Below are 72,089 nucleotides of genomic sequence, written 5' to 3' on the forward strand. Positions count from 1 at the left end.
AGTTCAGTTCAGTTCAGTCACTCAGTCGTGTCCGACTCTTTGCGACCCCATGAATCGCAGCATGCCAGGCCTCCCTGTCCATCACAAACTCCCGGAGTTTACTCAAACTCATGTCCATCGAGTCGGTGATGCCATCCAACCATCTCATCCTCTGTCGTCCCCTTCTCCTCCTGCCCCCAATCCCTCCCAACATCAGGGTCTTTTCCAATGAGTCAAATCTTCGCATGAGGTGGCCAAAGTACTGGCGTTTCAGCTTCAGCATCAGTCCTTCCAATGAACACCCAGGACTGATCTCCTTTAGGATTTACCTTACCCCATGCCTTAAGGACGTATCCATTCCTTTACTCAACCAATATTCTTTAAATGTTGGAGTATATTTGCCTGACAATGTTGCGTTAGTTACTACGTACACCAAAGTGAATCAGCTGTGCATATATCCGGGCTCCCCAGGTGGCGCTAGTGGTAAAGAATCTGCCTGCAATGCAGGAGATGCGGGTTCGGTCCCTGGGTCAAGAAGATCCCCTGGAGGAGGGCATGGCAACCTACTCCAGTATTCTTGCCTGAGAATCCCGTGTATAGAGTATCTTGGTGGGCTACAGTCCATATGGTCGCTAAGTGTCAGAAACAACAGAAGTGACTTAGTGCACATGCATAGGTATATCCACTCTTTGGGGATTTCCTTCCCATTTAGGTCACTGCGGAGCATTGAGTAGAACACCCTGTGCTATATAGCAGGTTCTCCTCAGTTATCTATTTTATGCATATCATCAATAGTGTATATATGTCAGACCCAATCTCCCAATATTTTGACCACTATACAAGGCACGTCAGGGCAAGTCCCAGCTTCTGGGAATTCAAGCACAGAGCAAGCCAGATGAAGTCCCCTGATCTCTGGGTGTTCATCTAATAGTAGAGAGAAAAGATTTCACAGGAATATGAGAAAATGAGTCAAAGAGTGATATATTCATATTAATGTCTTGGTGGTGGTTTAGTCACTAAGTCGTGTCCAACTCTTGTGACCCCCTGGACTGTAGCCCACCAGGCTCCTCTGTCCATGGGAAATCCTAGGCAAGAATACTGGAGTGGGTTGCCATCTCCTTCTCCAGGGGATCTTCCTGACCCAGGGATCAAGCCCAGCTCTCCTGCATTGCAAGCAGATTATTTACTGAATGAGCTATGAGGGAAGCCCATTAATGTCTTAAAGGAAATAAAAGGCATGCTGTGATTTTAAAATAGTGTATTCTAGACACTGAACTGAATACCTCCCATGATTATCAGATTGCTGCACTACACACCTGTATGAGTGACTATTGGAGATCCGAATGCTCCAAAAGATGGATTTTCTCCTGATTAAAGCCATCCAAAGGGGAAATGCCCCACCTAGGGAGCCAGAGAGGCTTCAAACAGAGCCTGGGCGCACCACATGAGTGAGAAGACTTCACATTGGATGTAGAAGTATGACACTCCCAAATTCCTTTCTGATTTTTTAAAAAGATTTTTTATATGGACATGCATTAAGTCTTTATTGAATTTGTTATGGTATGGCATATTACAACATTGAATTCATTACAATTTTTTTTAAGATTTTTAAAATTTTATTTATTTAATAGCTATTTTTGACGGCACTAGGTCTTCATTGCTGTGTGGGTTTTCTCTAGTTGTGGAGAGTAGGGACTACTCTCTAGGTGTGGTTCAGGGGCTTTGCATTGCGGTAACCTCTCTTGCTACAGAGCACAGGCTCTAGGCCCACAGGCTTCTGTAGTGCAAGGTATGTGCTCAGTAGTTTCAGGTCCTGGGCTCTGGAGCACAGGTTCAGTAGCTGTGGCTCACTGGCTTAGTTGCTCTGCAGTATGTGGGATCTTCACAGACCATGGATCGAATCTATGTCTCCTGTACTTGCAGGTGGGTTCTTTACTGCTGAGCCACCAGGGAAGTCTACAATATCATTTTATGGTCTTGGCATTTTGGCCATGAGGCATGTGGGATTTTAGCTCCCTGACCAGGGATTAAACCCACACCCTTGCATCCGAAGGCAAAGTCTTAACCACTGGACTGCCAGGAAAGTCCTCTTCCTTCCTGGTTTAGTGGGAACTGTTTCAGTTGTCAGTGACAGAAATGTAAATTTAAGGCAAAGTTCTGGTAAAGTGAGTGGAAATCAAGGAATGCTCACAGATAGGTGAGGACTTGAATCTGAGGGTTATTGAAAGACATGATGAGGAATTAGGAAGGAATCCTCCAGTAGTGGTTCTTCCAGTGTTGTGGGATGTTAAAGCCTCCAGATGTTTCCAGATTCCCTGGTGGCTCAGCTGGTAAAGAATCCACCTGCAATGCAGAAGACTTGGGTTTGATCCCTGGGTTGGGAAGACCCCTGGAAAAGGGAATGGCTACCCACTCCAGTATTTTTGGCCTGGAGAATTCCATGTATTGTATAGTGCATGGGGTCGCAAAAGAGTCAGGCATGATTGAGTGACTTTTGCTTCACTGAAACTTGCTAAGCTTGGCAAATGGCACATTGTCTATTTCTCTTCAGAATGAGCACAATTCCCTTTAATATATTCAAGGTACTATGGCTTCCTGTGATTAAAAATTTTTCATTTCTTTCTTGTTATTTAATCCATGAGTTCACGGGGTTGTGGAGAGTCAGACAAGACTGAACAACAATGATCCATAACTTAGATACATACATACATTTGTAACTAGCAAAATAACACTAAGCAAGACAACAGGAGATAAGTGGATAGTTTGGTTGATGCCAAAGTCAGATCCTTGAAGTATTTGAGAAAGCATATATTGGAAAGGCTGTCCCAAGTTCCAGGGGTGGGTGCTATGTGGGGTAGAGGAGCTTGGAGTCCACAAATAGAGACTAATGTGAAGATGAGGGAGGATCCATCTCATCACTGGTCGATGCATTTTGAGTACTGTTTTCTTGAGATCAATCCAATATTGCTCATCTTTTATTTGGATTGAAGAAATTCTACCTAGGGAGAAGGCAGATTCAGTCAAAACATATGTGGGACCATAGGTGGAAGTGGGTCCATTGAGCCATAGATGGGTGGTCCATGAAAAAATAAGACAAAGGGGGTCCCAAAGACAGGTGACACTGCGCAAGAGAGAATGTCAGCAAGCAGGCAAAACGGTCTCAATAGACTTCCGTATCCAATAGTATGGCCTGTGTGGTCAGTCAAATTATGGTCACCTATGATGCACAGGCCACTCATCCATAAAACAGAGACAACAAAGGCAGCTGCCTCTCAGATTCAACGAAGGAATAAGAGCACACTGTGGTGCTTAGCTGAGCACCAGATAAATAGTAACTAAGAGTATTGATGAGTAATACTCTTCAGTTCAGTTCAGTCGCTCAGTTGTGTCTGACTCTTTGTGACCCCATGAACCGCAGCACACCAGGCCTCCCTGTCCATCACCAACTCCCGGAGTTTACCCAAACTCATGTCCGTTGAGTCAGTGATGCCATTCAACCATCTCATCCTCTGTCATCCCCTTCTCCTCCTGCCTTCAATCTTTCCCAGCATCAGGGTCTTTTCAAATGAGTCAGCTCTTCACATCAGGTGGCCAAAATATTGCAGTTTCAGCTTCAACATCAGTCCTTCCAATGAACACCCAGGACTGATCTCCTTTAGGAGGGACTGGTTGGATCTCCTTGCAGTCCAAGGGACTCTCAAGAGTCTTCGCCAACACCACAGTTCAAAAGCATCAATTCTTCAGCGCTCAGCTTTCTTTATAGTGCAGCTCTCACATCCATACATGACCACTGGAAAAACCATAGCCTTGACTAGATGGACCTTTGTTGACAAAGTAATGTCTCTGCTTTTTAATATGCTATCTAGGTTGGTCATAACTTCCCTTCCAAGGAGTAAGCATTTTTAAATTTCATGACTGCAATCACCATCTGCAGTGATTTCGGAGCCCCAAAAAATAAAGCCAGCCACTGTTTCCACTGTTTCCCCATCTATTTGCCATGAAGTGATGGGACTGGATACCATGATCTTAGTTTTCTGAATGTTGAGCTTTAAGTCAACTTTTTCACTCTCCTCTTTCACTTTCATCAGGAGGCTCTTTAGTTCTTCTTCACTTTCTGCCATAAGGGTAGTGTCATCTGCATATCTGAAGCTATTGATATTTCTCCCAGCAATCTTGATTCCAGTTTGTGCTTCATCCAGTCCAGTGTTTCTCATGATAAGTTAAATAAGCAGGGTGACAACATACAGCCTTGATGTACTCCTTTTCCTATTTGGAACCAGTCTGTTTTTCCATGTCAGTTCTAACTGTTGCTTCCTGACCTGCATACAGGTTTCTCAAGTGGCAGGTCAGGTGGTCTGGTATTCCCATCTCTTTCAGAATTTTCCACAGTTTATTGTGATCCACACAGTCAAAGGCTTTGGCATAGTCAATAAAGCAGAAATGGATGTTTTTCTGGAACTCTCTTGCTTTTTTGATGATCCTGTGAATGTTGGCAATTTGATCTCTGGTTCCTCTGCCTTTTTAAAATCCAGCTTGAACATCTGGAAGTTCACAGTTCACGTATTGCTGATTCCTGGCTTGGAGAATTTTGAGCATTACTTTACTAGCATGTGAGATGAGTTACTCTTATTAACAGTAACTAAAGGGTTAGGGTTAGATTGGGGTGAGAAGTTCAGATTCCACCCAGTCGACATGATTTTGGTACTCACTTGGAATCTCCTGACAAATATGGAGATCTGCTGTGTGTCCAGTCAGCTTCCAGGAACCATGGACTGAAAAGTGCATTAGATTCCTCTCTTATCCTAGGATAGCATTCATTTGTAGAGTGATGCCCCCATAATATGGCAACGTTTTCCAGATTTGTGTACTGTGATGGAAGCGGAGTTGGGGAAGAACACTGAGGGTGGAATCTGTTCTGGGTTGTGAAGTAGGCATAGGAGTCCTCCATGTAGATAAAGAAGAAAGAGCATTCCAGACAGAGGAGCCATAATGAATGATTGCCCCAAAACAGAACATGAATAAATCGTGACCAACTCTTCATGTCAATACAGTGAGTGTGTATTATGTATAAAAGATTTGCACTGGATTATGTAGGGGGCAAGGATATGACATTGCCATGATTTGGAAAGATTCCCAAATTTCTTCTCCCACTCTTCCTACCTATTCTGCTTGGTTGTTGATAATGGACAGATAGTGACCAGCACAGTGATCCTCAATTTTGACCCAGAAGTCTTTGCTTATAGAAAAGTTACATCAGAAGACACCATACTCAAGCAAGTCCTTGGGACAGGACTCTCAGGAGGATCCTTGAGGATGGGAAACAGGTCAGCTCTGCTGGAACTGGTGGCTGTGTCTGGCCACTGATTTGAGCCTTCAACCAAGCAAAATGATGTGAATATAACCCACCTCCTGCATCCTTGACATTTTGCAACAGGAAGCATACTAGCTTTCCATCTATCCATTCCAGAGATGGACATTATCAGAAGGTAGCATAATGCAATGCAGTGTGCCTCAAATTTTGTATCTATAACAAAGGTGTTAGTGAAAGTGACCATCATGAACTAATATGCTACAAGAACTGGTATGATTAAGTGTGCTGAGAAGAAAAATTCAACCTTTATTCACCCTTATCCAACCCTGTCCCCTGAATCCTTACTGTTGCCTGCCCACACGTACTCTATTTGTTGAAATGTTTCTCCTCAGATGATGTCTCATTTGTCTTCAGCATCTGTCAGTTCTTCTAAGACTAATAGATTCATGAAGAAAAGCTGGTCAAGAACCAGGAAAGGTTGATATGCTGGGGAGAAATGCTATTGTCCCTATCAGCACTCCCATTTGATGTCCAGTTGCTTCAGCTTATCCTGCATCTGGTATACAGTCTATGAACAGCAAAATTGGGGGCAGCAAAGTCATATGATCCAGATCTTTGGATCCCTTTTTGGTTCTTACCCCCACCCTAAAAATCCTCCAGGATGAGAGGGGGAAGACAGTTTCCTTCTAAAATCCTCCTGGCCAGGAAGCAACCCATCCATCCTGACTATTCCTTCTCTACACTAGACTCCTGTCTGTAGACTACAGCCTATTGGCCTGTTTCCTTCTGATCACCCATCCCCAATGGTCTACCCATCTCACCAAGAACCAAGCAACAGAAGTACCTTCTGATACTGTTCTGGAAAGGAATCAGTCATGCCGGGGAGGGGGAGGTCACCTTGTACGGGGGCAAACACTGTCTGGGATGCAGGAAGGCTGGACTTCATGGACTGCCCAGCTCCCAATCCCAGGAAGAGTTGAACTGTTCCTCCAGCATCCACCCAGGAGTCCAGCTCAATACCTTCGTTGGTCCTTGAGGGCTCCTGTTACTGCTTACCCACACAGATGACTCTTTTAGAATCACACCAAGTTTCCACTTCCCAGAATACCTGGGTCATAATGAAGTCTAAGTTGTGCTCACATAGGCCAGACCCTGGGTCACCAGAAGACCCAAGGGAAGTGCTTTCAGGGCCCCACCGGGGTGACCTCAGAGCCCTGAGAATGTGACCACTGACTCCTTTTGTTCACTTTTGTTGTTCAGCTCATTCTGTATTATGTCAGCATCTTGGAGACTAGAAGGTGAAGGGAGGTGAGGAAAGAGAGACCAAATGCATGATCCCCAGCCCCCAGTCCAGCTCCAGGATGCTCTGAACCTAGGACCTCCACCCAGGTCCATGGTCTGCCCCTTCCTTCCAGCCTAGATATATAATCCCCAAAGACTGGGAAATATGCCCAGCACCTTCCTCTCCTTCCCCTAAGACCAACTCTTCTAAACCTTATCATCTGGCCCTACAGTCCCCTGTTCAGGATACCAGGAGCTCCTCCAATGAACTCAGCTGCACTGAGAGTGGCTGACATGGGGTAAAAGGGAGGAGGGTGTCAGGCCAGCCTCAGAGGAAGGAGGAAGGCACTGCAGCCAGTGCCTGGACTGGAATCAGCTCTGTGGGTGGCTCTTGTAACAATACCTGCTTCCTCTGTTTCTGGAAGTTCCCCTTTCCTCCTCTCATCCTCTCTCATTACCCCTTTCAGCCACTTCCCCAAGCCCAAAACCCATCTTCCATACACCTGATGCCCCTCCTCCTGGAGGTGACCATGGCAATATGAATAAGAATGTCATTGCTATTCAGTAATAATTTACTATGTACCAGTCCCTGAGCTCAACATATCTGTGGGTCATCTCATTAACTGCTTCAAAATAAATGCAACTAAAACTCCCATTGCACAAATGATGCAGCTGAGTCTCAGTGAAAGATATGCATCTTGTAAGGAACACAGCCAGGATCTGAACTAGCTCTGCCTGACCTCAGAGTCCGAGTTCTCACCACACTGCTACCCTGCCTCCAGAATATCCCAGCCTTCTGATCCTGTTCACACCTGGTTGCTTGTTTAGAGAAAATGTCATGCCTGTCAGTTCATGCTCTAGCTTCAGCTGATAGATCACATGAAGTGCCCCCCCAAGGCTGCCCAATGGAACCCAGCTCCCCTGTGATCTACCCAAAAAGATATGTGAATGAGAGAAATTAAAATTTGAATCACAGTAGGTAAAAAATATTAAACTTAAAATTTTTGCACAGCAAAAGAAATCTACCAGCAAAATGAAAATACAACCTACTGAATGGGGAAAAATATTTGCAAACGAAAAGTAGACAGCATTTAAACTTTTTGTGTAAAAGTTACTCCCCATACATGAGAGAATGTAATTGGGTTAAAGTCACTAATTAAAAGAAAGAGTTTGTGGATTTGATTTAATAAGAAAGAAATGTCTCACAGAATGGTGTATATAAAACACTTACTTAAAATATAAGAATACAGAAAGTTTTAGAAAAGAGGGAACAGGGGAGTGACTGCTTATTAGGTACAGTATTTCCCTCCTGAGTGATGAGAAGGTTCTGGAAGTAGATAGAGGTGACAATTGTTCAAAATTGCAAATGTACTAAATGCCACAGAATTGTTTACTTTAAAATTGTTAACTTATGTGAATGTCATTTCATTGTTAATGAAAAAGATAGATCCAACAAATATTTAAAAAGTAACCTCAGGGTAGCAATCTCAATATTTACATCTGATAAGAATTAAAGGAAAATCATCTTATGTTACAAATAAAGTTATAAGTTTTTAAAGGGTCCAAACAGATTGGGAATAGATGCAAAGCCAAAATAGATGAATCAGTAAATGAAAATCCATAGCTACATCCACACCAGTACTTGGAGCTTTTATCCCAATCCTCTTAAAATTCGACAAATCAAGAAGACAAGACTTAGACCAAAGAATGTATTATCTAAACACAACTTAAAAGTTTGAGCTACTAAGTAGAGAGAGAAATGTATACCCAAGAGAAAAGCAACTCACTCTCCAGCACACATGGAATATTTACAAGAAATTAACCATGCATTTAGCCCCCAAACCATTTAATGAATCCCAAAGCCATCTATTGTCTATGTGTTTCACTGAACTGCACTAAAATTAAATCACACCAAAAAAAGCTTTAAAATGCACATGTCTACAGACAGAGTCAACAAAACCACTTTTGGAATCATTACAGGATTCCCCAGAGGTCTGGGGGTGAAAAATCAAGAATCTAGTTTGGACATAACAAGTCTGAGACAGCCATCAGACTTCCAAATAAAGATGATCATTGAAAGCAGGGCGAGTTTTCCTATTGACCAAGCATTTATTGGATGAATCGATATCCCTCTCTCTGTCCCAAAGAATGGTGGAAATGTTAGACTTTCTACTATTATACTCTGTTAGTTACACATAAGTTTTTGTTCTTTCTGGGTGTTCTTAGGGTTTGTTTTTATCTGGTTTCCTTTTTCTCATTTTTTTTTTTTTGTATTTGACATTGTTTCATTTAAATATGTATTTGTGTTTAGTAATATACAAACCTGATTAAAAAGAAATCAGAGCAGATGAATAAATAGATAGCCCATGGTACATTCAGACAATGGAATATTATTCAGCACTGAAAAGAAATGAGCTATCAAGCTGTGCAAACACAGGGAAGAAATTTAAATGCATATTGCTAAATGCTAGAAGCTAACCTGAAAAGCGTACATATCATGTGATTTCAACTATTTGACATACTGGAAAAGGCAAAACTATGGAGACAGTAAAAAGATCACTGGTTACCAGGAGTTGAGAGGAGGTATAGATGAAATCCACAGATCACTGGGAGAGTTTGAGGGCAGTGAAATATTCTGTGTGGTACTATAATAATGGATACAGGCCATTATCTGTTTGCCAAAATCCACAGAATGGACAACACCAAAAGTGAACTCTGATGTAAACTATGGACTTTGGGTGATAATGTGTTAATGTAAGTTAATCATTTGTTACAAATGCACCACTCTGATGCATGATGCTGACTGCTCTGAACATGGAGGATGCGGGGAGGGGGGGGGGCGGGTTGGTACATGAGTAGGGGTGCTGACAGGGAGTCTGAAAACCACTTCCCAGTTACTTAATTTAGAGAGACGCTTCCCAGTTACTTAATTGAGGGAGACTACGTGGGAAGCCTATGGGCTTCCCTGGTGGCTCAGATGTTAAAGCGTCTGCCTGCAATGCGGGAGACCCGGGCTCCATCCCGGAGTTGGGAAGATCCCCTGGAGAACGAAATGGCAACCCACTCCAGTATTCTTGCCTGGAGAATCCCATGGATGGAGGGGCCTGGTGGGCTACAGTCCACGGGGTCACAAAGAGTTGGACACGACTGAGTGACTTCACTGTCACTATCATTATCACCTGGGGAGCCTAGAGTTTTAGTACGCATGTCTTTGTTTTATTTCTTCCATGTTCATTTCAGATCTGGAGTAACCACATATTTGATGTACTCATATATATTGGACTCCTCCCAGACTTCAACATATATTGAAGAGCACTCGCCACCTCTTAAGTCCACCCTTAACCCTGGTCCCTCTTCTGCTCAAACACCTCATGTGGCTCCCTATTGCCCATGTTTGGGTTCTGGGAGAACCAGCCATCAGTATAGGGTCCTGGAGTCAGCCGTGCATATATCCAAGCGTGTTCAGTACGACCCCATGACCTGTAACCCACCAGGCTCCTCTGTCCATGGAATTTTCCAGTCAAGAATACTGGAGTGGGTTGCTATTTCCTTCTCCAGGGGATACTCCCGACCCAGGGATCCAACCCGCATCTCTTGCATCTCCAGCATTGGTAGGTAGATTCTCTACCACAGCGCCAGACTGGGGGTCAACTTAGAGAGGTAATATTGGGCACATGGCAACTGGTCCCGCCTCCAATCAACCACGCCCACCCTCTGTATTCTCAAAAGCGCCCAGAGCGCCCCCTGTTGGCTCTCGGTGAGACTCAGGCAAACGTGAACGGAACTGGGATGAGGCCATTGCAGACTCCCAGGAATAAAATGCTGCCGACATGTTTGCCTGAGTCTCACTGAGAGCCAGCAGGGGGCGCTCTGGGCCCTTTTGACGATAGAGAGTCCCAGGCAGGGTGGGTGGGTCACCGAGTCACTGAGCGCCTGTGCTCAGCGGCTCCACCTGCAGCCAAAGTCCACCCTCCGGGCGCAGAATCAGCTCCGGCTTCCTGCGTGGCTCCTTGTCAGGCAGAAAACGGAAGCGTAGCAGGGTGAGAGCGAGGACCACCTTCATCTCAGTCATGGCAAACGTCTGTCCAATGCAGTTCCTGTGGAAGGAGTTGGGGCTCTGGCTACACGGAACCCTCATCTCAGCCCCACAGCACCCGAAATCTGACCGGCAGAGACAGAGAAAGCTAACCATACCTGGGACCCCGCCTCGTGGACTTGCGTATCCCCTGAGCCTAGCCCAGACCTCAGTCTAGAATGCAGACCAGCAGACAAGGGAACCCCGCTGTCAGCATACTGCAGACCCTGCTTGGTGCCCACTACCATTCCCAGGGGGAGGGGAGAGAAGGATGCCAGAACTCTGACCACCTTCAGTTTTGCCCCTTCCCTGCCCCCACAGTGACGCCTGGAATCTTAGCCCCAGACCCCCGCCCCACTACTTTCATCCTTAACCTCAAATGTCCAATGCCCTCACCTGGGACCTGCTGAGAAGGGAATAAAAGCCAGAGGTGACCTCCCTTTGATGTTTTCTGGGTCAAAGCGGAAGGGATCATAGACCTGGGGGCAAGACAAGACAGGGTTACTGGGTGGTATCTCCCAGGATGTCCATCCTTGGGGAGGGAGTGATGTCTGATTTGCCAATCACAATTCTGTAGTCTCCCCTGGGTCTCCCAAGGGGAATGGACAGGGATGATGGAGGTAGGGTGTCGGGGAGGCATCACCTCAGGATCTGGCCACACAGATGGGTTGTGGTGGGTCGCAAAAATACTGATGAGGCAGATCACACCTGTGGAAGAAGAGGGACCAGTCAAAACGAGGTCCAACCTGCCTGATGGGCCCCTCTTCCTACCAGGAAACCCCTTCCCTAGTCATTGTGGTCACCTTTGGGGATGACCCGGCCATCTGGGAGCATGATGTCCTGGGTACAGCGGCGGGCGATATAGGTGATAGCAGGATGCAACCGCAGACTCTCCTTGATGCACATGGTCAGGAAGGGCAACTGGGTCAGGTCGTCCCTAAGGAACCCCCATGACAATTATCTAGGGTGAAAAAAGAGACACCACCCGAGCCCTCCTGGTGCCCTATAAGATGCTCTCTGCCTAGAACAAAAACACACATGGATCAAATATCTCCAGACTCATTAAGTCATATACATAAATATATACAGCTTTTCCTTTGATCATCATACCTCAATAAAATGGTTTTTTAAAAGAGAGACAGAAAAGCAACATCACAGAAGTCCTAGACAAAATTTAGTCAGATATTTTTAGAAGCTTTTCTGAACAAATCAACAAAAAGTGAACCATAGAAATGTTTACAAATTTGTATGAATGTGGAACATTCTTTATGGCAAGATTGCAAACTCAAAAGGTAGATGAGCAAGAAACAGATTCAATATTTATCTTATTTATTACAGAACTAGAGATACTAGCTAATGCAATTAAACAGGAGAAAAAAAGGAGAGTAATGCCATTTGAAATGTGGGAATAAATGCATGATTTTGGCAGACAGTGAAAGAGAATTCACCGGAAAAGTTTTTATAAGCATTGAAGATAAGACCCAGTAGAATTTAGAAAGTAGCACTGACAAATATACACTACCATGTGTAAAATAGATAGCTAGAGGGAAGCTGCTATATAACATGAGGAGCCCAGTCTAGCACTCTGTGATGACCTAGAGTGGTGGGATAAAGAGCTGATAGGAGGCAGGCTCAAGAGGGAGGGTGTGTGCATGTGTGTGTGTGTGTGTGTGTGTGTGTGTGTGTGTACTTATGACTGGTTCATGTTGTATGGCAGAAACCAACACAACATTGTAAAGCAATTATCCTCCAATTAAAAATAATTAAATACAGTTACCCTCTGAGCCACCAGGGAAGCCAAGGCAAAGAAGAACTAAAGAGCCTCTTGATGAAAGTGAAAGAGGAAAGTGAAAAAGTTGGCTTAAAATTCAATATTCGGAAAACTAAGGTATCTGGTCCCACCGCTTCATGGCAAATAGATGGGGTAACCAGTGACAGACTTTATTTTCTTGGGTCCAAAATCACTGCAGATGGTGACTGCAGCCATGAAATTAAAAGATGCTTGCTCCTGGGAAGAAAAACTATGACCAACCTAGACAGCATATTAAAAAGCAGAGACATTACTTTGCCAACAAAGGTCCATCTAGTCAAAGCTATGTTTTTTCCAGTAGTCATGTATGGATGTGAGAGTTGGACCATAAAGAAAGCTGAGCGCCGAAGAATTGATGCTTGTGAACTGTGGTGTTGGAGAAGACCCTTGAGAGTCCCTTGGACTGCAAGGAGATCCAACCAGTCTATCCTAAAGGTTATCAGTCCTGGGTGTTCATTGGAAGGACTGATGCTGAAGCTGAAACTCCAATACTTTGGCCACCTCATGCTAAGAGTTGACTCATTGGAAAAGACCCTGATGCTAGGAAAGATTGAAGGCAGGAGAAGGGGATGACAGAGGATGAGATGGTTGAATGGTATCACTGACTCAATGGACATGAGTTTGAGTAAACTCTGGGAGTTGGTGATGGACAGGGAAGCCTGGCGTGCTGCAGTCCATGGGGACACAAAGAGTCAGATATGACTGAGTGACTGAACTGAACTGAACTGAAATACAGTTAACTAGCTCAAAATTGGAAACCTGCAAAACACCAACCCTATGGACCAATAGCACTCATCTTCCTTTCTCAAGTTTGTCTACTGATTATTTTTTATGTATCCTTCCAGAGGTATATTTTGCATTAAAAAATTATATACTAGCATACTGAATACCATACACACTGCTATTTATATATTTCATGAAATAGTATATCAATATTTTCTTATATGTCTCTTAGGATATGTCTCAAAAATAGAGTCTTCCCTACTCTGGAGCTATAACCTCCCATGGTTTCTTCTAGAGCCTTTAAGACTCCATCATTTTTTAAATCTTTGATTCATGTGGATGTTACTTTCTTATAAGACACGAGAAGCAGGATGAATTAACTTTTTTACACATAGTTTCACAGTTGTTCCAGAGATTTTAGGAAACAATCTTTATTTTTCTTATGAATATGAGACTCAATATTTAGCATTTCCTATGTTCACCGGGCAAGAAATTTATCAGTTTTTCTATCAGAAATAACAATTTGTTAGAAAAATAATAAAAGAAAAAATGATGGTGATTATATAAAACACCTGAATTAAACTTACCAAGAAATGTGAATGCATATTTTCCAATTAAACTTCTATTTCTCAATCCAGATAGAATATATGGTTTACCATAGCAACAAGAGTATCTAAGGTTAAGTTAACAACGTCTGAATACAATCTCTTTGCTAAAATTTTAGACTCGATTAAAAGCCTAAGGATTCCCTGAATATCCAAAAACAGATATCCACTTCACACTCTGGGATACTGTGTATTAATATTATGAGGTAACCTGCTTTCCACAGGTCAATTATATATTCAAGTCAAATTCCTCTCTCCCTCCTTCCTCTCTCTCTCTCTCTCCCTCTTTCTCATCACTTCCCCCAAGTTCTTCATTTTCTCCCAGCTGTCTTCTTGACCTAAATGTACCTGAAACGCACCCAATTACCTACTGATTATATCTCAGAGTCTCTGCTGAGGCACCTCGTTCCACCCTCAACTTGACCCCTCTTGTTCCAAATCTCAGCCCTGCCCATGTACACTGGGAGTGTCCTGACCTGGGACTATTTCTGCACCAGGTTAAGAGCTCCTAAAAAGCAAAGACTGGGTCTGGTCCTTCCTGAGTCTCCAGGATACAGAATGGGGCTGGGAAGAATTGGAGATGGCATAGAATTGGGGATGTAGAGGCAGTATGGCAGCGTTTCCTAAGTAGGGATTAGATGGATGAAGCTGCAGATGTTCCAAGAAAGGAGTTGAATGACTGTAATACTCAGGTGATCCTAGTGAACCCTAGACTAAACAATATGAGGAATTAAGGGGCAGGAGATTAGCAAATACTCAGGAAGTGAAGATGTTTGAAAACATGTAATTTCAGAGAAAACAGTCAGGGAGTGGAGGCGAAGTTCACTTAACTGAATATGTGCCAAGTGGCATCATCTGTCCTCACACATTGTTGTTAATTATCTCAGAAATCCAGATTTCTCTGCCAAAAGCCAGCAAATTTTGTCCTCCTATCCATGCTGAGTAGGCTTCCCAGGTGGCACTAGTGGTAAAGAACCTGACTGCCAGCGCAGGAGACATGAGACGCAGATTCAATCCCTGGGTTGGGACGATCCCCTGAAGGAAGGCATGGCAATCCATTCCAGCATTTATTCTTGCCTGGAGAATCCTATGGATAGAGGAGCCTGACGGGGCTATAGTCCATACGGATGCACAGAGTCAACACAACTGAAGCAACTTAGTGCACACACACACACACACACACACACACACACACTGAGTATGAGATCCTGCCTCTGGGCTCTGCTCCTACTTCCACTAAATGACAGAATGCACACACACACACACACAAAAATTCTGTCTTCCCCAGCCAGGGAGCAGAAACAATGAGAAGGGCTCAGAAAAAGGCCATAAGGACTTGCACTCACCATTCAATCTCTTTAGGCTCGCGGTCCCTCAGGAGCTCTTGCACATCCTGCCGGCAGCGCTCCTGATATTCTGGGTGCTTTGCAAGGTTGTACAGGACCCAGGAGAGGCCACTGGCTGTAGTATCATAGCCTGGGGGCATCCAGAAAGATTTGTGTCTCTGGACTACTTCAGCACCACAAGGTAGACAACGCCCTCATGCTAAAGCCCATGAGGAGGATGGAGGGGGATGGGGTGGTCCAGGGTCCACTGGGCTAGTTCCTGGGCTTAGAGACACCCTATCCTTACATTTTCTCACACTGGGTTCTCACCCTCAAACATGAAGGTGTCAGCTTCAGCCCGGATGTCTTTGTCTGACAATCCCTTCCCATCTTCATCCTGAAGAGAAAGCAAGATCCCTAGAATCGCACTAGCTCAGAGGGTCTCTGAGGCTAAACTGAGACAATCTCTGAAGCCCCATTATCCATCCAGAGACCCAAACCCACCCTGAAATTTTAAACCTCCTGTGCACTCTGTCACCAGAGGCCCCACCCCAGAGACCCACTCCTTGACCTCTTTGTCTCCTATGTTGTCCCCATAGGACACAGTCACCCATAAATATTTTTATATTTCAAAATTATGAGGGATTTCTGGGGAAAAAAAGTTGCAACCTTGGCAACCTGGGTTACAACCTAGGTTATAAAAATATAACAACTTTAGACTTTGCCTTCTCACCAAAAAGAATTTGTTTAACCTCCAGCATAATCTCTCTCTTGTCTCTCTTTCTCTCCATCTCCCCATAGGGAGAAAGGGGCAAATGTATCAGCTGTCTTGTATAACTTTCAAATTTCAAAATCTGGAGGTATATACTTGTACTGTGATGCAAGTATGATTGCATGTACAGGTAATAGTATAGTTGAGCCATCAAAGGAATTTAGGAACAGGGTAGCAGAGCTACAATTCTACTCTGGTTACCATTTTTGCCATGAGTAATAAATTAGAAAGATGGTAACGATAACCCTATATGCAAAACAGAAAAAGAGACTCAGATGTATAGAACAGACTTGTGGACTCTGGGAGAAGGCGAGGGTGGGATGTTTCAAGAGAACAGCATCGAAACATGTATATTATCTAGGGTGAAACAGATCACCAGCCCAGGTTGGGTGCATGAGACAAGTGCTCGGGCCTGGTGCACTGGGAAGACCCAGAGGGATCGGGGGGAGAGGGAGGTGGGTGGGGGGACTGGGATGGGGAATACATGTAAATCCATGGCTAGTTCATTTCAATGTATGACAAAAACTACTGTAATGATGTAAAGTAATTAGCCTCCAACTAATAAAAATAAAAAAAAATAAATAAATTTCAAGTAAAGAATAAAAAAATAAATAAATAAATAGGCTGCTCTGAACCAGGATTCTGTATGTATACTTTACATATACTACATATGTACCCAGCCTATCTCTGTGGTAGACTGACTTTTTAGTTTCCTATTTGAGTGAAATCTCAGGCCCTTCACAGTTGCAGACTTAGCAATCCCCTACAGGCAATATTCCACATGGTCATCTCTAAAACTTATCCCTGACCCATCCCTCCCTTCCACAAGCACCTTCCATGGCTCCCCCAGGACCCTCTACATCCTGTTCAAATTCTTTGATCAGATCAAAGTCCATCCTACCTCTTGAACTCAGATTCCAGAGGAACCCACCTTGGTCAACAGAAGCACATCGATGAAGTCCAAAGTCTTGGTCTTCGCCTTGGCCTTGAGGAAGTCATCAACACCCTCACTGGGGAGGGTGCGGCGCCGCTCCTGGATGACGGCATCTGTGAAGTCGTGCACCAGGCGGCAGGCCCTGCGGAAGCGCCGCCCATCCGGGGTGAGGTAGTACAGGAAGTCCATGTGCAGTAAGATCTGCTGGTTCCGCTTTGCCGCAAGCGCACTGAGCTCCAAGATGGCGGCGATATATTCACTGGGCTTCCTGAAGGATGAGAGCATGAAGGGAGGCAAAAACTTAAAACACCGGAAGCCCAGAAGCCAGGGGCTACCTCCCTTCAGGAATTGAGGCTCCAAGAACAGATGGGTCACAGATACAATGTGGGGATGAGCCAGGAGATGTGACTCTTCAGACTCTTCTCAACCCACATCCCATCTCCGTGAGCTGCCTCCATGCCCCAGGCACCTGGAGCACAGCTTAGATATGTTTCTCTCCTGTCTCTCTCACCGCCCCCTTCTCCTTTCCAGAACCATTCATTCTGCTCATACCTTATCCTCTCGCAGCTGGTCAGTGGCCCAGCCCCTTCCCTAGTCTTCTTTATATCCAATGTCTACATGATAGTTGGATTCTTTTGAGTCAGACTCACTTTGTCTGGCTTCAGAATGTCCTTAAAATATTACCTGCCCACTCCTTAAACCTTATTTCCAACTTATCTCATCACTATTGCACATACTTTTCTCATTCTAGCCTTCTGATCTTTATCAAACAGGTCTACCTACCTGAAAGGATAGCTCCTTCTCTTTCCCTATTCCAGTCCTGGGTTGTCCTGCTTTGAGCCACCTCCTTCAGGAAGGCCTTCCTGGTTGCTCTGGTCAGCCCTCCCTCCTCCATCTACTACCTTGGGTCTATGGCTTATGTTCCCAGGCTCTTGGCCAAGACTCACTCCTGGCAATTGCTGTCAAAACTGAAGACACATTTCTGCAGACTGTCCAGGGTCATGAGGCTGATGTGTTCAAATATGTCCAGATGGGTGTGGCCCTCTGTGACCAGGCACTCCCACTTGGTCTGGACAGAGAAGGAGACAGAGTTAGGGCCCATTCCCAACCACCTGGGTGGACTTCCCCAGGCCCTGCCTCTTGGCCCCAGGAAACCATCTCCAGATAGTATCAGGCTTGAGTGGGAGTGGAAGCTGTTACTGCTAGGACATGAAGTTCTCATGACTGGGAGTCAGGAGACCTGGTATTAAATCTTGGCTCACCCTCCTGCTCCCTCTGTACCCTTGGTCAACTTACTGAATAAATTTAAGTGCTAAGCAAATATTAGCTTTCATCACCTTCACTGATGAAAACTGATGAATAAACTGTCCCTGTGTTTAGAGAGGTAGTTCTCCATGGGCCCTGAGTGCTGCTGCTTCTACTGCTAAGTCGCTTCAGTCGTGTCTGACTCTGTGCAACCCCACAGACGGCAGCCCACTAGGCTCTGCCATCCCTGGGATTCTCCAGGCAAGGACACTGGCTGCCATTTCCTTCTCCAATGCATGAAAGTGAAAAGTGAAAGTGAAGCCACTCAGTCATGTCCGACTCTTCACGACCCCATGGACTGCAGCCCACCAGGCTCCTCTGCCCATGGGATTTTCCAGGCAAGAGTACTGGAGTGGGTTTCCATTGCCTTCTCCAGGTATGCTAATCTTTCCAGGTATGCCAAAAACAATTGGTTGTCCATGATGTTCTTTACCAGAGGCTATTTCTGAGTTGTGTTTGCAGCAAACAAGCTTTAAGAGTGAGGTAAAGTCTCCTCCTGGGCAAATATCAGGCTTGCTTCTAGTTCTGAAAGTCACAGACACCCTAAATCTAGTATTCTTCTGCCCTATAATAAAACATACTACTGGAGAAGGTGCCAGTCAAAGTCCACCTGTGTCATCCACGCGGGATTTGTTGACTTGGAGGAAGAATGCAAGCCAGCAAGTAGAAGGTGCCATTTGCTCTGCCAAGAGTAAAAACTACCCTTTGTTGGTGATCCAGGACTCTCATGTCTTCTGACAGAATCCACAGAACTGTAACAAGCTCCCTTGTCCACTTGCAAGTATGGAAAAGACACAACCACGTCACAAATTCCTGACCTTCCCCATGTATATATATATATATCCAAACCCCTTTGCAATGTGCTTTTTCAGTAACTTCTATTAGTAGGTGGAGCCTACTTGGATTCTGAGCTGGCCTTGGATCTACTTTGGCCAATGTGTGCTATGCTTAGTTGGTTCAGTCCTGTCCAGCTCTTTGAGAATGCATGGACCACAACCCACTAGGCTCCTCTGTCCATGGGATTCTCCCAGCAAGAATACTGAAATGGGTTGCCATGCCCTCCTCCAGGGGATGTTCCCAACCCAGGGATCAAACCCTTGTCTCCTGCATTGCTGGCAGATTCTTTACCGCTGAGTCACCAGGGGAAGCCCTGCTTTGACCAATAGACTTTGATGGAAGTGATGAGTAGATTGTCCCAAACCAAGCTCCCAAGCAGCATTGCAGCTTCCTGTCAGGCTGTTGGAACCCTGCTTCTGCCATGTGAACAAACACAAAATGCAGTCTAAAGGAAGAGAATCCCATGAAGGGAAGTCCTTTGCCCAGAGTAAGGCCATCTGAGATCAGCCTGCAGCCAGCCAAGCCCCAAATATGTGAGAAGAATGACCCTAGATCAGCAAAATTTCCTATCTGATCACAGATACATCAAGAAGAACCAGTCAACTGACTCACAGACTTCTCAATACTAAGCACTTACTGTTTTTAAGTGACTTGTTACTCTAGGATAGCTACTACAAAATATTCACCATTTTTATCAAATGTCTCAAGATTCCAAGGCCTCTTTGAGGGAAATGTAGAAACTAACACCTTCTGAGCATCTCTTATGTGCCAGAGACATGATTCCATTAGGTCATCTTGGCCACCCTACAAGGCAGGGATCACATAATCCTTATTTTTCACCTGTGGAAACCACACTTCAGAAAGGAAGAGCCCATGGCCTTAAAGCCACCCACAAGAGCCAGGTTCCAGGCAAGGTGTCTCTGAGTCTCCATTATCCCCAAGACTCCAGATGGGACCCTGGGTTCAAGAGACTCACGTGCATGATGTCTGTGCTCTTGGTGAAAATCTTCATATAGGGCTTCAGGATGTTGAAGTGGAAGGCGGGTGTCAGCATGCGACGGTGCCTGCTCCACTTGTCACCAGCACTCAGCAGGAGCCCATCCCCTAGCAGAGGCAGCCACAGGGAGTGGGCAAAGGAAGACCTTTCCCTGGGTCCCCAAGATCACCCCCTTCACTCACAGTTACTCACCCAGCCAGGGCTTCAGAAGGTTGTAGAACTCCATGTCCTTGGATGCGATAGCAGCTGACATGAAGAAGGACCATCAGGGGCCAGGGAGATGGGGAAAGGAGGAAATTTTGTGTGGAATAGAGGATCCCAGCCAGGAATCTGCATTCCCGCTCTGAGCCCTGCATAACAGGAATGGGGCCAAGAGAATCGAAAGCCAGAAGCCAGGTGCAGAGGTGATTGTAGTGGGGGGACCAGACCAGGCTGCAGAACAGAAGACAGCAAAGGCAGGGCCCATAGACACAACTCTTAGGTGCTCAGAAACACTCCAACAAGATACAACATGCCCCAACATTCCCTGACGTGGCTCCTACATGGTCCAACATGTTATGAAGACACAGGCATAGTCCAGCACTCTACAAAACATCTTCATGGGGACCTAGAACACCATGTCTGCCCAAGCACTCTGACCTTTCCTGAGATATGTGACATGGCCCCATGTGTTAACATGTCCTGACCTGGCCACAACACGCATGACACAGCCTAACATGATACAACATGCTCTGGCATGGACCTGAAGACAATCTAACTTGGCCTGAATTTGCCCCGCATGAGTCCCACACAGGGCTTACATACACTGATGTCACAGACCTGAACCAGGTGTGTCCCCAGCTAGGCCCCAGACATGACTCAGACATACCCTAAGACAGGCACCACACAAGATCACATAAGGTCACTAGCATGTCTGAAAGTGACCCTGAGTCCCAGACCTCAAACAAACCTGAAATATGACCCAGGCGTGACAAGCAAGAGAACCAGATAATCAATAACAGCATCTCGGGCAAGAAAAAGACACACCCCAAAATGCCTCAGATGTCCGTGGCCACAGCTGAAGCAACTCCAGACGTGACTGAGACCGTGTCTATTTGAGCCCAGGTTTAATCATATACCAGGTGTTACCAGGTAAAGCATGTACCAGCTGTCATCAGAAACCAGGTAGAAACATAAATCTGACCAGATATAGCCTACAGAAGACAGCACACAGATGTGCCCTAGGTGTGAGTAGACATGACCAGAAGTAGGCAAGTGAGAGTCCAGGTAAGAAAGAGGCAGAGGCATCTCTACCACAGCCTCCTATTTCTGCACCCAACACGGAGGATGTGGCAGCAGCTAGCCATGGCCAAGAGCATGTCTACCTGGAGTGGTGGAGTGGAAGATGCAGATGACAGCATGCCAGCCCCCCCACCCCCACCCCAAGAGCAGCACACATCCCCATAGGTGCTGGCCAGGTCCTGTGTGTACTGGAGACCTTCCTCCCAGCTCTGAATCTGGAGAGGAACAGAAAGGACCCAATTCACACTCTTCTAGGCTGCCAGAGGCAAGGATTTGCAGGGCAGAGATTCACACCTGAGCCCATGAGTCACCTCCGGCAGCTGCTCATCTGTCCTGAGCTTTCTCATGGGCTCCCTCCCCACATTGGCCATACACAACCTTTGTGGTCCTTCTGGTACAGGGATAGAGAATGTCTTTCCCTGTGTGGATCCCAAACACCATATTCACCTGACTTCTCTTTCTTCCCCATATTACAGATAAGGAAACTGAGACTCTCAATGCTGGAGTCCCTTGTGCACATTCTCCCAGAGAGTAAACCAGAGACACCAGCCCAAGACTCTTTAATCCACGGCCTGAATTCTTAATTATCCAACTGCTCTGAGCCCCAAAACAATAGTTCAGTGGCCCCAACAGTACCAAGACTGGATGCTCAGAATCTTAGGTTTGCAATAATTGGTCCTATGGCCCAAATCAGACAAATTAAAAGGAATCCTCAACTTTTCCTAGAACTGTTGTAAATGAACTCCCTTTCTGATGGAGGTTGAGTGTCTGAGATTCAGTTTTACCAGGATGAGAGTAAAGCCATCACAGATGAACTCTAAATGATGAAAACAGATTTCTGATAACATTGTTTAAGACCTGGATCCAGCTGGGCCTGAAGGCAGCCCTCCTTGGAGTTTACAGTCAGTTGATTTCCCTTCTTTGTTTAGACCATACAGGGTGGCATTTCCACCACTAACAGCTGAAAGAGACTTCAGCAGCCAGAGAGAGCCAGGACCTTTCCCAGAGTCACTCAGCATTCTGGTGTCTGAACCCAGGTCTCTGTCAGAAGCTGTCCATTCCCCTGGTCTGTCTCAGATGGGAGGGGCAGAGGACAAGGGAAGGGAGACAGGGTGGGGTGGAGTCTCCTCAGGGAGATTCCTGGGGACTGGAGGAGAGCATTGAACTAGAGTGGCTGAGCCACAGGATAGGATAAGTGAAATGGACCCACCAAAGAGGTGGATGTCACAGGAAAAGCAGCCCCCAATCCTGCACCAGACAGAAGCCTTCATTGCTCTGGGTCTGCAGATGAGTGAGACTGAGGGCTGGCTTAGCAGGGGGCCTGGGATACTATGGATGGCCACTGCATCACTCTACCCTCTGCTTTGAAATATTTCTTCCTCATTGTTTCAGACCTAGTTCCGACACCTCCTCCTCCTGGAAGCCTTCCAGCACACCCCAGCAGAGAATCTTGTTTCTTCTCTGGATTGCCACAGCCCATCTCCTGCTGGCCAGTCCCTGACCAACCATACCAGGCCAAGGATGTCTCTGTCCAGATATGAGACCTTGAGATTGGGCACGAACTTCAGCAAGGTACAAGGTTGGGGTCCAAATGGCCATGGGCAGAAACGAGTCGGTGAGATGGAACATGGTAAATGCATAAAGGAAAGAGGAAGTGGCTGAGAGAGAAGAGGGGAAGGGGGGCCAGGGTCCTGTAGGAGCCACATAAAAAGTTGGCAAGGAGGGGCTAGAATCCCTCAAATGTGTCATGACACCCACCACCACAAGCTCTGCATGGGTACCTGAGGCATTGGTGATGCTCTGGAGCATGTCAGGGTGGCAGAAAACGATCATGGGAGTGATGGGGCCAAACCAGATCTTATATCCACGGGGGTAGTTAGCTGCCAGCTGGGTTGATTTTCTCAAGCCCTGCTCTGTCGGGGGGACCTGAAAGCATGTAAAGAGATCACTCCCAAGAAAAAACACTGCATTGGAGAGTATGTCAGATCCCGCAGAGATGGAGGGAATCTCTGCTTCCTCCTGCTCCTTCCTTCATGGGGAGGAGGGGTTCTGGAGCATCTCCAAGTCCCAAGGAGGTACCCCAGAGCACAAGGAGAAGACAGGCTCTTTGCCCAGAGGTAGGGTGACTTTATCTTGAGAAGCCAAACTTTTTCTTGTCCTGGGAATGGTCTCAGCCCCAGAGGTGGCCACAGAAAGAGATTCCCACTGGAAGGTTTGTAGGTAGCAAGATGGCCTCAGTACTTGTACCTGGGTTTTGGTCCCATATCCTTTCCTATTCTGGCTGGTCTGTATCCAGCCTGCAGTTCCTTGCAGTAAATCTTTTGCAGACCTGGGGCCTTCCATCCCTGGCCGATCCCAAAGGACAGACATGAATTCTGCCCCTCACTCATGACAGCAGCTCTGACCCGTGAAACCCCCTCCCCCAACTGGCTCCATGCAGAGTATGTCCTGCCTGTTTCTCTGCAACCTATGGACGTGACTTTCAATTATGCCATTTATAAATGAAGAAGCTGACACCTTATGCACCTAAAGGGAGAGAAGGGTGGGATGCCTCCTGGTAAAGTATCCTCTCCCTCAGGATGCCTCGTTCAGACCTGACAAATACCCCCCAGGGGCTCTCGGCAGGTGAACGTAAGTCACGTTCACTTTTGTGACCTGCTCCCTTCTCCTCAAGTGCCAAAGTGAGGATTCAAAACACTGTTGAGATTGGTCCAGAGAGGGAGAGTGACTCAGCCGAGGTCACACAGCAAGAGGGACTGCAGGAAGGAAAAGTGGCCAAGACCAGACTCCATGACTAAGCCCTTAGAGAGGAGGGCAGAAATGCAGTAACTTTGTAACACTCCTGCTGCCTCCAAGACTCACTGTGCCTTGCATGCTAAGTCGCTTCAGTCATGTCCAACTTGGTGACCCCATGGACTGCAGCCTGCCAGGCTCCTCTGTCTATGGGATTCTCCAGGAAAGAATACTGGAGTAGGTTGCTGTACGGTCCTTCAGGGCATCTTCCCAACCCAGGGATCAACCCTGCCTCTCTTCCTTCTAAGCTGCATTGGCAGGCGAATTCTTGACCACTAGCACTGCCTGGGAAGACTCGCTGAGATGCTTTCAAGACACAGAATCTGAGGAAATCTTCACGTGGAGATTTTTAATGCCCCTGCCTTCTGAACTTTGCCACAATAAGCAGTAAAATTTCAGTAAATCCTCCACCAAGTGGTAGCTCTTGTCCAAGACAGGAAAGAAAAGATGGGCACCTCTCTCAGCTGGGCTGTTAGATGGGAGGAGCAAGATACCCATTCCTTTGACCCTGACAGAGGGAAGTGATGGCATGCTCATAACTTAAGTCATCACACCTTTATTTTGCATCCTAATATTAGCCAGCCATGGACTGTAGTCTGCTCCCCAGAACCATTGTCAAACTGGGAAGTGCTTATTAAGGAATTCGACAGTTGACCTGTTTAATTAATCCTGAGCAGGGCCAAGCCAGAGTCAAGGTCTGAGGCACAAGGTGGGCAGGCGTGGAGGACAGAGGTGATGATTGGCCAACTTTATCCAGGTTGGGCTATGAGCACCTTGGGACATCTTGGTAGAGAAAGGGGAGTTAGATAAGAGGCGGGATCCTGGAAAGAGGAGGTGTGGGGATGGGGAAGTGATAGATAATTCCTGTGGGGAAGCTGCAGCCCAGGGTGAAAAGTCACAAGGAAAAGGACCACGTGCAGATTGGACCCTGGACAGCACACTTGAGAGGACCTCAAGGCCACCATGGAGACTGGAGAGGCCAGGGGACCAGGCTCTGTGCAGCCTGGCCTCAGAGGTGCACTAATGTGTGCAAGGCAGGTAGAAAATGGACCCCAGAGCAGGCTAGGGCTGGAAGGACAGGATGTGGGGGAGGTCTCAAAGGCAGAGCAGAGGAACAAGTGAATGAGGGAAGAGGGGGCTGCCAGGCCTCCCTGGCTTCTCTGCTGTCCTAGACCCCAGCCCAAACCCTGAGCCCCATTCCTGGTCTCCCGGGATCTCCCAGGAAACTCACCAGGTACAGGTGAGCGAAGAACCAGTTCAGTTTTGGGGGCTGCGGGAAACATTGGAGGCGGCGACAGTTGTTGTAGAAGGTGTAGGTCCAGGCCAGGATGCGGGCCAGGATCCAGGAGGCCCCGACCAGCAACAGCAACAGCCATGGGGAGGCTGCCACCGGCCCAAGTCCCAGCCAGGACAGGCTCAGCTCCAGCATCCTATGGTCAGATGGGGTGGAGGGTGAGTCCTGAGGATGAAGGAAAAGGCAGCGATGGTGAACTGTGAGGCAGAGATGGATAGAGGGAAAGGAGCAAGGGAGTGAAGGGCAGGGATGGGGAGTGCTGGGGATGGGCAAGAAGGCCTCAGAGATAGGCAGACAGGGGCTGGGAGAGGGAGAACCAGAGAAATTCAGAGGAAGAGGGAAAGGTAGAGACAAAGAGACAGAAAGACACACACAGGCCACTGTGTGTGTGTGTGTGTTACCCACTGGTATCCACTTGTCTCCCAAGCCAGCTCATTCCCTAGAGCCACCCTGCCATGGGAAGCAGCCTTCCCCACACCAGGTCAAAACCCTGAGCCCCTTGACCCACAGCCTGGCACCTTCTTTCTGGAGTGGCCTGTCTCACACAACTTCCTCTCCCCTTCTTATGCAAAGCTTTTACCCAGTCCCTCCCCTAGAAAATACTGCCAGGCTCCAGACTAAGCCAGCCCATTCACCCAGCATGCTTACTTCCTCCCCACCTGGACGCTGCCCAAACATGAAGTGAGGCCTGGGAACCAGTTCAGCATAACAGATGCTGGATCCTCAGGACAGACGGAGGGTCAGCCTCATCCCAAGGCATCTCCAGGGCTCCCTTCCACAGGTGGGTCAGGGAGACATCATGCACCATTTCTCGGCAGAGACCCTGGAAGCTCAGAGCCCTGAAGCCCCTGGCCTCCAGGGTACATGGCCTGGCAGGAGTTCAATTCCCACCTCCACACAGCCCAGGGCGTGTGTTGAGACATGACTTCAAGGAACAGGAGCAGAGAAACCAGTCTGACTGGAAATTACCTTTACCTGAGCCCGGGAGCTGGTGATGGACAGGGAAGCCTGGCGTGCTGCACTCCATGAGGCCACAAAGAGTGGGACACGACTAAGCAGCTGAACTGAACAGAGTCCAGGGACAAAGGAGCCAATCAGAAGAGGGCCCCTGGAGGCGTGAGGGGCCAGGCTGGGGTGGGCTGAGAGAGAAGGGGGTCCACACAAGGCGGTGGGGGGACAGAACTGGGAGTGGTGGTCTGCCCCACCCTCTCTCTGACTGTGGGCTGTGCGGACCCTCCTCAGTGGGATGTTGAATGAGACCTTGAGATGGGGAACCAAAGAGGATCTCACGGGAAAATGGGAAGAATCTGGAGTCCTCAAAAAATTTGGAGTGAAAGCAAAGTGATGGCTACTAGTGCCTGTGTCAGGTGTACTGGTGGTGACCTAGAGCAAGCCTACTCGGTGCAGACAAAGCTGCATTTGCAGAGTGCCTTCTATGTGCTGGTACCTGAAGAAGCAGCCAGTGTGTCAGCAACTCTGCATAAAGCATGGTTGCTGTGTTCCAGGTGGGCTACAGAAAATGCATTTACTGCGTGCCAAGGACTCTGCATAAATCCTGCCTACTGTATGCCAGGGGTTGTACACAAAGCACACCTGCTATGTGCTGTGGACTGTGCACAAGTCACATGTCATGCCTATGACATGCCAGGGCCTCTACATAAGGCACACCTACTCTGCGCAAGGAACACATACCGTGTGTTGGGCGCTCTGTGTAAGACACTGCTTCTGTATGCTGAGTGTTCCATGTATACATGCCCAGTGTGCATCAGGTGTCCTACATAAAGCATACCTACTGTGAGTCAGGTGCTCTACATAAAGTAATCCCACTGTGTGCAGGATGTTCTGCCAGCAAGACAATGCATCACCTTCCCCTCAGGGCTCCAGGCCAGCACTCTGGGATCAGGCAGAGGGACCCACATGATGGCAGGAAGGAAGATATGTATTTTAAGAGAAGAACAAAGTGAGGTTCAAAGAGAACAAGCCTCTAGCCTAAGTTGCCCATCTGAAAGGCACTCGGGTGTATCAAACCACCAAGCCTGAGTCTTGTCCCTCTGCCATGCTGTTCCGCCCCTACTCATAAGGGACAATGCCCCATTAATACATTTATACAGGTGGAATTTCAGGCAATATGGTGACTCCGATGGAGAGATACCTGGAGGTCCTTATATCATTAGGTGGATCATCTTACCACATCCAGAGTAAACCACCCAGTGGATCTGGTGCTTCCCTCCTGGCCGTTACTCAATCCTGTCCTGTTACTCACCCCCTGCCTTGTGGGGGTGTTCTAAGCTGTAAGAGAGCTTGAGGGATGGGATTCCTGGCAGAAATTCTGAGCAGGAGAGTGGGGGTAGTGTCCTGACACTGGTAGGATGCTGGGGAGACCCCAAACCTCCTTCTCCTCAACACTGGCTGGGAGATTCGGGTGGAGGATCCTAAAACCCCCAGTGTGGTGTTATTTTCTGTTCTGCAACTTTTCATTGCTATATGAATGCAAAGGGTTTTGACTTTAAAAGTCAAGCTGGGAGGTAGAGTCTTGAGAAAGTGCTATCATGCATATTTCAGGCTATTTGTTGTTGTTGTTGTTTAGTCGCTAAGCTGTGTCCGATTCTTTTGCCACCCCATGGACCATAGCCTGCCAGGCTTCTCTGTCCATGGGATTTCCCAGGCAAGAATAGTGGAGTGGGTTGTCATTTCCTTCACCAGTGAATTTTCTCAACCCAGGGATTAAACCCACATCTCCTGCATTGGCAGGTGGGTTCTTTACTGCTGAACCACCTAGGAAGCCCATATATTTCGGGCTCTAGGCAACATATTTGACAAAGATGCAGAGCCAGCATGACTAGGCACACCAACCTAGCACAAATGTTAGAGTCAAAGGAATAGATCCAATGTCGAGTCATGTCAGTTCTTCCCTGTTATAGCAGGAGTTTTTAGCCACCTACTTGCAGCCTCTCTGGGTAGAGAAAGGAGATGACATTTGGTCAGTGGAAGGCCCTGCAGGCAATCAGGAGGTTAGAGGATTGACATCCATCCTCTCCAATGGCCACTGCTGCTTTCAGCTTCAGCTCATCTCTCTGGGTTTCAGGATCAGCTACGCCCTGGGCTGGGGGTGGTGTTAGCTCCCAGCTGATGCTAGCTCCCAGAGTGCTGCACCTGATGGTTCCCCTTGCTCCTGTTGTCAACTGAAATAAAAAATACATGACGTAAGAGCAGTGAGTTTCAGTTTGATTCGGAGACCCTACTGAGGACTATAGCCTGCCGGGGTCCAGCCTCGGCAGGATCCAGGGGCTACTCTCAGGATGAACGGCATCTGCAAGAGAGAGAGAAGACACATGAGACCAGCCTTGATAGGGCCAAGTCTGCAAGGGAGAGAGAGAGAGAAAGAGAGAGAGAGAGAGAGAGAGAGAGAGAGAGAGAGAGAGAATGACCAGACGGGGGTGTAGTAGAGTCTGGCAGAGTCTGGCAATGCTTTATTTTTTACCTTGGCTTTTTTTTTTTTTTTTTTTCAGAGTGCCAAAATTTTTTTTTTTTAATTTTTATTAGTTGGAGGCTAATTACTTTACATCATTACAGTAGTTTTTGTTATACATTGAAATGAATTAGCCATGGATTTACATGTACTCCCCATCCCAGTCCCCCCTCCCACCTCCCTCTCCACCCGATCCCTCTGGGTCTTCCCAGTGCACCAGGCCCGAGCACTTGTCTCATGTATCCAACCTGGGCTGGTGATCTGTTTCACCCTAGATAATATACATGTTTCAATGTTGTTCTCCTGAAACATCCCACCCTCGCCTTCTCCCAGAGTCCACAAGTCTGTTCCATACATCTGAGTCTCTTTTTCTGTTTTGCACATAGGGTTATCGTTACCATCTTTCTAAAGTCCATTTACCTTGGCTTTTATACCCTAAATTAGTACATTTCTAAGGGGAAGATAGTTTAACATTACATCAGCTTGTTCTTCACAAAACCAGGGTGTTTTCTGCATACTTCTTTGTTTATGAGGGTCTTGTACATTATCTTCTGGCCTTGGGGCCTATTTACATTTTATGACCTAGGTGAATGCAAAGCTGTTTTCCATAATCTATTCTTTAATGAACACAAAGGTCAGTCCTTTTGCAGAAGTTATGAGTTAAATTTATCTAAAAGGTTTACCACACAAAGACTGCAGCTCCAGTGAGGCAGACCCTGTTTAGCATTCCTGGTTAAAATTAACAATTTTAAACTCTTATTTTTCTATATCTTTAACTATAACCACTTTTAGAATAATATTTTTATGTTCTCCAATAGGGCTTCCTCACCCCCAAAGGACTCTGTGCCTATTAGGGCCTTTATGTGATCAGGTTCTTTATGGTGTTTTATGATTAGGGTATTATAAGCAATCATGCATATTAGTACTAAGGGCGTAAACGCATTTGCCAAACAAAATAAATACCAGCAAAGGAGTTTAAACTAAAACACTCCTTTCACCCTGGATAATCTCATAAAATACCACCACCTGGGAAACTTATTGATTAAAGTTCTAAACTGATTCTTATTTGGAAAGAGATTGGGGAAGGCCTTCTGCCTGTGTCACAGAAATTAGGGAGTAGTCTATTGAAGCAAGCATCAGAAAGACAGATATCATCTTTAAGGTGAGAGCTGGGGGCAACTTTTCGGAATCCCTGAAAACCTAATCCGCCTTGCCCTTGAGGTCTTCTCCTCATGACCTTGTCATGGGTGGGGTCTCGTGTGTTGGTTCCCAGCAATAGCCCAGGATACAGTTTCTCACAGAGCTCCGAGGAACTGCTCCAGGGAGGTCAGCATACATATGACTTCGGCTAAGGGAATATGCAGTCCAATATGCATCATGGGAGAAGGTCATGAGGAACAGATTTCTTAGTTAATAATTTTAGTAGTGTTCTGAGTATGGCAAGATACAAAAATTCAGGTTCATACAAATTTTATCTGAAACTATCTAAAGGCAATTTTGCCTCCTTTTCCATGTACACAGTGCCTCACCCTCTTGTCTGTCCTGAGTTGGCAACTGCAGTGGCTAATGATTTTACCTTGTAGAACCAGACAGTGAGCAACATTTCTTGTTTACACAGCCTGTACCTTGTAAATGGCCCCTATGTAAATCCACCCTCAGGTAGTCCCTCTGAGGTCCCTGGAAGCAACCAGCATTCCCCAAAGGGATAGGACACCTCAGACATCTCAGCAAACCAGTTATGTGAGTGTCCCTGTTTGTGTAGGCACACACACAAAATGAATTATTATCCCCATATCCTGGAATGGGAGGGTGAAGTAGAAGGAACAATATTTCCGTTGTTGTTCAGTCACTAAGTGATGTCTGACTCTCTGTGACCCCATGAACTATGGCACACCAGACTTCCCTTACCTTCACTATCCCCCAGAGCTTGCTCACATTCATGTCCGCCGGGTCCGTGATGCCATCCAATCCTCTCACCCTCGGTCATTCCCTTCTCCTCCTGCCCTCAATCTTTCCCAGCATCAGAGTCTTTTCTAATGAGTCGGCTCTTTGCATCAGGTGGGCAAAGTATTGGAGCTTCAGCTTCAGCATCAGTCCTTCCAGTGAATATTCAGGACTGATTTCCTTTAGGATTGACTGGTTTGATCTCCTTGGTTCTGTTAAATGCCTACCTTTAAACAACTGTTTCCTTTCCTTAGATGAAACCTGCAAAGCACTTTTCACTACAATTACTAATCCATGTAATTACAAAAACTATATTTTTAAAAGGAAAAAGCTTAATGTCATGCATAGTACCATACTGAGTAAACGCTTAGTGCCATGACTGGCACGCAGCAGGTGTTAATATTTACAAACTGTGAAAAGCCAGAAAGTAACTGGTTCAGATAAAGGACTCGAAGTGCCAAGGTTCAAATCAGGACCAGCTAAGTTAATCTGGGTAGCTCTCTTTATCTTTCTGTGCCTCAATTTTCTTGCCTAAAAATTGAGGGTATTTTCAAGTTAGTTGTGAAAATCAAATGCATTTAAAAGAGTTAATCGCTTATAACATACTAGACTCACAGTCAGCACCAAGCTTTAATAACTGCCATTGTTTCCTGATTTCACAACGGAATGAGGATTTTGGCACCAGCCGTGAGCCATAGGTCGCCCTTGTAGAGACATCAGTTATCTTGCAGATGTGAACATCCCCTGCTCATTCCCTCTGACCTTAGCAGGGTAGAATCTCCTAGGAGAAGACCAAGCACTGGGGTTGGGGTCAGAGGGCTCTAGATCAAAGCTGGTCTTGGCCATTTTCCAGCTGTGTGAGCTTGAGCAACTGATGTGCCCTCTCTGAACTTCACATTCCTTCTCAGTAAAAAAAAGAATAATAACAAGCCTTTGGGGTTTCCCTGTTGACTCAGAAGGTAAAGAATCTGCCTGCAATGCAGGATACCCAGTTTCAATCCTTGGGTCGGGAAGGTTCCCTGGAGAAGGGAATAGTTATCCATTCCAGTTTTCTTGCCTGGAGAATTCCATGGACAGAGGAGCCTGGTGGACTACAGTCCATGGAGTTACAGAGTCAGACATGACTGAGTGACTAATACTTTCACTTTTCAACAGGCCCTTGGCAATTGGAGAAGTAAGTCTGTGTGTTTCTTAGTTTGCATCCTTTGAAAGCAGACCTTGATTCAAGGATTGAAAGGCAACTAATTTGCTAATGACCCTAGCAAGGGTTAATGTGAGTTGTTTCTTTGAAAAGTGATGCCAGGAAAGGCCAGTAAGGCACTTTGGAAGTGAGGCTGGGAAGGGAAGGCAGAAGGAAAAGGTGGCTTCATCAAGAAGCTCACACTCTGGGCACATGGGGCTCAGTTCCTTTGGGGGACAGCAGAGACCTGCATCCACCAATTCTTAGACAGGGCTCCTTCCTTCAAAAGCATTACTTTTCCAGATATCCTGCCTGCACCACACAGCTGAGGTCTGGTGACAGAGGAAGAGACCACCCACAACAGTTGTTGTCAGGAATACAGCCTAGTTGGTGCACACATATTTACACATAGTTCAGTTACTTTAAGACACATACATTCACACATTTACACACATACACACATGTACACCCACACTTGAAACACAATTGCATACACAATCACATTTGCATACACACTGTGTGCACAAAGATACACAAAAGCAGAACTACATACACCTACGTGCCCTTAAAATTGCATACACACTCTTAGGCACACCAAAAAGCTATGTACAACAACACACATGTTCATATGTACACATAAATATATGTATCTACCCATGCAGATGATTAAATGCATACACTCATATACACACACCATAACACATGCATGCACAGGGCCAAACATACACAGCCACAGCCACTCACACACGTTCCAGATGTCTTAGAACTTGTTATTTCCATGTCCTCCAGCAGCCTCCAACACACTCAGAAGAGGAAAGGATATTTCCCCCACCCCAATAGCAGCCAGTGGATGGACCAGGGCTGGGTGTGTACCAACAATTAAACTCACAGGTGCAGCACCATCTGCAAATCTATGGCCCCCAGGCCTCTCTCCTCCTCTTCTCATTCATTCATATCACAGCCCTTAGTGAAAAGAGAAAGCTTTTAAGTGGGAAGGAAACATTTGACCCCCCAAGTATAAATAACTCTTTGAAGGGGTTAGCTCCATGGTGGCAGAAAGAAATACTGTATTAACTGGTAGTAAAACTGCATCAAGGAGAGGTTTTTTTTTTTTTTTTTTTTTTCAAAGCTGAGGTAATAGCAACATTATTTGTATTCCAACAGGAATGATCCATTGTCAATATACCTGGAATATCCACGGAATGATTCATGGTCAGTGTACCCCCCCAAAATTAAGTCTATTTCTTAGGCTTCCCCGATAGCTCAGTTGGTAAAGAATCTGCCTGCAATGCAGGTTCGATTACTGGGTCAGGAGGATTTACTGAAGAAGGGATAGGCCTCCCACTCCAATATCCTTGGGCTTCCCTTGTGGCTCAGCTGGTAAAGAATCCGCCTGTAATGCAGAAGACCTGGGTTCAATCCCTGGGTTGGAAAGATCCCCTGGAGAAGGTAAAGGATACCCACTCCAGTATTCTGGCCTGGAGAATTCTATGGACTGTACAGCCCATGGGGTCACAAAGAATCGGACACGACTGAGCGACTTTCACTTTCACTATTTCTATATTCTACATGTCAGTAAACCATAGTCTATGGACCAGATCTGTGCTATGGCCTATCTTTCTAAGATAAATACACAAAATATTGTTTTATATTTTAAAAGGATTGTAAAGGAGTGGGGGAAGAGGAGAAAATTTTAAATATGGACTGTATTAAAGCCTGAAATATTTACTACATGAGTCTTTACAGAAAAGGAATGCCAACTCTGCTGTACACTAGCAATAAACAATTGGAAAATGTTTTCAAATGCCATTTTCAACTATCATGCATCATAAAAAGTGAAATTTGTTGTTGTTCAGTCACCCAGTACTATCCAACTCTTTGTGACCCCATGGACTGCAGCACGCCAGGCCTCCCTATCCCTCACCATCACCTGAAGTTTGCCCAAGGTCATGTTCATTGCATTGGTGATGCTTTCCAGACATCTCAGCCTCTGATGTTCTCTTCTCCTTCTGCCCTCAATCTTTCCCAGCCTCAGGAAGTTTTCTAAAGGATCATCTGTTCGCATCAGATGACCAAAATACTGGAGCTTCAGTTTCAGCCTAAGTCCTTCCAGTGATTATTCAGTGTTGATTTCCTTTAGGATTTACTGGTTTGATCTCCGTGCTGTCCAGGGGACTTTCAAAGCCTTCTCCAGCAGCACAGTTTGAAGGCATCAATTCTAAGCCTGATCTTTCATGCTCCTCATTCACCCTCATCAAGAGGCTCTTTAGTTCCTCTTCGATTTCTGTCGTTAGAGTGATATCATCTGCATATCTGGTGTTGTTGTCTCTCCTGCCTATCTTGATTCCAGCTTGTAACTCATCCAGCCCAGCATTTCTCATTATGTGCTCAGCATATAGGTTAAACAAACAGGGTGACAGCAGACAGCCCCGCTGTACTCCTTTCTCAATCTTGAACCAATCAGTTGTTCCATACAGGGTTCGAACTGTTGCTTCTTGACCTGCCTACAGGTTTCTCAGGAGACAGGTAAGATGGTCTAGTAGTCCCATCTCTCTAAGAGCTTTCCACAGTTTACCATGATCCACACAGTCAAAGGCTTAGCATAATCGATGAAACACATAGATGTTTTTCTGAATTCCCTTGCTTTTTCTATAATCTAGAAGATATTGGCAATTTGATCTCTAGTTCCTCTTCCTTTTCTAAACCCAGCTTGGACATCTGGTAGTTCTTGGTTCACATAATGCTGAAGCCTAGCATGCAAGATTTTAAACAAGACCTTACTAGCAGGGGAGATGAGTGCAATTGTCCGATGGCTAGCACATTCTTTGATAATACCTTTCTTGGAAATTGTGTTGAGAATTGACCTTTTCCAGTCCTGTGGCCACTGCTGGGGCTTCCAGGTTTGCTAACATATTGAATGCTAAACATTGATGGCATCATTCTTTAGGGATTTGAATAGTTCTGCTGGAATTTAATCACATCCATTACCTTTATTAACAGCAGTGCTTCTTAAGGCCCACTTGACTTCACCCTCCAGAATATCTGGCTCTGGGTGACTAACCACACCATCATAGTTATCCAGATCATTAAGATCTTTTTTATACAGTTCTTCCATGTATTCTTTCTATCATTTCTTTTTTTTTCATTTATTTTTATTAGTTGGAGGATAATTACTTTACAGTTTGTAGTGGTTTTTCCCATACATTGATGTGAATCAGCCATGGATTTATAAGTAATCCCATCCCGATCCCCCCTCCCACCTCCCTCTCCACCCGAGTCCCCTGGGTCTTCCCAGTGCACCAGGTCAGAGCACTTGTCTCATGCATCCAGCCTGGGCTGGTGATTTGCTTCATGCTAGATAATATACATGTTTTTATGCTATCCTCTCGAAACATCCCACCCTCGCCTTCTCCCACAGAGTGCAAAATTTTGTTCTGTACATCTGTGCCTCTTTTTCTGTTTTGCATATAGGGCTATCATTACCATCTTTCTAAATTCCATATATATGCGTTAGTATACTGTATTGGTCTTTATCTTTCTGGCTTACTTCACTCTGTATAATGGGCTCCAGTTTCATCCATCTCATTAGAACTAATTCAAATGAATTCTTTTTAATGGCTGAGTAATATTCCATAGTGCATATGTACCACAGCTTCCTTATCCATTCGTCTGATGATGGGCATCTAAGTTGCTTCCATGTCCTGGCTATTATAAACAGTGCTGCGATGAACATTGGGGTGCATGTGTCTCTTTCAGATCTGGTTTTCTCAGTGTGTATGCCCAGAAGTGGTATTGCTGGGTCATATGGCAGTATTTCCAGTTTCTTAAGAAATTTCCACACTGTTCTCCATAGCGGCTGTACTAGTTTGCATTCCCAACAACACTGTAAGAGGGTTCCCTTTTCTCCACACCCTCTCCAGCATTTATTGCTTGTAGACTTTTGGATAGCAGCCATCGTGACTGGCATGTAATGGTACCTCACTGTGGTTTTGACTTGCAATTCTCTGATAATGAGTGATGTTGAGCATCTTTTCATGTGTTTTTGTGCCATCTGTATGTCTTCTTTGGAGAAATGTCTGTTTAGTTCTTTGGCCCGTTTTTTGATTGGGTCATTTATTTTTCTGAGTTGAGCTTCAGGAGTTGCTTGTATATTTTTGAGATTAATCCTTTGTCAGTTGCTTCATTTGCTATTATTTTCTCCCAATCTGAGGGCTGTCTTTTCACCTTGCTTATAGTTTCCTTTGTTGTGCAAAAGCTTTTAAGTTTCATTAGGTCCCATTTGTTTATTTTTGCTTTTATTTCCAATATTCTGGGAGGTGCGTCATAGAGGATCCTGCTGTGATTTACGTTGGAGAGTGTTTTGCCTATGTTCTCCTCTAGGAGTTTTATAGTTTCTGGTCTTACATTTAGATCTTTAATCCATTTTGAGTTTATTTTTGTGTATGGTGTTAGAAAGTGTTCTAGTTTCATTCTTTTACAGGTGGTTGACCAGTTTTCCCAGCACCACTTGTTAAAGAGGTTGTCATTTTTCCATTGTATATCCTTCCCTCCTTTGTCAAAGATAAGGTGTGCATAGGTTCGTGGATTTATCTCTGGGCTTTCTATTCTGTTCCATTGATCTATATTTCTGTCTTTGTGCCAGTACCATACTGTCTTGATGACTGTGGCTTTGTAGTAGAGCCTGAAGTCAGGCAGGTTGATTTCCTCCAGTTGCATTCTTCTTTCTCAAGATTACTTTGGCTATTCGAGGTTTTTTTGTATTTCCATACAAATTGTGAAATTATTTGTTCTAGCTCTGTGAAAAATACTGTTGGTAGCTTGATAGAGATTGCATTGAATCTATAGATTACTTTGGGTGGAATAGCCACTTTGACAATATTGATTCTTCCAATCCATGAACGCAGTATGTTTCTCCATCTGTTTGTGTCCTCTTTGATGTCTTTCATCAGTGTTTTATAGTTTTCTATGTATAGGTCTTTTGTTTCTTTAGGTAAGTGTACTATTAAGTATTTTATTCTTTTTGTTGCAATGGTAAATGGTATTATTTCCTTAATTTCTCTTTCTGTTTTCTCATTGTTAGTGTATAGGAATGCAAGGGATTTCTGTGCTTTAATTTTATATCCTGCAACTTTACTATATTCATTGATTAGCTCTAGTAATTTGCTGGTAGAGTCCTTAGGGTTTTCTATGTAGAGAATCATGTCATCTGCCAACAGCGAGAGTGTCACTTCTTCTTTCCCTATCTGGATTCTTTTTACTTCTTTTTTGCTCTGATTGCTGTGGCCAACACTTCCAACACTATGTTGAATAGCAGTGGTGAGAGTGGGCACCCTTGTCTTGTTGCTGATTTCAGGGGAAATGCTTTCAGTTTTTCACCATTGAGGGTAATGCTTGCTGTGGGTTTGTCATATATAGCTTTCATTATGTTGAGGTATGTTCCTTCTATTCCTGCTTTCTGGAGAGTTTTAATCATAAATCAGTGTTGAATTTAGTCAAATGCTATCTCTGCACCTATTGAGATAATCATATGGTTTTTATCTTTCAATTTGATAATGTGGTGTATTACATTGAGTGATTTGCAGATATTAAAGAATCCTTGCATTCCTGGAATAAAGCCCACTTGGTCATGGTGTATGATTTTTTTAATATGTTGTTGGATTCTGTTTACTAGAATTTTGTTAAGGATTTTTGCATCTATGTTCATCAGTGATATTGGCCTGTAGTTTTCTTTTTTTGTGGCATCTTTGTCTGGTTTTGGAATTAAGGTGATGGCGGCCTGATAGAATGAGTTTGGAAGTTTACCTTCTTCTGCAATTTTCTGGAAGAGTTTGAATAAGATAGGTGTTAGCTCTTCTCTAAATTTTTGGTAGAATTCAGCTGTGAAGCCATCTGGTCTTGGGCTTTTGTTTGCTGGAAGATTTCTGGTTACAGTTTCGATTTCCTTGCTTGTGATGGCTCTGTTAAGATCTTCTATTTCTTTCTGGTTCAGTTTTGGAAAGTTATACTTTTCTAAGAATTTGTCCATTTCTTCCAAGTTGTCCATCTTATTGGCATAGAGCTGCTGGTAGTAGTCTCTTATGATCCTTTGTATTTCAGTGTTGTCTATTGTGATCTCTCCATTTTCATTTCTAATTTTGGGAATTTGGTTCTTCTCCCTGTTTCTTAATGAGTCTTGCTAACGATTTGTCAATTTTGTTTATTTTTTCAAAAAACCAGCTTTTAGCTTTGTTGATTTTTGCTATGGTCTCTTTAGTTTCTTTTGCATTTATTTCTGCCCTAATTTTTAAGATTTCTTTTGTTCTACTAACCCTGTGGTTCTTCATTTCTTCCTTCTCTAGTTGCTTTAGGTGTAGAGTTAGGTTATTTATTTGACTTTTTTCTTGTTTCTTCATGTAAGCCTATAATACTAAGAACCTTCCCCTTAGCACTGCTTTTACAGTGTCCCATAGGTTTTAGGTTGTTGTGTTTTCACTTTCATTCATTTCTATGCATATTTTGATTTCTTTTTTGATTTCTTCTATGATTTGTTGGTTATTCAGAAGAGTGTTATATATCCTCCATATGTTTGGTTTTTAATAATTTTTTTCCCTGTAATTGAGATCTAATCTTACTGCACTGTGGTCAGAAAAGATGACTGGAATGATTTCAATTTTTTTGGATTTACCAAAGCTACATTTATGGCCCAGGATGTGATCTATTCTGGAGAAGGTTCCGTGTGCACTTGAGAAAAGGGTGTTTTTGATTGTTTAGGGGTGAAATGTCCTATAGGTATCAATTGGGTCTAGCTGGTCCATTGTGTCATTTAAAGTTTGTGTTTCCTTGTTAATTTTCTGTTTAGTTGATCTAACCATAGTTGTGAGTGGGGTATTAAAGTCTCCCACTATTTTTGTGTTACTATTAATTTCCTCTTTCATACTCGTTAGTGTTTGCCGTACATATTGTGGAGCTCCTATGTTGGGTGCATATATATTTATAATTGTTATATCTTCCTCTTGGATTGATCCTTTGATCATTATGTAGTGTCTTTCTTTGTCTCTTTTCACAGCCTTTATTTGAAAGTCAATTTTATCTGATATGAGTATTGTGACTCCTGCTTTCTTTTGGTCTCCGTTTGCGTGAAATATTTTTTTCCAGCCCTTCACTTTTAGCCTATATGTGTCCCTTCTTTTGAGGTGGGTCTCTTGTAGACAGCATATATATAGGTCTTGTTTTTGTATCCATTAAGCCAGTCTTTGTCATTTGGTTGGGGCATTCAACCCATTTACATTTAAGGTAATTATTGATAGATATGGTCCCATTGCCATTTACTTTGTTGTTTACTTTGTTTGGGGTTCACGTTTATACCACCTTTCTCTGTTTCCCGTCTAGAGAAGATCCTTTAACATTTGTTGAAGAGCTTGTTTGGTGGTGCTGAATTCTCTCAGCTTTTGCTTGTCTGTAAAGCTTTTAAATTCTCCTTCATATCTGAATGAGATCCTTGCTGGGTACAGTAATCTGGGCAGTAGGTTATTCTCTTTTATCACTTTAAGTTTGTCCTGCCATTCCCTTCTGGCCTGGAGGGTTTCTGTTGATAGATCAGCTGTTATCCTTATGGGAATGCCTTTGTGTGTTATTTGTTGTTTCTCCCTTAATGCTTTTAATATTTGCTCTTTGTGTTTGATCTTTGCTAGTTTGATTAATATGTGTCGGGGTGTTTTGCCTTGGGTTTATCCTGTTTGGGACTCTCTGGGTTTCTTGGACTTGGGTGGCTATTTCCTTCCCCATTTAGGGAAATTTTCAGCTATTATCTCCTCGAGTATTTTCTCATGGCCTTTCTTTTTGTCTTCTTCTTCTGGGACTCCTATGATTCGAATGTTGGGGCGTTTCACATTGTCCCAGAGGTCCCTGAGGTTGTCCTCATTTCTTTTGATTCTTTTTTCTTTTTTCCTCTCTGCTTCATTTATTTCCACCATTTTATCTTCTACCTCACTTACCCTATCTTCTGTCTCCGTTATTCTACTCTTGGTTCCCTCCAGAGTGTTTTTTATCTCATTTATTGCATTATTCATTTTTAGTTGATTCTTTTTTATTTCTTCTAGGTCTTTATTAAACATTTCTTGCATCTTTTCAATCTTTGTCTCCAGGCTTTTTATCTGTAACTCCATTTTGTTTTCAAGATTTTGCATCATTTTTATTATCATTATTCTAAATTCTTTTTCGGGTAGATTCCCTATTTCCTCCTCTTTTGTTTGACTTGGTGGGCATTTTTCATGTTCCTTTACCTGTTGAGTATTTCTCTGCCTTTTCATCTTGTTTAGATTGCTGTGTCTGGAGTGGGCTTTCTGCATTCTTGTGGTCTGTGGTTCCTTTTTAATGTGGAGGTTTCACCCTGTGGGTGGGGTTGGACGATTGGCTTGTCAAGGTTTCCTGGTTAGGGAAGCTTGCGCCAGTGTTCTGGTGCATGAAACTGGATTTCTTCTCTCTGGAGTGCAATGGAGTGTCCAGTAATGAGTTTTGCGATGGGTCTATGTGTTAGGTGTGACCTTGGGCAGCCTGTATGTTGCTGTTCAGGGCTGTGTTCCTGCATTGCTGGAGAATTTGCGTGGTATGTCTTGCTCTAAAACTTATTGGCTCTTGGGTGGTGGTTGGTTTCAGTGTAGGTATGGAGGCTTTTGGATGGTCTCTTTTTACTTAATGTTCCATGTAGTCAGGAGTTTTCTGGTATTCTCAGGTTTTGTGCTTAAGTCTCCTGCCTCTGGATTTCACTTTTATTCTTCCAGCAGTCTCAAGACTTCTTCAACTATAAAGCACTGATAATAAAACTTCTAGGTTAATGGTGAAAAGATTCCCCAGCATGAAGAACACCGAGAGAGGTTCACAGAGTTACATGAAGAAGAGGAGAGGGAGGAGGAAGATAGAGATGAGCAGGAGGAGAAAAGGGGGGCTCAAGAGGAGAGAGACAGATCTACACAGTTCTGTGTTCCCAAAGTGTTCTCCGTAGCCCAGACACCCACAGAGATTCACAGAATTGGATTGGGAAGAGAAGGGGAAGGGAGGAAATAGAGGTGTTCTGAGGTAGAAAACGGAGAGTCAAAAGTGGGAGAGAGTAATCAACACACTCCTGAATAAAAATGGGAACTGAATATTGGATTCTTAAATGTCCACAATTTATATCATATACTGAAAAACAAAGATTAAAAATCTAGAGTAGAGGTTAGACTCTTAAAAATACAATATTAAGACATTTTCTTGAAGATGGCAGAGGAATAGGACGGGGAGACCACTTTCTCTCCTACAAATTCATCAAAAGAATAACTGAACGCAGAGCAAACTTCACAAAACAACTTCTGATCGCTAGCTGAGGTCATCAGGCACCCAGAAAAGTGACCCATTGTCTTCGAAGGAGGTAGGACAAAATATAAAAGATAAAAAGAGAGACAAAAGAGCTTAGGACGGAGATCTGTCCTGGGAAGGGAGTCTTAATAGAGGGAGTTTCCAAACACCAGGAAACTCTCACACTGGCGGGTCTGGGGAAAGTTTTTGAATCTCGGAGGGCAACCTGACTGGGAGGGGAACAATAAATAAAACCACAGATTACGTGCCTTAAAGCAACTCCCAGCAGAAACGTACCCCAGACGCCCGCATCCGCCACCAGCAAGTGGGGGCGGAATGGAGAGGAGCGGGTCGCATTGCTTAGGGTAAGGACCAGGCCTGAGTGCCCTGAGGACAATTGGAGGGAGCTTTTGTGAGTTACCAACTTAAACTGGGACAGCAAAAGAGAGAGAGAGAAAATTAACCAGCCCGAACACACTGCCGGCCGTTCGCAGAACAAAGGGACCGAGCAAGTCCAGAGAAGAGCTCACAGACTGTGGACCGACCCAGCCCCACTGGAGGCTGGAGGCAGGAGGGAGGGGAAAGGGGCAGGCTCGGCCCCAAGGACCGCATCCCCTACCGCACTGCAAACAGGCCTCCAGTTTCTAATCAAAGACCTCCTGAGATTCTGGATGGTTGACACCCGCTGGGAGGGTCGTGGTGAGACACAGGGTGCAGACACCCTACCGGCGCGGGCAGGGACTGGGGCTGGGGACGCGGAGGGCAGAAGGTGCGCCTCACCTGGGGAGAGTGCGCCCGTCAAGCTCCTGGCTGCCTGAGCCGCTCTGATGGGGAAGGCACAAAAAGCAGGCGCAGCTTTTTGTTCTGCACTTTTGTGGAACATCCGAGGGCTGGAACTGCGCGCAGCGCAGGGCACGCTCCATATATAGCAGCTGGGAGCCTGAGCAGCGTAGATGGGGAAAGCAGCACTAGCCCCTCCCGCAACACGACGGAACTAGCAACCTGAATAAGAGTCCACCTCTGCCTGCCTGTGTCAGGGCGGAAATTAGGCACGGAAGAGACCAGCAAACAGAAGCCAAATAAATAAAGGGAACTGGTGCAACAGATTAAAATCCCTGTAGATAACACCGACTACACTGGAAGGGGCCTGTAGATATCAAGAAGTGTAAGCTGGATTGAGGAACTATCTGAAACTTAACCAAACCCACAATGACCACAACAGCTTCAGAGAAATTCCTAGATATATTTTTACTTTTTTTCTAAGTAAAAAAAAAAAAATTTTTTTCTTTTTTATTTTTTCTCTTTTATTTTCTTTTAAAATTCCCTATTACTCCCCCATTACTCCTTAACTTTCATTTTCGTAGATTTTTACGATTTTTTTAATTAGGAAATTTTTTTTCTTGTTTTTGTTTTCTTTTTATTCGTTTTTCTCTTTTTTCTATTTTTCTTTTTCTCTTATTTCCTTTTAAAGTCCTCTATTACTCCTCTACTACTCCTTCATTTTCATTTTCATTACACTATAACCTTACAAAAAAGAAAAAAGAGAAGCCCTATTTTTAAACTGAACTTCATATATATTTCTAAGATTTTTTTGTGTGTGTTTTGGTTTTTGTTTTTAATATAGTATTTTTAAGAGTCTAACCTCTACTCTAGATTTTTAATCTTTGTTTTTCAGTATATGATATAAATTGTGGACATTTAAGAATCCAATATTCAGTTCCCATTTTTATTCAGGAGTGTGTTGATTACTCTCTCCCACTTTTGACTCTCCGTTTTCTACCTCAGAACACCTCTATTTCCTCCCTTCCCCTTCTCTTCCCAATCCAATTCTGTGAATCTCTGTGGGTGTCTGGGCTACGGAGAACACTTTGGGAACACAGAACTGTGTAGATCTGTCTCTCTCCTCTTGAGCCCCCCTTTTCTCCTCCTGCTCATCTCTATCTTCCTCCTCCCTCTCCTCTTCTTCATGTAACTCTGTGAACCTCTCTCGGTGTTCTTCATGCTGGGGAATCTTTTCACCATTAACCTAGAAGTTTTATTATCAGTGCTTTATAGTTGAAGAAGTCTTGAGACTGCTGGAAGAATAAAAGTGAAATCCAGAGGCAGGAGACTTAAGCACAAAACCTGAGAATACCAGAAAACTCCTGACTACACGGAACATTAAGTAAAAAGAGACCATCCAAAAGCCTCCATACCTACACTGAAACCAACCACCACCCAAGAGCCAATAAGTTTTAGAGCAAGACATACCACGCAAATTCTCCAGCAATGCAGGAACACAGCCCTGAACAGCAACATACAGGCTGCCCAAGGTCACACCTAACACATAGACCCATCGCAAAACTCATTACTGGACACTCCATTGCACTCCAGAGAGAAGAAATCCAGTTTCATGCACCAGAACACTGGCGCAAGCTTCCCTAACCAGGAAACCTTGACAAGCCAATCGTCCAACCCCACCCACAGGGTGAAACCTCCACATTAAAAAGGAACCACAGACCACAAGAATGCAGAAAGCCCACTCCAGACACAGCAATCTAAACAAGATGAAAAGGCAGAGAAATACTCAACAGGTAAAGGAACATGAAAAATGCCCACCAAGTCAAACAAAAGAGGAGGAAATAGGGAATCTACCCGAAAAAGAATTTAGAATAATGATAATAAAAATGATGCAAAATCTTGAAAACAAAATGGAGTTACAGATAAAAAGCCTGGAGACAAAGATTGAAAAGATGCAAGAAATGTTTAATAAAGACCTAGAAGAAATAAAAAAGAATCAACTAAAAATGAATAATGCAATAAATGAGATAAAAAACACTCTGGAGGGAACCAAGAGTAGAATAACGGAGACAGAAGATAGGGTAAGTGAGGTAGAAGATAAAATGGTGGAAATAAATGAAGCAGAGAGGAAAAAAGAAAAAAGAATCAAAAGAAATGAGGACAACCTCAGGGACCTCTGGGACAATGTGAAACGCCCCAACATTCGAATCATAGGAGTCCCAGAAGAAGAAGACAAAAAGAAAGGCCATGAGAAAATACTCGAGGAGATAATAGCTGAAAATTTCCCTAAATGGGGAAGGAAATAGCCACCCAAGTCCAAGAAACCCAGAGAGTTCCAATCAAGATAAACCCAAGACAAAACACCCCAAGACACATATTAATCAAACTAACAAAGACCAAACACAAAGAGCAAATATTAAAAGCATTAAGGGAGAAACAACAAATAACACACAAAGGCATTCCCATAAGGATAACAGCTGATCTATCAACAGAAACCCTCCAGGCCAGAAGGGAATGGCAGGACATACTTAAATAATGAAAGAGAATAACCTGCAACCTAGATTACTGTACCCAGCAAGGATCTCATTCAGACATGAAGGAGAATTCAAAAGCTTTACAGACAAGCAAAAGCTGAGAGAATTCAGCACCACCAAACAAGCTCTTCAACAAATGTTAAAGGATCTTCTCTAGACAGGAAACACAGAAAGGTTGTATAAACGTTGAAAGGTTGTTGCTGAACAATTAGACGCGGGATTCTTGGCCTCCGGAGGAGACGAATTCAATCCGGGGCCAGAGACGAGGCTGGATTGCTCAGAGCTTTTGTGTAATAAAGTTTTATTAAAGTATAAAGGAGATAGAGAAAGTTTCAGACATAGGCATCAGAAGGGGGCAAAAGAGTACCCCGCTCTCCCCCCAGTCTTTTAGCTGTATGTTATATAGTCACTCACAATCTGTTACTGAAAAGAAAGGCATGTCATGAAATTTAGAATGGCACCAGATAATTCATCCCTGGCCATAAAACGATTCAGAAGGGCAGAATACCAACAAATAGTTTCATTTACATAGATTAGGGGAACAATAACTGAGTAAGTAATTTAGGCTGTTTGGCAGAACCAACTTGAAGATAGAGTCTGGGGTTCATTAACATAGCTTAAGACAACATTTCCATACGAAGAAGAAATGTATTGGTTAACTCGAGGTTTGAGAGTAGTTAGCTTCAGGTGAGACCAGGTGTCATGGCCACACAGCATGTTGAGAGAAACCTCCTTTTAAATTTGTATAGAGAAGGAAAGACATATCACTGGTTTGTTTCTTCCTATCACTTAAGAGAGATAAAAATGTCTGGCACCTGCAGCCTCTTTTTTCCATTTGGAGACCCCTGGCCTTCCTGCCTGTTACCCTCTCATTCCCCCCTGTTCTTCTAGAAGAATTATGTTGCCTAGGGAAAAGGGGCGTCGTTATCATTCCATAACTGCTTCCGAGCTGACAAGGGGCATTGTCCCTAAATTGGTGAGGCAACATATTCTCCTAATCCTCATAGTGAAGATGTCTTTGATCCAGGGGCCCCAAATAGTAGTCTGGAGAAGCTGCAGTGATAGCAGGAGTTTGAGCAACCATTTGTAACTTAAAAGCTTTCATGCGACTAGAAACAAATCCAGTTACACAGTTACAGATGCAGGGAGCAAACAGCAAAAACAAAACAATCAGAATTATTGTAATTAAGATAGTTTTCCACCATGGGGAACTAGTTAACATCTCTCAAAGTGAGGCAATTGAGGCTTCAGGAGTATCCATAGCCCCAATCATTTTGTTCATGTGTTTAGTAAAATGAGTAACATTAGTGCTCATATCAGGTATATATGTGCAGCGTTGAGTATGAATGATGGCACAAGTTCCTCCTTGTGCAGCTGTCAGAATATCTAAAGCCAATCTGTTTTGTAAAACCACCTTTCTAATTTGTGCTTGTTCAGCATTAAGAGCTGAAATAGCTTTTTGAGAATCTTGTAATGCCTGTTGAGTAAAATTAGTCAAAGCATCTACTCGTAGCATAACATCTGTAGTTCCCAAAGAGGGGACAAACACTGCAGCCAAATAATCATACCAGTGAAATACAGACCTTGCCCACTGAGTTTTAAGGTGGGGTAAATTAGCAGGCTTTTCTGGAAGCTCTGAAAATATAAAGCCGTGAGTAAAGGCTAGACCCAGGGTGCATCTCCCTATCCAGCCAGGGGGAAGCCAAGCCCATAGGTAAGAGCCACATATCCAATAAGTCCCATTTGGAGCAAGCCAGCATGACTGAGATATCCAGTCCCAATTAGTGCCTGGCCAGACAAAGGGAGGTCCTGAACTGGGGTTGGAAAACACGGGAATGATTACGTTACATATTTCCTGAGGCAAAAATCCCAATTGTTTCCAATCATTGTAATTAAGTTGTTGGCTAACTTTGGGGGATGGCTCTGTTTGTTCCCAGCATATAGGGGCAGTAGATATTAGACGTCCCTTTTCAGGAGTTAGCCAAATAACCTCATCCCATATTTGATAAACGTCAGGTAAAAAACCATCAGATCTAGACCTATTTGTCTTATGTGCAGCAAAATAGTCATTAAACTGAGACAGTGTATAATCAAAATTAAAAGTCACATTATGTCCATAGTTAAGGTACAGAGTATTACACCAGTCCATTCTAGGGTTGTTAGATGTCATCAGACGAAGAAGAGGCATCACATGTGATTGTTGTTGAAGGTATTTGCAGACTTGGAAAAAGTCCTTTCCTTGAAGTGGAGATGTCCACCACGGGAAGCCTTCCACTGATGAAGAGGGGAGCTCTCCACAGACCCAGAAGTTAGACTGATTGTGAAATGCTGCATAGGAGTGAACCCAAGCATTGTCTTGAGGTTCAAACGACAGACTCAGGATTTTGGAGTCAGCAGAAGTAGGCTCACATAGATTATCAGGCCCATCTGAAACATACAAAGTCAGAGCATAGAAAGTAAAAACATAAAATGACATCACTTAGTTCTGGTCAGGGTGCCACCTCTTGACTCGAGTGTGATGTACCCATGAATCAATTCCTGGCACTTTGACAGCTGTGGGAGAAGAAAGAATAACCTGGTAAGGGCCTTCCCAGAGGGGCTCGAGGGATGAGCCCCCAGATCCCAATGTTTTTATGAGGACCTCGGTTCCTGGCTCAAATAGAGGCTTGCTGGATTCAGAGGCTGGGTCAGGAGTCGTCTCCAGGAGTTCTGTTAATGCCTGTTGAAAAGCTGAGAGCTGAGTTACATAATTAGTTAACTCCAAGGCTTCAGGATCTATAACAATGTCTGTGCATAAGAAAGGCCTTCCATAAATACATTCAAAGGGGGACAGCCCCTCCTTTTTTGGGGCAGTTCGAGCCCTCATTAAAGCTATGGGTAGGACTTTAATCCAGTTGTCCTGCGTTTCTTGAGTTAATTTGCGCAGATGTCTTTTGATAATGTCATTAGCTTTTTCAACCTTTCCTGAGGATTGGGGTCTCCAGGAACAGTGTAAGTGATACTCTATTCCTAGAGCTTTAGACACCCCCTGAGTTACAGCAGCTTTAAAGGCGGAGCCATTGTCACTCTGAAGGCTCCGTGGCAGCCCAAACCTGGGGATAATTTCATGGATTAAAATCTTTATAGGCTCTTTAGCTTGTTCACTACGACAGGGGAAAGCCTCAATCCATCCGGTAAAAGTATCCACCCAAACTTGTAAGCAAGAATATCCTTTAGCTTTTGGCATATGAGTAAAATCAATTTCCCAGTCCTCTCCAGGATACTTTCCCTTTCGTTGTAATCCAGATTTTGCTAGCTTTTCAGTCTTTGGGTTATTTTTCTGACAAACCTCACACCGTTTGATAATGTTCTTTAAAGTTTTCATTACATTTTTACCTTCAAACAAACGAGAAGCCATCTGGTAAGTACTTTCTACACCCAAATGAAAACTCTGATGTAAACCCTTAAGAATTTTCCACTGAGCATTTTCAGGAATTATTAATCGTCCATCCTCGGACTGTAACCATCCTTTATCAGTAATCTTTGCTCTTCTTTCTGCATATCTTTTTAAATTTTTCCTCAGTATATTGTGGTTTTTCCTGTTCCATAGGACCTGTCCAGATCAAAGGTGCCTGTAGGGAGGGGGTTTTGTAAAGTGCCGCTTCTTTGGCTTGAGAGTCAGCTAACAGGTTACCGGCAGCTACTTTACTCCCATCCCTGCTGTGTCCTTTGCACTGCATAACTGCCACTTCTTTAGGACAATAGATAGCAGTTAAAAGTCTCTCGATCTCTCTGAAATGCTTAATAGGTTCTCCTGTTGCTGTTTTAAACTGTCTTTCTTTCCATATTGCAGCATGAGCATGTAAAGTCAAATAAGCATACTTAGAATCAGTGTAAATATTCACACGTTGCCCTTTGCTTAACTCTAGAGCTCGGGTCAGGGCCACAAGCTCCGCTAACTGGGCACTGGTTCCCTGGGGGAGAGATTTTGCTTCCAAAACCTGTTCAGCAGTCACCACAGCATAACCCGCTTTATGCTTTCCATCCTGAACAAAAGAACTGCCATCTGTAAATATTTCCATGTCAGGATTGTCTAATGGGGTATCCATTAGATCCTCCCGAGCTGGATAGTTTAAAGTTAGAAATTGGGAACAATCGTGATCAGGTGTTTCATTTTCCTTCTCAGGAAGGAAAGTAGCAGGATTTAAATTTCCACAAACTTTAAGCTTAGTTATTGGTCCTTCTAACAACAGTGACTGATATTTAAGAAGCCTACTGTCTGTCATCCAAATATTAACCTTAGAATTCAAGATTCCACTCACATCATGAGAAGTCAGTACAGTAAGTTTTCGTCCATTAATTATTTTTAAAGCTTCAGGTGCTAATAAAGCCATGGCTCCAATTACTCTTAGGCAGTGGGGCCACCCACGTGCAATTATATCTAATTCTTTGTTTAGATAAGCAATAGCTTGCTGGTGAGGCCCTCGGGGTTGTGTCAAAACTCCCAAGGCCATACCTTTTCTTTCAGTGACAAACAAGTTAAATTCTGACCCTGTGGGCAAACTCAAAGCCGGAGCTTGCAGGAGAGCAGTCTGAAGAACCTTAAAAGCCTTTTGAGTATCTGGAGACCAAACCAGTTTGTCGGTTTGGGCCTGCTGAGTTTCAGCTATAAGTTTATATAAAGGCTGGGCAAGTTCCCCATAGCCCAGAATCCAAATACGACAGTAGCCTGTGATTCCCAAAAATCCTCTCAATTGCCTTAAAGTCATAAGTAGGGGATGGTTTAGTATAGGTTTAATTCTCTCAGGACCTATGGCCCTAGTCCCTTCTGATATGATTAGGCCCAGATATCTAACAGACTGTTGACAAAGCTGAGCATTTTCTCTTGATGCCTTGTAACCGCAGCCTGCCAGAAAGTTTAAGAAATCTTCTGAGGCTCGTGAACAAGCTTCCTCTGTCTCAGCACAGAGCAAAATATCATCTACATATTGTATCACTACCGCTTCAGAGCTATTAAAGTTTTGTAGATCCCGTGACAAACTGTGTCCAAGTAAGTGAGGACTGTCACGAAATCCTTGGGGCAAACTCTCCAGATTAACTGAGAAGCTGGCTGCGTGGGGTCTTCAAAGGCAAATAGAAATTGACTTTCCTCCACCAAAGGCACTGAATAGAAGGCATCTTTCAAATCAATTACTGAGAAATATTTGGCTAGTTCAGGAATTTCAGACAATAGAGTATAAGGATTAGGCACCATGGGGTGTAAAGGAACCACAGCCTCATTTATTATTTGTAAATCTTGAACTAGTCTCCATTTACCATTTGATTTCTTTATACCCAAAATAGGAGTGTTGCATGGACTGTTACAGGGAACTAATAGTCCCTGCTCCTTTAAATTCTCAATGATGGGTTTTAACCCTTCCTTAACCTCAGGTTTCAGTGGATACTGCTTCTTATGTGGGAATAAGTGTGGGTCTTTGAGCTTGACAACTACAGGAATAGCATTTTGTGCTCGACCCACAGATTTTCCATCAGCCCATACTCTAGGATTCACATTTTGTTCAACTAAAGGGAGAGAAAGGGAGGGCTCCATATTCATGAAAACAGAGGCATGGACCTTGCTCAGTTTATCCCTCCCCCAAAGGGGTGAGGGTGATTCTGGCATGATAAGAAACTCGTGTGAAAACAGCACAGAATCCCAGTTGCACGATAGAGAATAACTGAAGTAATACCTTTTGGCTCGTCCAGACAGTCCCATTAAGGAAGCGGACAGGGAAGAAAGTGGGCCAGGGGCTTCAGTAAGCATGGAAAAAGTTGCCCCAGTATCTAAAAGGAAATTGACGGATTGGCCTCCCACCGTTATCAATACCCGGGGCTCCTTAGGTGTAATTAGGATGGGAGCTTGTGTGGGGACCCCCGAGCACTTTCAGTCCTGATGGTCTTGAGAGTCAGACCCCTGAGACCTACACCTCTGGGGGCAGTCTCTCCTCCAGTGTGGTCCCTTGCAGACCGGACATGGAGCCAGGGGCAGTTTAGATTCCTGACGGCAATCCCGCTTGAGATGCCCCTCCTTTCCACAGCAATAGCAAGCCCATCCCTTTTCACCTGGGTCTCTCTGGGCACTTTTCTCAGGCTGTTTAAGAACGGTTTTCATAGCCATTGCGAGAGCTTCCGCCTTTTCCTTCGTCTTTCTCTGCCTTTCTTTCTTTTCCTCATATTCCCTTCCATAATAGACTGTCTGAACCAGTTGTAACAGATTATCTAAAGACTGATTTGGTCCATACACCCGTTTTGATAACTTACGGCGAATATCTGGAGCCGACTGAGTGAGAAATCTATCCTTTAAGATCACTTTCCCCTCTTCACTTTCAGGATCAATCTCAGTGAATCTGCGAAGGGCTTCTCTCAGTCTATCTAGGAATTTACCAGGAGCTTCCTTCTCTTCCTATTCTATGTCTGCCAGTTTGCCATAGTTTAAAGGCTTAGAATGCGCCTGTCTGAGTCCTTCAAGAATACATCTGACAAAATGACTCTGATCCCATCTTCCTTTAGCAGTGTTATAGTCCCAGTCTGGTTCTGTAGCTGGGACCGCCTGACTCCCAGTGGGGAGGGCAGTTATCTCGTCCTCTCTCTTTCCCACTGATTCATTACCAAGCCATTCATCCCCATAAGCAACCACTTTTCCTGAAACTCGAGCCTTTGAGTCGGGAGTCAACGTTTGTCCCAAGATATACATCACATCTTTCCAAGTAAGGTCATAATGCAGAGTAACACCTTTAAAAGCTCTAATATATTTTTCTGGGTCCTCTAAATAGTCTCCCAGATCCTCCTTGATTCTTTGTATCTCTTGATAAGAAAAAAGCTTATTAACTCTCATAGACTGATAATTTCTCCCGGTGGGTACTTCATGAAGAGGCAACAGCATGAGTGGCTGTCCCTCAGTCTCTCTGGCTGCCCTGCACATATCCCAGGGATAGATTGGAGAAACCTGCTTTTCTTTATCTCTTTGCCTCCTGTCCTGTGTCTCATCTCTTACTTCGATGGTCTGAGTTTCTACTGAAATCAGAGTAGTCTGAAGTCGTACTGAGACAGGAGTTGTTTGGACCTCTATGTGAGCAGTTCGAATCTCAATTTGGGTTTCCACTGAGACCAAAGCAGTTTGAGTCTCAGTTTGTGTTTCCACTGAGACCAAAGCAGTTTGAGTCTCAGTTTGTGTTTCCACTGAGACCAAAGCAGTTTGAGTCTCAGTCTGTGTTTCCACTGAGACCAAAGCAGTTTGAACCTCAGCTTGGAGCCCTGGATATGGGGGCAAAGTTGGAGGACAGTGGGGAGCAGAAGGTTTTACACCCAAATCTACACCCTTAGGACATAAGTCTGGCATATTTCGCAGAGAGAAAAAGGGCAACACATATGCTACTTCTACCCATTTCCCTTGCTTTTTACAGAACCGGTCTATTTGTAAAACAGTATTATACTTAAAAGACCCTCCAACTGGCCACTGTTCGCCGTCCTCCAGTGGGTTCTGCAGACATGCAGTATCACATAGGAAGGCCAGGTGTGTCTTCTTTAAGCCCTGGGGATCAAATCTATCCCAGTTTTCCAGGATACAGTTTAAAGGAGTGAGGCTGGAATTATTAGCTCCCATCTGTAAGAGAGAAAAAAAGCGGCCAGCACCATTTTTTCTACCGGAGGCGTCCCTCCCTGCTCTAGATGGGGGTGTAGACAGACTTTACACCAAAAGCTTTTCCTTCCTGGTCGGACTTAGTCTGTCCCTTACCGACGCAGGCGTCACACTCGTCCCTCCCGGTTCTACCACCAAGACGGGGTGGGAATGCACCAGGGGTAGACCTGATGGCATCCCTGACTGACGTCCAGCCCTTCACCTCGCTTGCCTCTGATGCCACCCAGGTGCAATCAGAGTAACCTTCCGGAATGCTTCCCAAGCTAAGACCTCTGGGGGAAACATTTGTCACCTGAGTGCCTGTGCATGACCCGGAGTATATTCCTGACCACAGTAAGACTGATACAAACATGAAACTGAGATGTTCCTTCTAAGCGTCACCACACCGGTATAAGAGCCTCCTCTGGTCCACTAAAAGCCAGGGTTACCAAAGGAAAAAAACCATTGCAGTTCCAATCCGAGTAAACTTTAACCTCAGAGATGCTCTTGGAGTTAAAGCTCCATCTACCTTCCGAACTTTCCATGCCTAGCGAGGCTGGCGCTTCCTGACTACCAATCTAAGTTTGAGACCTAGGCCACAGTACAGTAGCAACATAGATTACAAGTCCCTTGAAAGCCTATGATCCGATAGATTAGGTTAGTACTTCTAATTCCCAAGGAGTTATGAAATGGTCAAGGAGACGGAAAAGTTGACCGAGAAAGGAGAGTTCGGTCCACACGCTTTGCCCGTTTCTGGTCGGTTCCTGAAGGAGACACTGGTTGCCTCTTGGCATTGGCAGGTCGGTATAAACCCCCGACAGGTTTCTGCCATAAGCCTTATGAGGTCGCCGCGGAACCGCAGAGCAGGGCTCCTCACTTGCTTCACACAGGGCGTTTCATTCATTCACACAAGCACACTGAAGAGTTAGTAAAGTACAGCAGAAAACGTGTTTGCTAGGAGAACAAAGAACTAGAGCCCCAAGCATCCTTACCTTGTTCTGAAGGATCACGGATGAGCCCCCAAGATGAAAGGTTGTTGCTGAATGATTAGACGCGGGATTCTTGGCCTCTGGAGGAGACGAATTCAATCCGGGGCCAGAGACGAGGCTGGATTGCTCAGAGCTTTTGTGTAATAAAGTTTTATTAAAGTATAAAGGAGATAGAGAAAGCTTCTGACAGAGGCATCAGAAGGGGGCAAAAGAGTACCCCGCTCTCCCCCCAGTCTTTTAGCTGTATGTTATATAGTCACTCACAATCTGTTACTGAAAAGAAAGGCATGTCATGAAATTTAGAATGGCACCAGATAATTCATCCCTGGCCATAAAATGATTCAGAAGGGCAGAATACCAACAAATAGTTTCATTTACATAGATTAGGGGAATAATACCTGAATAAGTAATTTAGGCTGTTTGGCAGAACCAACTTGAAGATAGAGTCCAGGGTTCATTAACAAAGCTTAAGACAACATTTCCATACGAAGAAGAAATGTATTGGTTGACTCGAGGTTTGAGAGTAGGTAGCTTCAGGTGAGACCAGGTGTCATGGCCACACAGCATGTTGAGAGAAACTTCCTTTTAAATTTGTATAGAGAAGGAAAGACATATCGCTGGTTTGTTTCTTCCTACCACTTAAGAGAGAGAAAAATGTCTGGCACCTGCAGCCTCTTTTTTCCATTTGCAGACCCCTGGCCTTCCTGCCTGTTACCCTCTCATTCCTGTGAGTGACTATATAACATACAGCTAAAAGACTGGGGGGGGGGGTACTCTTTTGTCCCCTTCTGATGCCTATGTCAGAAGCTTTCTCTATCTCCTTTATGCTTTAGTAAAACTTTATTACACAAAAGCTCTGAGCGATCCAGCCTCGTCTCTGGCCCCAGATTGAATTCGTCTCCTCTGGAGGCCAAGAATCCTGCGTCTAATCGTTCAGCAACAACTTTCCAACATGAACCCAAAACAAAAAAGTAAATGGCAATGGGACCATACCTATCAATAATTACCTTAAATGTAAATGGGTTGAATGCCCCAACCAAAAGACAAAGACTGGCTGAATGGATACAAAAACAAGACCCCTATATATGCTGTCTGCAAGAGACCCACCTCAAAACAAGAGACACATACAGACTAAAAGTGAAGGGCTGGAAAAAAATATTTCACGCAAGCAGAGACCAAAAGAAAGCAGGAGTCACAATACTCATATCAGATAAAATTGACTTTCAAATAAAGGATGTGAAAAGAGACAAAGAAGGACACTACATAATGATCAAAGGATCAATCCAAGAAGAAGATACAACAAATATAAATATATATGCACCCAACATAGGAGCATCACAATATGTAAGGCAAACGCTAATGAGTATGAAAGAGGAAATTAATAGTAACACAATAATAGTGGGAGACTTTAATACCCCACTCACAACTATGGATAGATCAACTAAACAGAAAATTAACAAGTAAACACAAACCTTAAATGACACAATGGACCAGCTATACCTATTTGATATCTATAGGACATTTCACCCCAAAAAATCAGCTTCAACTTTTTCTCAAGTGCACACGGAACCTTCTCCAGAATAGATAACATCCTGGGCCATAAATCTGGTCTTGAAAAATTCAAAAAAATTGAAATCATTCCAATCATCTTTTCTGACCACAGTGCAGTAAGATTAGATCTCAATTACAGGAAAAAAAATTATTAAAAATTCAAACATATGGAGAATATATAACACGCTACTGAATAACCAACAAATCATAGAAGAAATCAAAAAAGAAATCAAAATATGCATAGAAATGAATGAAAATGAAAACACAACAACCCAAAACCTATGGGACACTGTAAAAGCAGTGCTAAGGCGAAGGTTCATAGTATTACAGGCTTACATGAAGAAACAAGAAAAAAGTCAAATAAATAACCTAACTTTAGACCTAAAGCAACAAGAGGAGGAAGAAATGAAGAACCACAGGGTTAGTAGAACAAAAGAAATCTTAAAAATTAGGGCAGAAATAAATGCAAAAGAAACTAAAGAGACCATAGCAAAAATCAACAAAACTAAAAGCTGGTTTTTTGATAAAATAAACAAAATTGACAAACCATTAGCAAGACTCATTAAGGAACAAAGAGAGAAGAACCAAATTAACAAAATTAGAAATGAAAATGGAGAGATCACAACAAACAATACTGAAATACAAAGGATCATAAGAGACTACTACCAGCAGCTCTATGCCAATAAAATGGACAACTTGGATGAAATGGACAAATTCTTAGAAAAGTATAACTTTCCAAAACTGAACCAGAAAGAAATAGAAAATCTTAACAGAGCCACCACAAGCAAGGAAATCGAAACTGTAATCAGAAATCTTCCAGCAAAGAAAAGTCCAAGACCAGATGGCTTCACAGCTGAATTCTACCAAAAATTTAAAGAAGAGCTAACACCTATCTTACTCAAACTCTTCCAAAAATTGCAGAAGATGGTAATCTTCCAAACTCATTCTATGAGGCCACCATCATCCTAATTCCAAAACCAGACAAAGATGCCACAAAAAAAAAAGAACTACAGGCCAATATCACTGATGAACATAGATGCAAAAATCCTTAACAAAGTTCTAGCAAACAGAATCCAACAACATATTAAAAAAAATCATACACCATGACCAAGTGGGCTTTATCCCAGGAATGCAAGGATTCTTTAATATCTGCAAATCACTCAATGTAATACACCACATTATCAAATTGAAAGACAAAAACCATATGATTATCTCAATAGATGCAGAGAAAGCCTTTGACAAAATTCAACACTGATTTATGATTAAAACTCTCCAGAAAGCAGGAATAGAATGAACATACCTCAACATACTGAAAGCTATATATGACAAAACCACAGCAATCATCACCCTCAATGGTGAAAAATTGAAAGAATTTCCCCTGAAATCAGGAACAAGACAGGGGTGCCCACTCTCACCACTACTATTCAACATAGTGTTGGAAGTTTTGGCCACAGCAATCAGAGCAGAAAAAGAAGTAAAAAGAATCCAGATAGGAAAAGAAGAAGTGAAACTCTCGCTCTTTGCAGATGACATGATCCTCTACATAGAAAACCCTAAAGACTCTACCAGAAAATTACTAGAGCTAATCAATGAATATAGTAAAGTTTCAGGATATAAAATTAACACACAGAAATCCCTTGCATTCCTATACACTAACAGTGAGAAAACAGAAAGAGAAATTAAGGAAACAATACCATTCACCATTGCAACATAAAAAATAAAATACTTAGGAGTATATCTACCTAAAGAAACAAAAGACCTATACATAGAAAACTATAAAACACTGATGAAAGAAATCAAAGAGGACACAAACAGATGGAGAAACATACTGCGTTCATGGATTGGAAGAATCAATATTGTCAAAATGGCTATTCTACCCAAAGCAATCTATAGATTCAATGCAATCCCTATCAAGCTACCAACAGTATTTTTCACAGAACTAGAACAAATAATTTCACAATTTGTATGGAAATACAAAAAAACCTCGAATAGCCAAAGTAACCTTGAGAAAGAAGAATGGAACTGGAGGAATCAACCTGCCTGACTTCAGACTATACTACAAACCATAGTCATCAAAACAATATGGTACTGGCACAAAGACAGAAGTATAGATCAATGGAACAAAATAGAAAGCCCAGAGATAAATCCACGAACCTATGGACACCTTATCTTCGACAAAGGAGGCAAGGATATACAATGGAAAAAAGTCAAACTCTTTAACAAGTGGTGCTGGGACAACTGGTCAACCACCTGTAAAAGAATGAAACTAGAACACTTTCTAACACCATACACAAAAATAAACTCAAAATGGATTAAAGATCTAAATGTAAGACCAGAAACTATAAAACTCCTAGAGGAGAACATAGGCAAACACTCTCTGACATAAATCACAGCAGGATCCTCTATGACACACCTCCCAGAATATTGGAAATAAAAGCAAAAATAAACAAATGGGACCTAATGAAACTTAAAAGCTTTTGCACAACAAAGGAAACTATAAGTAAGGTGAAAAGACAGCCCTCAGATTGGGAGAAAATAATAGCAAATGAAGCAACTGACAAAGGATTAATCTCAAAAATATACAAGCAACTCCTGAAGCTCAATTCCAGAAAAATAAATGACCCAATCAAAAAATGGGCCAAAGAACTAAAGAGACATTTCTCCAAAGAAGACATACAGATGGCTAACAAACACATGGAAAGATGCTCAACATCACTCATTATCAGAGAAATGCAAATCAAAACCACAATGAGGTACCATTACAGGCCAGTCAGGATGGCTGCTATCCAAAAGTCTACAAGCAATAAATGCTGGAGAGGGTGTGGAGAAAAGGGAACCCTCTTACACTGTTGGTGGGAATGCAGACTAGTACAGCCGCTATGGAGAACAGTGTGGAGATTTCTTTCAAAACTGTAAATAGAACTGCCATATGACCCAGCAATCCCACTGCTGGGCATACACACCAAGGAAACCAGATCTGAAAGAGACACGTGCACCCCAATGTTCATCACAGCACTGTTTATAATAGCCAGGACATGGAAGCAACTTAGATGCCCATCAGCAGACGAATGGATAAGGAAGCTGTGGTACATATACACCATTGAATATTACTCAGCCATTAAAAAGAATTCATTTGAATCCATTCTAATGAGATGGATGAAACTGGAGCCCATTATACAGAGTGAAGTAAGCCAGAAAGATAAAGAACATTACAACATACTAACACATATATATGGAATTTAGAAAGATGGTAATGATAACCCTATGTGCAAAACAGAAAAAGAGACACAGATGTACAGAACAGACTTTTGGACTCTGTGGGAGAAGGCGAGGGTGGGATGTTTCGAGAGAACAGCATGTATGTTATCTATAGTGAAACAGATCACCAGCCCAGGTTGGATGCATGAGACAAGTGCTCGGGCCTGGTGCACTGGGAAGACCCAGAGGAATTGGGTGGAGAGGGAGGTGGGGGGGGATCAGGATGGGGAATATATGTAACTCCATGGGTGATTCATGTCAATGTATGACAAAACCCACTGCAACGTTGTGAAGTAATTAGCCTCCAACTAATAAAAATAAATGAAAAAAAAATACAATATTGAAAACAAAAACACAAAAAATTTTAGAAATATATGTGAAGTTCAGTTTAAAAATAGGGCTTCTCCTTTTTTTTTAGCAAGGTTATAGTGAAATGAAAATGAAAATTAAGGAGTAATAGAGGACTTTAAAAGAAAATAAGAGAAAAATAGTAGGAAAAAAATTTTTTTCCTAATTAAAAAAATAGTAAAAATATATGAAAATGAAAATGAAAGTTAAGGAGTAATGGAGGAGTAATATGGAATTTTAAAAGAAAATAAAAGAGAAAAAATAAAAAGAAAAGAAAAAAATTTTTTTAATTAAAAAAAAAGTAAACATATATCTAGGAATTTCTCTGGAGCTGTTTTGGTCAGTGTGGGTTCAGTTCAGTTTCAGATAGCTCCTCATTCCAGCTTCCACTTCTCAATATATATAGCCCCCTTCCGGTGTAGTCGGTGTTATCCACAGGGATTTTAATCTGTTTCATCGGTCCCTTCTGAAACGGTTCCCTTTGTTTATTTGACTTCTGTTTGCAGGTCTCTTCAGTATCTAATTTCCGCCCTGACACAGGCGGGCAGAGGTGGTCTCTTGTTTAAGTTCGCTGTGGGGAAGGAGGGGCGCTGCAGACAGATATCGCTGTGTGTGGGGAGCACTCACAGTGTTCTGGCCACACTGGGTTTGCTCTTGCTCACGGGTGAGTGCTCTCCCCGTCTACGCTGCTCAGGTTCCTGGCTGATTTATGTGGAGTGAGCCCTGCATTGTGTGCAGTTCCAGTTTTCGGGTACTATACAAAAGCACAGATTTGGTTGGGCCTGCGTTTTGTGCCTTCTCCGGCCAGAGCAGCTCAGATAGCCAGGAGCTTGACGGGCGCACTCTCCCCAGGTGCGGTGCGCCTTCTCCCCTCTGTGGTCTCAGCCTCAGTTTCTGCTCGCACCAGTCAGGTGTGTGCGGCTTGTGTCTATTCTCAGGAGCTGGCCTCTAGCCGCGACCCTCCCGGTGGATGTCCACCATCCAGAATCTCAGGAAGTCTTTGGTTAGAAACTGGAGGCCTTTTGCAGTTTGGTAGGGGGTGACGTCTCTGGGGCCACGTTTGCCCCTTTCCCCTCCCCCCTGCCTCCTGCCTCCAGCAGGGATGGGCCAGTCCGCCGCCGGCTAGCTCTTCTCTGGAATTGCTCAGTCCCTTTGTTCTGCGAAAGGCCAGCAGGCTAATTTTCTCTCTCTCTCTTGCTATCCCACAGTTTAAGTTGCTATCTCAGGTTAGCTCCCTCCAATTGCCCTCAGGGCATTCGGGCCCGGTCCTTACCCTAAGCAGTGCCACCTGCTCCTATCCGTTCAGCTCCCACTTGCTGGTGGTGGATGCGGTCGTCTGGGGTGCTTTTCTGCTGGGAGTTGCTTTTAGGCATGTAATCTGTGAGTTTTATTTATTTTTCTTCCCAGTTAATTTGCCCTTCGAGATTCGAAAACTGCCCCCAGACCTGCCCGTGAGAGGGTTTCCTACTGTTTGGAAACTTCCTCTACTATGACTCCCTTCCCGGGACAGGTCTCCACCCTAGCTCTTCTGTCTCTCTTTTTCTCTTTTATATTTTGTCCTACCTCCTTTCAAAGATGATGGTCTGCTTTTCTGGGCGCCTGATGTCTTCTGCTACTGGTCAGAAGTTGTTTTGTGAAGTTTGCTCAGCGTTCAAATGTTCTTTTGATGAATTTGTAGGGGAGAAAGCGGTCTCCCCATCCTAATCCTCTGTCATCTTGGCTCCTCCTCCTTTCTATCTCTTCTTGATCTATTCAGTGTCTACTAGGTCTCTACAATTTTTAACCTTTATTGTGCCTATCTTTGGGCAGAACACTCTCTTGATGTTTCCAATTTTCCTGAAGAGATCTCTAGTCTTTCCCCTTTTGTTGTTTTCTTCTATTATTAAGCAATGCTCATTGAAGAAGGCTTTCTTGTTTCTCCTAGCTATTCTTTGAAACTCTGTGTTTTATTGGACATAATTTTCCATCCCTTGCTTTTCACTTCTCTTCATTCTGCTATTTGTAAAGCCTTCTCAAATAACCACTTTACCTTCTTGCTTTTGTATTTCTTTGGGATGGTTTTGTTTGCCACCTCTTGTACAGTATTACAAACCTCTGTCCATCATTCTTCAGGCACACTGTTAACTAGATCTAGTCCCTTGAATCTATTCATTACTTCTACCACAAATTCATACGGAATTTAATTTGAGTCATACTTGGCTGGCCTCGTGTTTTTCCTAATTTTCTTTAGTTTAAACCTGAATTTTGCTATGAGAAGCTGATGGTCTTAGCCACAGTCAGCTCCAGGTCTTGCTTTCACTGACTGTAAACAGCTTCTCCATCTTCAGCTACAAAGAAAACAATCAATTTAGTTTCAATATTGACAATTTTGGTGATGTCCATGTGTAAAGTCATCTCTTGTGTTGTTGAAAAGGGATATTTGCTATGACTAGTGAATTTTCCTAGTAGAATTCAATTAACATTTGCCCTGCTTCATTTTGTTCTCCAAAGCCAAACTTGTCTGTTACATCAGGTATATCTTGACTTTCTGCTTTTGCATTCCAATTCCCAATGATGAATAGAACATCTTTTTTTAGGTTTTACTACTAGGAAGTCTTCTAGGTCTTCTCTTTTTTAAATTAATTTATTTATTTTAATTGAAGGCTAAGGCAGAGGAACCAGAGATCAAATTGCCAACATCTGCTGGATCATCGAAAAAGCAAGAGGTTCCCAGAAAAACATCTATTTCTGCTTTATTGACTATGCCAAAGCCTTTGACTGTGTGGATCACAATAAACTGTGGAAAATTCTAAAAGAGATGGGAATACCAGACCACCTGACCTGCTCCCTTGAGAAATCTGTATGCAGGTCTGGAAGCAACAATTAGAACTGGACATGGAGCAACAGACTGGTTCCACATAGCAAAAGAAGTACGTCAAGGCTGTATATTGTCACCCTGCTTATTTAACTCATATGCAGAGTACATCACAAGAAACACTGGGCTGGATGAAGCAAGCTGGAATCAAGATTGTGGGGAGAAATATCAATAGCCTCAGATATGCAGATGACACTACCCTTATGGCAGAAAGCGGAGAAGAACTAAAGAGCCTCCTGATGAAAGTGAAAGAGGAGAGTGAAAAAGTTGGCTTAAAGCTCAACATTCAAAAAATTAAGATCATGGCATCTTGTCCCATCACTTCATGACATAGAGATGGGGAACAGTGGAAACAGTGGCTGACTTTATTTTTCTGGGCTCCAAAATCACTGCAGATGATGATTGCAGCCATGAAATTAAAAGACACTTACTCCTTGGAAGGAAAGTTATGACCAAACTAGACAGCATATTAAAAAGCAGAGACAATACTTTGTCAACAAAGGTTCGTCTAGTCAAGGCTATGGTTTTTACAGTGGTCAGGTATGGATGTGAGAGATGGACTATAAGGAAAGATGACTGCCAAAGAGTTGATTCTTTTGAACTATGGTGTTGGAGAAGTCCCTTGGACTGAGAGTCCTTTGAGAGTCCCTTGGACTACAAGGAGAGCCAACTAGTCAATTGCAAATGAGATTAGTCCTGAGTGTTCAGTGGAAGGACTGATGTTGGAGCTGAAGCTCCAATACTTTGGCCACCTGATACTAAGAGCTGACTCATTTGAAAAGACCCTGATGCTGGGAGAGACTGAGGGTAGTAGGAGAAGGGGACGACAGAGGATGAGATGGTTGGATGGTATCACTGACTCAATGGACATGGGTTTGGGTAGATTCTGGCAGTTGGTGATGGACGGGGAGGCCTGCTGTGCTGCGGTTCATGGGCTCTCAAATAGTCAGAGACGACTGAGTGGCTGAACTGAACTGAATTACTTTACAATATTGTAGTGGTTTTTGCCATACATTGACATGAATCAGCCATGGATTTACATGTGTCCCCCATCCTGAACCACTCCCCACCTCCCTCCCCATCCCATCACTCTGGGTCATCCTGGTGCACCAGCCTGGAGCACCCTGTCTCATGCATCGAATCTGGACTGGCGATCTATTTAACATATGGTGATATACATGTTTTAATCCTATTCTCTAAAATCACCCCTTCCTCACCTGCTCCCACAGAGTCTAAAAGTGTGTTCTTTACATCTGTGGCTCTTTTGCTGCCTGGCATATAGTATCATTGTTACCATCTTTCTAAATTCCATATGTATGTGTTAATATACTGTATTAGTGTTTTTCTGTCTGACTTACTTCACTCTGTATAATAGGCTCCAGTTTCATCCACCTCATTAGAACTCATTCAAATGCATTCTTTCTAATAGCTGAATAATATTCCATTGTGTATATGTACCACAGCATTCTTATCCATTCATCTGCCAGTGGACATCTAGGTTGTTTCCATGTCCTCGCTATTGTAAACAGAGCTGTGATGAACATTGGTGTACACATGTCTCTTTCAATTCTGGTTTCCTCGGTGTGTATGCCCAGCAGTGGGATTGCTGGGTTGTATGGCTTATTTCCAGTTTTTTTAAGGAATCTCCACGCTGTTCTCATAGTTGCTGTACTAGTTTGCAATCCCACCAACAGTGTAGGAGGGTTCCCTTTTCTCCACACCCTGTCCAGCATTTGTTGTTTGTAGACTTTTTGACAGCAGCCATTCTGACCGGCGTGAGATGGTACCTCATTGTGGTTTTAATTTTCATTTCTCTGATAATGAGTGACATTGAGCATCTTTTCTTGTGTTTCTTAGCCATCTGTATGTCTTCTTTGGACAAATGTCAGCTTAGTTCTTTGACCCGTTCTTTGACTGGGTCGTTTATTTTTCTGGAATTGAGCTACATGAGCTGCTTGTATATTTTTGAGATTAATTCTTTGTCAGTTTGTTCATTTGCTAATATTTTCTCCCATTCTAAAGGTTATCTTTTCACCTTTCTTTTCACCTTTTTCATTGGTCAAAAGCTTTAAGTTTAATTATGTCTCATTTCTTAATTTTTGCTTTTATTTCCAATATTCTGGGAGATGGGTCATAGAGGATCCTGCTGTGATTTATGTCAGAGAGTGTTTTTCCTATATTTTCCTTTAGGAGTTTTATAGTTTCTGGTCTTACGTTTAGGTCTTTAATGCAATTTGAGCTTATTTTTGTATGTGGTGTTAGAAAATGTTCTAGTTTCATTCTTTTATAAGTGGTTGACCAGTTTTCCCAGCACCACTTGTTAAAGAGATTGTCTTTTCTCCATTGTGATTCTTGCCTCCTTTGTCAAAGATAAGATGTCCATAGGTGCATGGATTTATCTCTGGGCTTTATATTTTGCTCCATTGATCTCCATTTCTGTCTTTGTGCCAATACCATACTGTCTTGATGACTGTAGCTTGGTTGTATAGTTTGAAGTCAGGCAGGTTGATTCCTCCAATTCCATTCTTCTTTCTCAAGATTGCTCTGGATATTCAAGGTTTCTTGTGTTTCCATACGAATTGTGAAATTATTTGTTCTAGTTCTGTGAAAAATACCGTTAGTAGCTTGATAGGGAGTGCATTGAATCTATAGAATGCTTTGAGTAGTATACTCAGTTTAACTACATTGATTCTTTTTTATCTGTGAACATATTATATTTCTCCATCTATTTGTGTCGTCTTTAATTTCTTTCATCAGTGTTTTATAGTTTTCTATATCTAGGTCTTTTGTTTCTTTAGGTAGAGTTATTCCTAAGTATTTTGTTGCAATGGTTAATGGAATTGCTTCCTTAATTTCTCTTTCTGTTTTCTCAGTGTTCTTGTATAGGAATGCAAGGGATTTCTGTGTGCTAGTTTTATATCCTGCAACTTTACTATATTCATTGATTAGCTCTAGGAATTTTCTGGTAGTGTCTTTGAGGTTTTCTATGAAGAGGATTGTGTCATCTGCAAACAGTGAGAGTTTTACTTCTTTTCCAATCTGAACTCCTTTTATTTCTTTTCCTCCTCTGATTGCTGTAGCTAAAACTTCCAAAATGGTGTTGAATAGTAGTGGTAAGATTGGGCACCCTTGTCTTGTTCCTGACTTTAGGGGAAATGCTTTCAATTTTTCACCACTGAGGATAATGTTTGCTGTGGGTTTTTCACATATGGCTTTTATTATGTTGAGGTATATTCCTTCTATTCTTGCTTTCTGGAGGGTTTTTATCATAAATAGATGTTGAATTTTGTCAAATGCTTTCTCTGCATCTATTGAGATAATCATGTGGTTTTTACCTCAATTTGTTAATGTTGTGTATTACATTGATTGATTTGTGAATATTAAAAAATCCTCACATCCCTTGGATAAAGCCCACTTGGTCATGATGTATGATTTTTTTTCAATATGTTGGTGGATTCTGTTTGCTAGGATTTTGTTAAGGATATTTGCATCTATCTTCATCAGTGATATCGGCCTGTAGATTTCTTTTTTGGTGTGGCATCTTTTTCTGGTTTTGGTATTAGGGTGATTGTGGCCTCATAGAATGAGTTTGGCAGCCCACTTTCCTCTGCAATTTTCTGGGAGAGTTTGAGTAGGATAGGTGTTAGCTTTTCTCTAAATTTTTGGTAGAATTTACCTGTGAACCCATCTGGTCCTGGACTTCTGTTTCTTGGAAGATTTTTTATTACAGTTTTGATTTCCATGCTTGTGATGGGTCTGTTAAGATTTTCTATTTCTTCCTGGTTCAGTTTTGGAAAGTTATACTTTTCTAAGAATTTGTCCATTTCTTCCAAGTTGTCCATTTTATTGGCATATAGTTGCTAATAGTAGTCTCTTATGATTCTTTGTATTTCTGTGTTGTCTGTTGTGATTTCTCCATTTTCATTTCTAATTTTGTTGATTTGATTCTTCTCCCTTTTCTCCTTGATGTTGTCTGGCTAATGGTTTGTCTATTTTATTTATCTTCTCAAAGAACCAGCTTTTAGTTTTTTTAGTCTCCTTTGTTTCTTTTTCATTTATTTCTGCCCTTATTTTTTTATTTATTTCCCTATACATACCCTGGGGTTCTTCATTTTTCTTTTTCTAGTTGCTTTAGGTGTAAAGTTAGGTTATATATTTGATTTTCTCATGTTTCTTGAGGTAAGCTTGTATTGCTATGAACTTTCCCCTTAGCAGTGCCATTACTGAATCCCATAGGCTTGGGGTTTTTGTGTTTTCATTTTCATTCGTTTCTATGCATCTTTTGATTTCCTTTTTTATTTCTCCTGTGATTCATTGTTTATTCAGAAGCTTGTTGTTTAACTTCCATATGTTTTTAATTTTAATAGTTTTTTTTCCTGTAGTTGATATCTAATTTTACCACATTGTGATCAGAAAAGATGCTTGGAATGAGTTCAATTTTTTGAATTTACCAAGGCTAGTTTTATGGGCCAGGATGTGATCTATCCTGTAGAAGGTTCTGTGTGCACTTGAGAAAAAGGTGAAATTATTGTTTTGGGGTGCAATGTCCTATAGATATCAATTAGGTCTAACTGGTCTATTGTATCATTTAAATTTTGTGTTTCCTTGCTAATTTTCTGTTGAGTTGATCTATCCATAGGTGTGAGTGGGGTATTAAATTCTCCCACTATTATTGTCTTCCTGTTAATTTCCCCTTTCATACTTTTTAGCATTTGCCTTACATATTGTGGTGCTCTTATGTTAGGTGCATATATATTTATAATTGTTATATCATCTTCTTGAATTGATCCTTTGATCATTGCATAATGTCCTTCTTTGTCTCTTTTCACAGCCTTTATTTAAATATCTATTTTATCTGAAATGAGTATTGCTACTCCTGCTTTCTTTTGTTCTCCGTGTACATGAGACATCTTTTTCCAGCCCTTCACTTTAAGTCTGTATGTCCCTTGTTTTGAGGTGGGTCTCTTGTAGACAACATATATAGGGGTCTTGTTTTTGTATATATCTAATAAATCTAATAGATTTCATATATAATCTAATAAAGTATGTGTATGATTTCTGGGATGAAAAATTCAAGACACAGATGAAGAAATTAAAGAAGACCTAAATTAATGAAGAGATTAACAATGTTAATGGAGTAGAAGATCCAGTATTGTTAAAATGCTCAGTCTCTTCTAGTTGGTCTACAAATTCTAAGCAATCAGAAACCTAGGAGGACTTTTGTTGAAATAGATAAGCTAATCATAAAATGCAGAGTATTTATCAGAGTCAAAATTTTCCTTGAAAGAAAAAAACGTAGTTGAAAGGTTTATAATACCACTTTCAAGACATACAATAAAACAAGGATAATCATGACAGTGTGATATTCACCAAAGACTAGACACATAAATCAAAGGAACAGAATAGAGTCCAGAAATAAAAAAAAAAAAAAAAAGACATGTCAGGTGAAAGGTTGTTGCTGAACGATTAGACGCGGGATTCTTGGCCTCCGGAGGAGACGAATTCAATCCGGGGCCAGAGACGAGGCTGGATCGCTCAGAGCTTTTGTGTAATAAAGTTTTATTAAAGTATAAAGGAGATAGGGAAAGCTTCTGACATAGGCATCAGAAGGGGGCAAAAGAATACCCCCCTTCTAGTCTTTAGCTGTCTGTTATATAGTCACTCACAGTCTGTTAATGAAAAGGATGTCATAAAATTTAGAATGATACCAGATAATTCATCCCTGGCCATAAAACGATTGACTTGAATCTTGTAGAAGGGCAGAATACCAACAAATAATTTCATTTACATAGATTAGGGGAACAATACCTGAGTAAGTAAATTAGGCCATTTGGCTGAACCAACTTGAAGATAGAGTCTGGGGTTCATTAACATAGCTTTAAGACAACATTTCCATACGAAAAAGAAACGTATTGGTCAACTCAAGGTTTGAGAGTAGTTAGCTTCAGGTGAGACCAGGTGTCATGGCAACACAGCACTTTAAGAGAAACCTCTTTTAAATTTGTATAGAGAAGGAAAAACATATCGCTGGTTTGTTTCTTCCTGCCGCTTAAGAGGGATAAAAATGTCTGGCACCTGCAGCCTCTTTCTTCCATTTGGAGACCCCTGGCCTTCCTGCCTGTTACCCTCTCACAGGCAAGTCAATGAACAAAGGATAGTCTTTTTGAAAAGTGGTACTTGAAAACTGGACATCCACGTGTAAAAATACGTTCAACCCATATGTCATAACTTATACAAGATTTAACTTAATATGAATCATAGAACCAATATAAACTGTGGAACTTTTAGAAAAAAAATAGAAGAGAATCTCTGTGACCTTAGTTTAGGTAGAGATCTTATATATAACACCATAAGCATAATCATAAAAACAAAAAAATGATAAACTTGACTTTAAAATTTTTTAAAATTTTGCTATGTGAAAGAAATTTAGGATAACGTAAAGACAAGACACACACTAGGAAAAAAGACTTCCAAACCACATATATACAAAGGACTTGTATGCAAAATGTCAACAATCAGGAAGTAAATAATCCATGGAAAATTAATGGGCAAAAGATTTGAACAGGTGATTTACCAAAGATGATATATGAATGGAAAATAGGCACATGAAAAAATGTTCATCATTCGTTATTAGGAAATGTGGACAAAAATCACAGGTACCTATCATTGCACACCCAGTGGAATGACTGCAAAAAACTGACACTGCCAGGTGGTACCAATCAGTATGGGAGCAATTAGATATCTTATACTTCAAATACAGAATTTTTTTAATATAAATTTGTTTATTTTAATTGGAGGCTAATTATTTTACAACATTGTAGTGGTTTTGCCATACACTGACATGAATTCGCCATGGGTGTCCGTGTGTTCCCCATGCTGAACCCCCCTCCTGAAAGGTTGTTACTGAACGATAAGATGCAGGATTCTTGGCCCCCGGAGGAAACAAATTCAATCCAGGGCCAGAGAGGAGGCTGGATCACTCAGAGCTTTTTAATTAAGTTTTATTAAAGTGTAAAAGAGATAGAGAAGGCTTCTGACATAGGCATCAGAAGGGGGCAAAAGAGTACCCCCCTCCTAGTCTTTAGCTGTTATATAGTCACTCACAGTCTGTTAATGAAATGAAAAGAATGTCATAAAATTTAGAATGGCACCAGATAATTCATCCCTGGCCATAAAACCATTGACTTGAACCTTGTAGAAGGGCAGAATACCAACAAATAGTTTCATTTACATAGATTAGGGGAACAATACCTGAGTAAGTAAGTTAGGCCGTTTGGCGGAACCAATTTGAAGATAGAGTCTGGGGTTCATTAATATAGCTTAAGACAACATTTCCACCAGAAAAATAAATGTATTGGTTAACTCAAGTTTTGAGAGTAGTTAGCTTCAGGTGAGACCAGGTGTCACGGCAACACAGCATGTTAAGAGAAACCTCCTTTTAAATTTGTATAGAGAAGGAAAAACATATCGCTGGTTTGTTTCTTCCTGCCGCTTAAGAGAGATAAAAATGTCTGGCACTGGCACTGGCAGCCTCTTTCCTCCACTTGGAGACCCCTGGCCTTCCTGCCTGTTACCCTCTCACTCCCACCTCCCGCCGCATCCCTTCCCTCTGGGTCATCCCAGTGCACCAGCCCCGAGCACCCTGTCTCATGCATCAAACCTGGACTGGTGATCCATTTCACATAATATACATGTTTCATTGCCATTCTCCCAAATCATCCAACCCTCGCCCTCTCCCACAGAGTCCAAAAGACTGTTCTATACATCTGTGTCTCTTTTGCTCTCTCGCATATAGGGCTATGGTTACCATCTTTCTAAATTCATACACATGCGTTAGTACACTGTATTGGTGTTTTTCTTTCTGGCTTACTTCGCTCTGTATAACAGACTCTAGTTTCATCCACCTCATTAGAACCGATTCAAATGTATTCTTTTTAATGGCTGAGTAATATTCCATTGTGTATATGTACCACAGCTTTCTTATCCATTCATCTGCCTATGGACATCTAGGTCGCTTCCATGTCCTGGCTATTGTAAACAGTGCTGCAATGAACACTGGGGTACAGGTGTCTCCTTCAATTCTAGTTTCCTTGGTGTGTATGCCCAGCAGTGGGATTGCTGGGTCATATGGCAATTCTATTTCCAATTTTTTAAGGAATCTCCACTGTTGTCCACAGTGGCTGTACTGGTTTGCATTCCCACCAACAGTGTAAGAGGGTTCCCTTTCCTCCCACCCTCTCCAGTATTTGTTGCTTGTAGACTTTTAGATAGCAGCCATTCTGAATGGCATGAGATGGTACCTCATTGTGGTTTTGATTTGCATTTCTCTGATAATGAGTGATGTTGAGCATCTTTTCATGTGCTTGTTAGCCATCTGTATGTCTTCTTTGGAGAATTGTCTGTTTAGTTCTTTGGCCCATTTTTTTTATTAGGTCGTTTATTTTTCTGGAATTGAGTTGCAGGACTTGCTTGTATATTTTTGAGATTAATTCTTTGTCAGTTGCTTCATTTGCTATTACTTTCTCCCATTCTGAAGGCTGCCTTTTCACCTTACTTATAGTTTCCTTTGTTGTGCAAAAGCTTTTAAGTTTAGTTAGGTCCCATTTGTTTATTTTTGCTTTTATTTCCATTACTCTGGGAGGTGGGTCATAGAGGATCCTGCTCTGATTTATGTCGGAGAGTGTTTTGCCTATGTTCTCCTCTAGGAGTTTTATAGTTTCTGGTCTTATGCTTAGATCTTTAATCCATTTTGAGTTTATTTTTGTGTATGGTGTTAGAAAGTGTTCTAGTTTCATTCTTTTACAAGTGGTTGACCAGTTTTCCCAGCACCACTTGTTAAAGAGATTGTCTTTCTCCGTTGTATATTCTTGTCTCCTTTGTTGAAGATAAGGTGTCCATAAGTCTGTGGATTTTATTCTGGGCTTTCTATTTTGTTCCATTGATCTCTATTTCTGTCTTTGTGCCAGTACCATACTGTCTTGATGACTGTAGCTTGGTAGTAGAGCCTGAAGTCAGGCAGGTTGATTCCTCCAGTTCCATTCTTCTTTCTCAAGATTACTTTGGCTATTCGAGGTTTTTTTGTATTTCCATACAAATTGTGAAATTATTTGTTCTAGTTCTGTGAAAAATACCGTTGGTAGCTTGATAGGGATTGCATTGAATCTATAGATTGCTTTGAGTAGTATACTCATTTTCTCTATATTGATTCTTCCAATCCATGAACATGGTATATTTCTTCATCTATTTGTGTCCTCTTTGCTTTCTTTCATTAATGTTTTATAATTTTCTATATATAGGTCTTTTGTTCTCTAGGTAGATTTATTCCTCAGTATTTTATTCTTTTTGTTGCAATGGTGAATGGAATTGTTTCCTTAATTTCTCTTTCTGTTTTCTCATTGTTATTGTGTAGGAATGCAAGGGATTTCTGTGTGTTAATTTTATATCCTGCAACTTTACTATATTCATTGATTAGCTCTAGTAATTTTCTGGTAGAGTCTTTAGGGTTTTCTATGTAGAGCATCGTACCATCTGAAAATGGTAAAGTTTTACTTCTTCTTTTCCAATCTGGATTCCTTTTTTTCTTTTTCTTCTCTGACTGCTGTGGCCAAAACTTTCAAAACTATGTTGAATAGTAGTGGTGAGAGTAGGCACCCTTGTCTTGTTCCTGACTTTAGGGGAAATGCTTTCAATTATTCACCATTGAGGATAATGTTTGCTGTGGGTTTATCATATATATCTTTTATTATGTTGAGGTATATTCCTTCTATTCCTGCTTTCTGGAGGGTCTTAATCATAAATGGATGTTGAAATTTGTCAAAGGCTTTCTCTGCATCTATTGAGATAATCATATGGCTTTTATCTTTCAATTTGTTAATGTGGTGTATTATGTTGATTGATTTGCAGATATGGAAGAATCCTGGCATCCCTGGGATAAAGCCCACTTGGTCATGATGTATGATCTTTTTAATGTGTTCTTGGATTCTGTTCGCTAGAATTTTTTTTAAGGATTTTTGTATCTATGTTCATCAGTGATATTGGCCTGTAGTTTTCTTTTTTGTGGCATCTTTGTCTGGCTTTGGTATTAGGGTGATGGTGGCCTCATAGAATGAGTTTGGAAGTTTATCTTCATGTGCAATTTTCTGGAAGAGTTTGAGTAGGATAGGTGTTAGCTCTTCTGTAAATTTTTGGTAGAATTCAGCTGTGAAGCCATCTGGTCCTGGGCTTTTGTTTGCTGGAAAATTTCTGATTACAGTTTCAATTTCCTTGCTTGTGATGGGTCTGTTAAGATTTTTTATTTCTTCCTGGCTCAGTTTTGGAAAGTTATACTTTTCTAAGAATTTGTCCATTTCTTCCAAATTGTCCATCTTATTGGCATATAGTTGCTGATAGTAGCCTCTTATAGTTCCTTGTATTTCTGTGTTGTCTGATGTGATTTCTCCATTTTCATTTCTAATTTTGTTGATTTGATAATTCTCCCTTTGTTTCTTGATGAGTCTGGTTAATGGTTTGTCAAGTTTATTTATCTTCTCAAAGAGCCAGCTTTTAGCTTTGTTGATTTTTGGTATGGTCTCTTTTGTTTCTTTTGCATTTATTTCTGCCCTAATTTTTAAGATTTCTTTCCTTCTACTAACCCTGGGGTTATTCATTTCTTCCTTTTCTAGTTGCTTTAGGTGTAGAGTTAGTTTATTTATTTGACTTTTTTCTTGTTTCTTGAGGTAAGCCTGTATTCCTATGAACCTTCCCCTTAGCACTGCTTTTACAGTGTCCCACAGGTTTGGGATTGTTGTGTTTTCATTTTCATTCATTTCTATGCATTTTTTTATTTCTTCTGTGATTTGTTGGTTATTCAGCAGCATGTTGTTCAGCCTCCATATGTTTGAATTTTTATTTATTTTTTATTTTATTTTTATTT

At 42.8% G+C, this 72,089-nt stretch overlaps 1 protein-coding gene across 4 annotated transcripts; it reads right to left on the reverse strand.

The window, feature by feature from the left end:
• Window positions 1-7,551: 7,551 nt before the first annotated feature.
• LOC110122695 (prostaglandin E2 omega-hydroxylase CYP4F21-like) lies at window positions 7,552-25,905 on the reverse strand. Of its 4 annotated transcripts, none has more exons than XM_020870237.2 (13): window positions 25,841-25,905; window positions 25,260-25,487; window positions 23,017-23,161; window positions 20,147-20,200; window positions 19,934-20,061; window positions 17,763-17,884; window positions 16,813-17,083; window positions 15,440-15,506; window positions 15,131-15,260; window positions 11,450-11,583; window positions 11,290-11,354; window positions 11,043-11,125; window positions 7,552-10,668 (listed from the first exon to the last, which is right to left on the reverse strand). In XM_020870237.2, the coding sequence occupies exons 2-13, from the start codon at window positions 25,455-25,457 to the stop codon at window positions 10,494-10,496; spliced, it is 1,572 nt and encodes a 523-aa protein (XP_020725896.2). In that variant the 5' UTR covers window positions 25,458-25,487; window positions 25,841-25,905; the 3' UTR covers window positions 7,552-10,493. The 4 variants fall into 4 exon arrangements, with proteins under 4 accessions (XP_020725896.2, XP_020725898.2, XP_020725897.2 ...); XM_020870239.2 differs by having other exon boundaries at window positions 25,260-25,458; window positions 25,841-25,888; XM_020870238.2 differs by lacking the exon at window positions 25,841-25,905 and adding an exon at window positions 25,728-25,832.
• Window positions 25,906-72,089: the final 46,184 nt, after the last annotated feature.

Source organism: Odocoileus virginianus, chromosome 3 (assembly GCF_023699985.2).
Source record: "Odocoileus virginianus isolate 20LAN1187 ecotype Illinois chromosome 3, Ovbor_1.2, whole genome shotgun sequence".
NCBI lineage: Eukaryota > Metazoa > Chordata > Mammalia > Artiodactyla > Cervidae > Odocoileus > Odocoileus virginianus.

Excerpts from the sequence above, each read along its gene's own strand:
- LOC110122695 (XM_020870237.2), bottom strand. The coding sequence starts at position 25,457 with ATGCTGGAGCTGAGCCTGTCCTGGCTGGGACTTGGGCCGGTGGCAGCC. Across the intron at positions 20,201-23,016 it reads GAGCATCACCAATGCCTCAG|CTGCTATCGCATCCAAGGAC; the intron begins GTACCCATGCAG and ends TCTTCATGTCAG. Across the intron at positions 17,084-17,762 it reads TTTGACAGCAATTGCCAGGA|GAAGCCCAGTGAATATATCG; the intron begins GTGAGTCTTGGC and ends CTCATCCTTCAG.